Genomic DNA, 72,089 nt, shown 5'->3' with positions numbered 1-72,089 from the left:
GACTCAGCTGCCAGATTTTTAAAATCTGGTTGGGTTCGCACACTCCGCTGCAGGCGGCCCGGTGTTTCGTTGGTTGGAGTCCGGGGCGCGGACATGGCCCGGCTCATCGAGCCGTGCTGGGGCAGCGTCCCGCATGCCACAACTAGAGGGACCCACAACGAGGAGTGTACAACTATGTACCAGGGGGCTTTGGCGAGAAAAAGGAAAAAAATAAAATCTTTAAAAAAAAAAAAGAAAACTGCAAACCAGAATTGTAAACACAAGGTGCGTAAGCAACACCATGCACGAATACTGCTCCTTTGCAGTGATAAAGGATTGCCCGAGAGAGCCAATGAAGAGGATTTTTAAAATATGGAGAGGGCAAAGAGTGAAAAAATAAAAAGCCCTGGCAGTTGAACACTCTTTGTGGTGGCAGCAATGTAGAATTTAGGGAGAGGTAGAGGGTGGGGACAGATAAGGGACGACTTCGGTTTGATTTATATAATTATGATGATGTTAATAAGAGCAACAGCTAATAATGTTGAATGCTTTGTCTGTCATTCAGTATCCCAGATACCGTGCCACCTACTCTATACGAATTATCTAATTTAATTCTTACAACAACCCTATGAAAGCAAATACTGTTGTAATAACCACTTTGCTGTGACTTGTAGATAAGAAATTTGCCCAGGGTCACACTGCTCAAAGCTCATGAAATGGACGGAGAAGCCTCAGCTTTCACTGAGGAGCTCAGAGATAAGCTCTACTCTGGAATTGTCTTCACACTGCTATGACAGCAAGGGAAATTGAGGAAGGAGCCCTTTCTTTCTAGTTAATTTAAACAGCTAAGGACTTGCACTCATTTGAGCTTTAAAAACAAAAATCCATAGTGTCCTTGGGAAAATGGTCAAAATCTATTTGCAATAACAGTCCAAGCAAAAATCCTAATTTGACTAGCTAAACTTGAAAGTGGTTTAAAAAGAAGCCTCTGTGTACTTTGCAGAGGATAAACTCTGCCAATGATTAACGCTCATCACTGTGATCACCACCATAAAACAGATCCTTGGGGCCTGGGGCTAGGGATTTGCACATTCATCATCTCAGTAGAGGAGAGTAGGTTTCAGGCGGTGGAAGGACAAGGGCAGAATGGGGTTCAAGGAGCGCCCTGCACGGGGAGATGTCAAAAACATTAATAAAACCGACTAATGTCAGTCTGCTTTTTATTATCACCAAGCATCAGCAACTCCAAACCCAATTTCATTGATAAACTGCTCCTGCCAGAAAAAGATCTCTTGTTGGTCTAAATTACACTTGCAGTGCTAACTATTGAGTTTTAATAACATGTATGAAGCTTCAAATTGGCACATTTTTATGACTTACCCTTTCATGCGCACTATATTCTTTATGGAAGTAACTTTGGAAAATCTTTTGGAGATCGTTGCCTCCCCCTGTACACATGCACGTGTGCACACAAACTTGGGTTCACAGTTTCGTTCTAGCAGTTTTAAGTTTGCAACAGTTCAGTCTCGTTTGAGTTTTCTTCAGGTGCAGTTCATCTCTCTAAATCCGAATCTCTCTAAAGTAGCACAAATTCCTATATTTAAACAGTGGATCCTAATCAGTGAGGACAGCGCACTGTAAATATGAAGAACTAGAACTCGACTTACTTCAGTCCTAACATTCTATGTGGCCACTTGTAGTTTTTACTTGTATTTAAATTTTAAAACTGTGGAAAAGTGTCAACTTCAAAGTGTCGCACCTTTATTTATTATATTGAGGTATAATTGACATATAACATTATATTCCTTTCAGGTGTACAACGTAATGATTTGATACCTGTGTGTATTGCAAAATGATCACTGTAATAAGTCTAGTTGACATCTATCACGCTACGTAGTCACCGCATTTTTTTTCTTGTGATAACAACTTTTAAAGATCTACTCTCTTAGCAATTTTCAAATATGCAATACACTGTTATTAACTCCAGTCACCACGCTGTACATCACATCCCCAGAACTTATTTATTTTATAACTGGAACTTTTTTCCTTTTGACTGCCTTCACTCATTTCCCTACTCCCAACCCCACGCTTCTGGCAACTGCTAATCTGTTCTCTGTATTTATGAGCTCTTTGTTTGTTTGCTTTTAGGTTCCACATGTGAGACCTTATGGTATTTGTCTTTTTCTGTCTGACTTATTTCACTTAGCATAATGTCCTCAAGTTTCATGCCTGTCTTTGCAAATGGTAAGATTTCATTCTTTTTTTATGGCTGAATAATATTCTATTGCATATATATACCACATCTTCTTTATCTATTCATCTGTTGGTAGACACGTAGATTGTTTCCATGTCTTGGCTATTGCAAATAATGCTGCAATGGACATGGGGGCGGGGGGCAGATATCTTTTCAAATTAGTTTTCATTTTTTTTGGATAAATACCCAGAAGTGGAATTACTGGATCATATGGTAGCTTTACTTTAATTTTTTGAGGAATATCCAAACTCTTTTCATAGAGGTTGTACCAATATACCTTCCTACCAACAGTACACAAGGGTTTCCTTTTCTCCACGGCCTCACCAAGACTTGTTATTTCTTGTCTTTTGGATAATAACCGTTCTAACAAGTGTGAGGTGATATCTCATTGTGGTTTTGATTTGCATTTCTCTGATGATTAGGGATGTTGAGCATCTTTTCAAGTACCTGTTGGACATCTATATGTCTTCTTTGGAAAAATATCTATTCAAATCCTCTGGTCATTTTTTTTTTTTTGAGGAAGATTAGCCCTGAACTAACATCTGCTGCCAATCCTCTTCTTTTTGCTGAGGAAGACTGGCCCTGAGCAAACATCTGTGCCCATCTTCCTCTACTATATATGTGGGATGCCTGCCACAGCGTGGCCTGACAAGCTGAGCCATGTCCGCACCTGGGATCCGAACAGGCGAACCCCAGGCCACTGGAGCGGAACGTGCATATGTTAACTGCTGCGCCATCGGGCCAGCCTGCTCTGGTCATTTTTTAATCGCATAGTTTGGTTTTTGCTATTGAGTTGTATGAGTTCTTTATATATTTTGCATATTAACCCCTTAACAGATATATGATTTGCAAATATTTTCTCCCATTCAGTTGGCTGTCTTTTCATTTTGTTGATGGTTTCCTTTGTTGTGCAGAAGCTTTTTAGTTTGATGTAGTTTGGCTTGTTTATTTTTGCTTTTATTGCCTTTGCTTTTGGCATCAAATCCAAAAAAATCACTGCCAAGATTGATGTCAAGGAGCCTATTGCCTATGTTTTCTTCTGGGAGTTTCATGGTTTCAGGTCTTATTTTCAAGTCTTTAATCCATTCTGAGTTATTTTTTGTGTATGGTGTAAGATAGTGGTCCAGTTTCATTCTCTTGCATGTGGCTGCCCAATTTTCCCAACACCATTTGTTAAAGAGACTCTCCTTTCCCCATTGTATATTCTTGGCTCTTTGTTTGGGTTTATGTGACCACTTGTGGTTTTTACTTGTATTTAAACTTTAAAACAGTGAAAAGTATGAACTTCAAAGTGTCATATATTTATTGATAATTGCCTTTTTAATTTTATATGAAATATTTTACTAAATATAAATAACATTAAAATTAAAATATATTCTTTTTAATTGTTTTTATCATTATTATTATTTTTCTTTTTGAGGAAGATTAGCCCTGAGCTAACATCTTCTGCCAATCCTCTTCTTTTTGCTAAGGAAGACTGGCCCTGTGCTAACATCCGTGCCCATCTTCCTCTACTTTATATGTGGGACACCTGCCCCAGCATGGCTTGACAAGTGGTGTATAGGTCTGGATCCTGGCTCTGAACTGGCAAACTCCAGGCCACTGAAGTGGAAAGTGAGAACTTAACTGCTGCACCACCAGCCGGCCCATAATTGTTTAATTATTTTAAAACTAAAGAATAAATCAAGAAAATAAAAATTATAGTGTTATTATTCATTATGGTTTCCTTTTTTTCCAAAAACATACATTAATGTAACTAAAAGTTTTAATTCATTGCTTTTTCTCCTTTTTATACTATAGTTTACAACCTATTTAAAAAAATTGCCATGTTCATATGATATCCCATAAAAGGAAAAAATTTCATTGTCTGCATTTATTTTCTGGCTATCATTACGGGCTTTGGAACCCATTAAAAAATTCCAAAATTTTACTGAGCACTTATTATGTGTAAGGTGTTTTTTGGAACACTAAGAATGTGAATTGTGGTTCCTCAAAAGCTGGGACCATATATTAACTATCCTTATATTCATCTCCTTAGTAAAATACAGTTAAGGAATACAACATTGCCCTTGTTTTTTGGAGCCTATGTGTCACTGGAGGTGGTACATATTTACCAGTAACTAAGATAAAATGAAGTATGTGAATATTTCAGACAGATGCTAGAGAGTTTCAGGCGCCAGAGAAAGTCGGAGATCTTATAGTCAGGGTAATCACAACATATGACAAGGATGATTATTCAAGTTGCACCTTAAATAACTTACCATGAAGGAAAGGCTTTAATGGGGAAAGATGATGAGTTTGGGTGTGGATATGCTGAGTGACAGGAGACTCTTGAGTCCTGATCATGAATGGGGGGTTCTATCAGGTATTTTAAGTGCTAGTGAATTAGATTTTTAGCTAGAACCTAGAACCATTTTTTGAGACACCTAAAAGAATGGACAATTTATTCAGCATTCCTTCACTTAGAAAGTATAGAATATTGTAGAATTGATATCAAATGCACAACAATATGGCCTAGGGTTTTGTTTTTGTTTGTTAAAGTGGGCTTAGTTTGCTCTACCATTCTCTGTATAAAAATAGGCAGAATTTCCTTCTCCCTTTGGCAAGGCACTATGAAAAGGAGATCAGAGATGTGGAGAAGAGAAGCCACCCACAGAGCTATGGTCACTGCAAACTCTTTATGGCACAGCAAAGTCTCCAAGGAGAAGAAATGGTAACAAACTGAGAAATGTGACTGAGACAGTGGGCAACATCAGTCTTCTCTTATTTCTAGCTGACATCTCTTTTGAGATCTAGCACTGGGCTTGTATTGTTGGACCTGAGTAACAGTGGATTGAAATTTCTGTACGGAAGGCTTTTAGGCTATTCTGCCTAAATATATGTATAGTATTATTCAGGTTCAATTTTCATAAAACAGCCAAGACACTGACACCAAAACCATAGGCTCGGTCTGCGCATTTGGTTTCTCTGATTGCCAAGATTGTGAATACTTTTGAAGTCGAACACCTTTACAAAAGTGTGCCTCTTGCACATCCCTCTGACCTACTCCTTCCCATAGCTTGTTTCAGTCTACTCCTAGAATTGCGAGATTCTTGAAGGCATTTGAACTTGTGACTTCCGAAAACTACTCTGTTAGTTTTCAATAATAGCTTGTCCATTTTTCTAACGATAATAAAGAGAGCGTGTTAAAGGAGTCTGACATCTATGTGGGCCTGAAAGTCTTGGTAGGGCAAAGGGTTAAGTAATTTACTCACAAGGAATATTTCATTTCCTCCAGTTTATTTTGGACAATTAAAAACAAAGTATGGAAACTTAATCAGTATTCAAAACCTGATGTCAAAGTATCCCCAAGTAGCCACTGCTGGTTCAACTGGCATTCAGAAATCAGACAGAAATAGCTTCTTGTTAATTGCAAATAGACCTCCTGTCTTAGATTTGTGGGACTTGAGATCTGGCGTGGTTAACTTTATTTATATATGTCTATGATATGTCACTTCACCTATTCAAACTCCAGTTTTATCTGTAAAAGAGACCTGAAATGAAGAATTCCTATCATATGGCTGTTGTGGGTCTTAAAAGAGCTAACATGAGAAGATGATTCAGTCTCATTAGTCACTCAATTAAAAAACATTCTAAATATGTCATCATAATGCAAGCTAAATTATTTAAAACTGCAATTGACTCATTTTGAAACACAAAGTTGATTTAAAACTTCTATTTGTATAATTTAAATAAGATACTATCTCTTTAAACACTACTAAATTTTTATAAAATTCTCTAGTTTTTCTTTCCTTTTTGGCACTAGGTTCAATTAAATTTTCATTAAACATTTGAAAAAATGAAGGTATGAAAAGTTTTCTACTTAGATTTGAATTTGTGAGGGGAAAAATTTTGTATTAAAAAGTCTACAAATTTCTAATTGCCAATTCTTTCTTTTGAGACAAATTTTCTATTTTAATTTGCCCTTGCTCTTTAAAGTTTATTTTCTTAAGTCATTTTGTGGTTAGTTTGCTTTGAACATATTTCAGACATTTCACAATTTATATATGGAAAAGCAGGAATTTTCTTATGTCTAGTTAATATCTGATTTCCAGAAAATCTGATGATAAAGTGGGCCCCTATTTAACATTCGTGAATTTAAACATGCCAATTGAAATGGGGGAACAGATCAAACAATTCAGATAACTTCATCTTTCTCTGTCTTTCAGAAGTACCAAAACATACTTTTGCCTAGATTTTGAATATTTGAACAAAACACTTTATGGTTCAAATCCTTAGATAATTGCATCAATTTAGTGTAGGAGGGAACCTGAGGGAGAAGAAAAGCAAAGAACGTGTGGATACGCTCCAAAAATAACTTGAAACTTGTAAAAAAACCATTGCTTTACTCTAATATATGGCTCTTTGGAGTATAAATTCTTTCCACTGTTTATGGAAAACATTTTGGCAATACTTATCAAAATGTAAAATGTAGGTACTCTTCAACTCCAAAATTCTACTTCGAGATATTTCTTCTATGGATAAACTCTCATGTGTGAAATGATATTTGTACAAAGATATTCTTATAACACTGTTCATGAAAGCAAAAGATTAGAATCAACCTAAATGCGTGCCAGTACGGATTTGGTAAGAAATCATTGACTGTACGTGTTTTATTAGGAGAAACAGTTTACTCCTAGCTAACAGTGCAGTCTCTGGAGCTGCCCTGCTTGGTTCTCCTCTTGCCTCCACCACTTGCTGCTGTGTGGGCAAATGAGTTAGCCTCTCTTTACTTCCATTTATGCCTCTGGAAAATGAGATGATAATAGTACCTCTTCAGTGGATTTTTGTGAGGATTAAGTTAGTGCAGAGAGGGTTAAACATGTGCAGTATTTGGCACAGTGCCAGCACAGAGGAAACATTTAACAAATACAATAGATCCTCTGCCTTGCTAAAAACATATGTGGCGGGGGACACAAAGAAAATAATGACACGCTAGTCGTCATTGCTTTCATGGAGGACACAGAGAAGGGAGCCATTAATGTTGTCTGAGATGTAAACACGTACCTGTTAATGCAGATGATCCTACGATATAGATAATTTACACGTAGATCATGGGAGGGTTAACTTTACCCATGACACTCTATAGATGGAAAAACAAATAATTCAAATATTTATGTCCATAATTAGTACATGATAGTGTGTTAATATTCAATTTGATTTGTTATCTATTCTCATTTGGACTATTGCCCAAGTCCTTAAGAAGTGAAATCTGTGATAAAGAGTAAATCCAATAAAAGTTGGATCACCAATATTTTTACAGGAAACTATGGGAGTCGATGCTGCCAGATGACCAAGATATCATGCTAATGGGGAAAGAATATTTTACCCCACTCGAGTAAGTAGGAAAGGTCACAATAGAGAAAACTATTTCACAGAGACAGTGACAGATAGTGGTGACAGCTGTGTTATGGGCATTCCCAGGGCAGCATCAGGTCATCAGAAACATAAGAAGTCATCACTTGGGGGTGGCTAACAAAGAGACCTGTAGCGAGAAAACCCAGAGGAACGTGGAATAGGAAGGTAAGTGAGGTGCCCAAGAATCTTTCTATGATCCCCTCGGACCAGATATTTGAGCAACCTAAGTTGGAGGCACAGAACAATTGTTAAGTATATTGTCTGAAAAACCTGTCAAAATCATCTGTTTAGATTTCTGAAACATCAGGAAAAGGCCAGGATTGTACCAACCCGGGTAGGTCCTTGCCTGCGTGTCCTGAGATCCTCACCCCTGGAAGCATAGTATATTTTATTTCTTTAACATTATTGAACTCTTCTATCTGGATAGTTACTTTGCTTAATGGGATATAGGAAAAATTTGCTGATGATATGAGAAAAAGGAAGAACGATTTTTAATCTTACAACTCACTTGATTTTTGTCCTTGTACCTGCATAATTAGACTGTCAGATGTCTTTAAGGATAATAAAGATTTTCAAATGTAGTACCCCGAAAGCAGAGAAAACAAAATATTAATCATGGTAATGGTGCGTGAATGCAAACAGGTCTGGTAGAGACCCTGGAAGTTTTTTGCTGGCAGAAATTCCTGAAGGAACAATAGGAACGTGAAGGTTTAAAATAGCAGACATTGTTTCTCCTTTCTTAAACCAATCAACAATTTAGTGGAAATAAAGATGTAGAAAGGGAAATGTCAACTTTAATGAAATGATGAAACCCTTTAGCTCTGAAACTTAGTACACATGTATGAAGTAGGGTGATTGGGGGCAGGGAAAATTTGATCCGAGCAAAAGAGGAAAGCAAGAAGAGATAAAGAGGATATGTTATGAAATTATCAGCTGGTTTTAGAAAAGAGAAAGAAGGACAAGGTCAAATAAACAAATAAATACCTGCTCTTATAAAATTGAAAGTCTCCGTTCATCTCGAGCTCCTTGCCACAAAAAGTTCAGTGGTCTCTGCTGTTAACGTTGGCATTTATTCCTGTGATGTGCAATTGTTTTCATTTCGTTGTGTAGAGTCAGGTGCACCTACTCCAAAATCACAGGCCCTTTGCTCGCACCAACTAACTTGGTATCTACAGGCTGCTGTTGCAAGTTTCCGTGAAGCCTGTTTGAAGAGATGCCATCTTTGTGGCATCCTTGGGGTTGTCTTAGTGTTTACAGTATAAATCTTTAACATATCATAATGTTGCTTAAAGTGTTATTACACCACTTCGTGCGTAGTGTGAAAACTTTCCAATAGTATATTTCATTTCTGCTCTCCTAGCCTTTGCGCTCTTGTTGCCATACATTTTGCTTTTCTACACTTCATGGAACACCGTACTACATACAACGTTTAATGGAATAACTTGCAACAATTTACAAAAAAATGAGGAACCACTTTATGAATTATATGGAATATTTTCCAATATATACTATTAAAAAAAGAAAGCTGAAGAACAATATCTTGCCTCTGTGTGTGTGTGTGTGTGTGTGTGTGCACAGGTATATTTACATATATGCTTATAGAGAAAAAGATCTTGGAAAGAGACGTAAGAGTTCAGTACCTGGTAATAGTTTCTGTGGGGAAAGGAATCAGGGAATTTGTATTTTTTACTTTTTCTATCTCATTTATGCATTATCTAGTAAAGCGAACAAGTAAATCAGTGAATGGGGGTAGATAGAGAGGATCTACACCGGAAAGGGAAGCATTGCTACAAGTCTGCCGCCAGCCACTTGGCTGTATCAATATCTGAGTGACAAGAATCGCAGATAAGGAACAGAGAGGAGAAGCAGATGCGGAGCCCTAGACGATGAGCTTGGTTTTATGAATATTACATTTGAAAACATAGCTTCAGAGATAGGAATTTAGAGCGTTAAAGAGAAAGGTATGGGTTTAAGATAAATATTTTAAAATCACATACGTACAGACATTAATTGAAACATGACGGTCGGTGAAGAAGTTCCGCTGGACTGAATGTGGAGTGAGGGAGGAAGATAAAGGGAGGACTGAACACAGAAACAAATTGAGGGCTAAGGAGACTAAATGGCTGAGATTTTTGCTCTGCATCTCCTATCTCTAGTCCAGGGATCCTTCTACATTTCAAGTACACATTCATGTAATTATAAATATATTTACTATATATGTTGCTTTCAAACTTTCATAGATACGTTTTATACATATTTGTGTGTATGTATATTTATATGTATACATAAATATATATATTTGTGTGTATATATATTCTTTTCATACCTTTTACTTAACACCAGGATATTATAAAAAAGCCAACTCTTGATTTCCTCTCCATGAACAGATTGTGAAGCTTGTGGCCAAGGACATGACCAGGAGTGTCATTCAGCTTGAAAATACTGACAACTGAAAACTAGCGAGAGGTTCTAAGGTCAGCCTCCACAATAGGAATAATTTGAACCTTTTAAAGATAGCCATACTGCTTGTTATCTGGGTCAACTAGAAAAGGCATATTGGCTAAAGATTTGTCATAATTTAAGAATTCAGCATGGTATCTCCCACCCACTTTCACCTCAAAATAAGTGGATTTTTCCTGTGGTGTAACCTTTCTTTTTCTGCAAAAAGGACAAGAAATGGAAGAGAACGTGAATTAGCTTCTCGTAGAAATTGGAACCAGTGGCTTTTCATTAAAACGAATCTGGCTTGTTCTCTACCAGTTGCCTAAATACAGAGTGGGAAGCCAAAACGCAGAGGTATTTGCTTAAGGCTTGCAAATAATTTTGCTGATCTCAATGTTAAAATTTAAGATTAAAATCTTTACAAACCACAATTTAATTCGATAAGCCCAGAAAGTGACTAAAGTCAATGATTGTACTGAGATTGTGTATATTCCCCAGAGATTAATTTTGTCAGAAATAAGAAAGCTGCCTAGCCTATTTTTAAAGAGCCAAATTGTGTTTTAGACTTTTAAGTTTCGTGTATCTTAGCAACCCACAGAATACGTACGCCTGAGAAAAGAGGAGATTCACACTGCTGCATGCTACATTTTATGGAAATGTTAAGTTTATGATCTCCCATTATATTTCTGGATGAGATATTCCCTCTCCAAAATGTAATAAAGCTGCTTAATTGTATTGTATTTCATGGAAGAAAGGTACTTTGAGGTTTTCTTTGGTTTACAGAATTTACATAATACTTTAGAGGAATAAATCAAAGATTTCAGTACATAGCTGGTACAAAGTTTTCACCACAGAGTTTATATATAATTGTAGATTATAAGGAGGCATTTATAAAGATGAGAATGTCTGTGTTACTTATCTAATTTCATATTTAGAGCTAACAATTTTTAGGGAAATTAAATATTCTGGGACTAGACATCATATATGTGTGTAAATCAATTCGTTATACATTTACTGAGCATCTCCTGTGTGCCATCCACTGTGCAAAGAACTAAAGAGATCCAGATGAAAATGGCAGTTTCTGTCATCAATGTACTAACATTCTAAGGGATAAAACAAACTAAAAAAAGAAATCATACAATGTAATGAGAGAAATAACAAAAGATGTGTACTGGGATATCATATCTATTGCAGTATAAAGACACGACATATGCAGGCCTAAATAGATAACTTGTGTATAGAAAATACATTATTTTGAGCTCCTCTGCTCTAAACAGGCCAGCCCTGGTGGTCTAGTGGTTAAGATCTGGCACTCTCATTGCCACAGTTTGGATTCATTTCTGGTCGGGGAACCACACCACCTGTCTGTCGGTTGTCACACTGTGACAGCTATGTGTGGCTGGGATGCTGCAAGCTATGCCACTGGTATTTCAAATACCAGCAGGGTCACCCATAGTGGACAGGTTTCAGCAGAGCTTCCAGACTAAGGCTGGGAAGAAGGACCTGGTCACTCACTTCTGAAAACATTGGCCATGAAACCCTGTGAACAGCAGGGGAGCATTGTCTGATACAGCATGGGAAGATGCGAGGATGGTGCCAAAAAGAGCGGGCAGGGTTTGGCTCTGCTGACCACGAGGTCACTGAGAGTGGAAATCAACTCTCGGGTGCGAACAAACCCTAAACGGATACAACACATAAATATTTACAACTAAGAGGGGGAAAAAACTCCATGTTTATCTTGAATCCTACTTAATAGATATTTGGTAAAATAGATACTTTTTTCCCAAGTAGTTTGTTTGTCGAGTTATCGTTGATATTGCAGTGTATTTTTTGCATGCTTTACTTTGGCTATGAAATGTGCAAAATTATGTTATAAAAATATGTTTCTCACATGGGAAAACAGAATATATACCTGAAACTGAGCAGCTTTTTTTTTTATGATGAACTTAGAGTCAAAAAATTAATTTATCTGATCTCTTTCTTCTCTGATTTATTTAATGCTTCCTTGGTCTCCTTGAGGAAGACAATGTGACTGAACTATTCTTATTGTCAGAGAATTCTTTTTCCGTTTTAAAAACTCTGTCTATGGTATGAGTTGTTGACTTAAGCTGATTTCTTTCCTGTCTCCACCTCTTTTGTCATCATTTATATATTATGCTTAAAGCATTTTTTTAAAAGTTTTCTCATATCTTCTCAGAAAGCCTCTGTAAATATTAAAATAATAAATCGTCTAGCCAAAAGAATCTTGCGAACCATATCCATGTTTTCCAACATATTGTTTACTGTTCTTTGCCTTGGAATAAGCAAGATAAATGTGAATAGCTGAGAATTGTCAAAAAGACAAGTTAAATCCACGTATAATGCTAAAAATTAGTTCAGTCCATGTGTAATACTAGTAACTATAGCAAGTCATGAACAAGATTAGTCATTGATTTCTTAAGATTTTTCTAGGTTACAAGTAATGTTCTCCCAGTTGCTTCCTGCCGGCAAAAGCAGAGCTTGGTGCTCCACTCATAATTTTGCTCAATTATCTGTTGCTTGCATACATACTCAGGTTTCCGCTTGCCTCATTCTAGATAGTAGGTTTTAGGGCTTGAAGTCTTAAATCTGCCCATCCACTATTGTTCGGTGGAGATGACGGCTCACTTTCACGTCATTCCCTCTAGACAGCTTTTCATTTACGATAAACAAGGCTCCAGGGAAATCTCTCTCATAGCTGTCTCCTCCTTTCTATTTCTACTTCTGCCACATCCACTGTCTTGGTTCAGACCATCTTCTCTATCTTGACTAGTCCATTAGTCTTCCTACCTCTACACATGCTCAACATTTTTCTTCTGGCATCCTAAGCAAACAAGACATTCTCAAATCTCCTGTTGAATCCTTCACTTAAAAAAGAGGTCTGCATTTCTGTCAGGTACTTCCTCAGGATTCCTGACAACTGCCCTGAAGGGAGGGGGGAGGGGGCGGGGTGGGGGAAGAGACAAGAGGTGTTTCTGGCAATGAGCAGCCAGATTTGCATTAGAAAGTCTTTCATTACCACTGCATTTGTGGTTTTGGACAAAACTAGGAGGAAGGATGCCCTAGGGAGGGAGGAAAAGGCAGCCCTGGCTCTGGGGATGAAGGTTTGCTACAGCACTGAACAGAGATGTTCAAAATCTCTGTTGTGACAATGAGAGGAGGAAGAAGACAGGACTGTGATTCTGCCAAAGCAGGCACGGGGCCAGGCCTGGGACCCTGTGTACCCGAAGAGGCTGACCTACAGGGAGTAAGTAATGGAGTTTCACTTCTGTACAGGCATATGAAGATACGGTGGGTCTGGTTCCAGACCACTGCAATAAAGCAAATATTGGAATAAAGCGAGTCACACTAATTTTTTGGTTTCCCAGTGCACATAAAAGTTGTGTTTACACTATATTGTAGGCTATTAAGTGTGCAATAGCATTATGTGTAAAAAAAAAAGTACATACCTTGATTAAAAAATGCTTTATTGCTATGAAGTGCTAACCATCATCTGAGCCTTCAGGGAGTTGCAATCCTTTTGCTGATGGAGAGTCTGGTGAAAAAAAAGAAAAAGCAATATCTTTGAAGTACAATAAAACGAGGCACACCTCTACTTTGATCCCAGCTAATTTAGATGGAGCTTTGATATGGGATAAAAGTTAAAAGAGGCAATGAAAACTACCAAACTAACAACTCAGTTCTAAGCTTGGAATCCCTATGTACGTTGAGGTGGCCCTGCTTCTTGGGTATGGCGACTAGAGGCAGTGATAACCCACATTCCCTTCTCTTCTCCTCTCACTTGTCTCTTCCTTTCTCCATCTCTCCTTTTCTTTCTTTTTCATTTATTTTTATTAAGTAGATATAAAGTAAAATTTATACCACATATAATATATAAATTATAACAATACGAACACCCATGAACTCAGCATCCAGTTGAAAGTGGAGAATACTGTATTATTTTGAAGTTCTCTGTGTGCTCCTCCCCCAAACCCTCCATAGAGGTAATAGCTGTAAGAGTTATGTTTACCATTCTCATGCTTTTCTTTATGGCTTTCCTATATGTTTGTAATCCTAAACACTAAATTGTTTAGTTCTGCATTCTTCTTTTTTTCTTGTTGAGGAAGATTAGCCCTGAGCTAACACCTGCTGCCAGTCTTTCTCTCTCTCTCTTTTTTTTTTTTTTGCTTGAGGAAGATTAGCCCTGAGCTAACATCTGTACCAATCCTCCTCCACTTTATATGTGGGTTGCTGCCACAGTATGTCTGATGAGTAGCATAGGTCTGCACCCAGGATCTGAACCCACAAACCTGGGCTGATGAAGCAGAGGGTGCCAAACTTAACCATTATGCCATGGGGCTGGCCCTAGTTCTACATTCTTAAATTATTTATTCATTTATTTATTTATTTACTTATTTATTTATTTTGCTGAGGGATGATTCACCCTGAGCTAACATCTGTGCCAATCCTCCTCTTTGCATGTGAGCTGCCACCACAACATGGCTACTGAAAGACAAGTGGTGTATGTCTGTACCCAGGTACCAAACCTGGGCTGCCAAAGCAGAGCTTACTAAACTTAACCACTAGGCCACTGGGACTGGCCCTGCATTCCTAAGTTTTATGTAACAACATCATGCTGTATGCATTCTTTTGCAGCTTTCTCTTTTCCCTCCAACTGATATTCTTAAAATGCATCCTTGTTGTTGCTTGTTACTATCATTTTATTTTCATTGTTGGATGGCACTGTGCTGTGATAGATATTTGGGTTGCTTGTAGTTTCTCTTTGCTATTACAAACAGAGCTTCTGGGAGTATTTTGGTGCATATTTCTTGGTCCATATATATAGAAAAGTTTCTCTAGGGTATAAACGTAGGAGTGAAATTGCTTTGCCATACATAGGATAGACACGTCTTCAATTCTAGATGTAGCCAAATGGTTTCCAGAGTGACAATATCGCCTTACACTCCCACCTGCTGTGTAGAAATGTTTTGGTGTTCCACATCTTTGATGGCACTTGACAGTCTTGGTCTTAAAAATTTCCAGTCTGGCAAACATGAAATGATATCCCACTGTGGATTTTCCATGAATAGTAATGCTGTTGAACATACTTTACATATTTATTCATCTTTGGGATTTCCTTTTCTCTGAAGTGTCTTTTTAAGTCTTTATCTCATTTTTTCTGCAGAGTTTTGTCTTTTTAAATTTGCTTTGCAAGAGATCTCTGCTGTTGAAATATATTCATTGTAATTATCTTCTCCCAGTTTGTGACTCAGATTTTTACTCATGTTGCAGCCTCTTTTGATGAACATTCTAGAATTTCATGTAGTCAAATTTACCAATATTTTCCTGTACTTTTTTTTTCTTGGTTAAGAAATCTTTCTATCCCTTTTGCTCTCCTCTGATGTAGTCTCTACAGAAGTCAAAATATAATGACCTATACCTGAAATTTATATAATGTTATAAACCAATGTCACCTTAGTAAAAAAATAAATAAATAAAGGAAATTCTTCGATAGCCTAAGAATATAAAGATATTTTTGATAGTGTTTTCTACGTCTTGTAGTCTTTCTTTAATACGCTTTTTACTGTAGAATAATTTTAGCTTTACTGAGAAGTTTCAACAACAGAACAGAGAATCCCTATATATCCCTCCCTCGTTCCCACCCTTTGTTAATGTCTTATATTACAAGGACACATTTGTCAAAGCTAAGAAACCATTAGTACATTACCATTAATTGAACTCCAGATTTTATTTGGATTTCACCAGTTTTTTCTCTTTCTGTTGTAGTATGCAGCCCTGGGAAAGATTGTGTTTCTTTGTCATTTCTCTCCAGTCTCCATTGGTCTGTGACAATTTCTCAGTCTTTCCTTGTTTTCCTTGACTGTGGCAGTCCTGAGGAATACTCCCAGGTATGCTGTAGAAGGGCCTTGAATCTAAATTTTTGGATGTTTTTCTAGTGATTAGAGGGGGGTTAAGGGCTTTTTGAAAAAATACCGTATAGCTCAAGTGCTCTTCTCACCCAAGAATATCAAGGGGGACATGATATCTACAGAACATCAATGGGGATATTAACCATAATCACTTGGTTAAGCACAACCGTCAGATTTCTCCACTGTAAATACTCTAGTCCTTGGAAACAAGTCACCACATCTGGCCTACCCACAAGGAAGCATAGTGGCTGTGATTAAGCTCTATCTCCTGGAGGGAGGAGAGTCTATATGTGTTAAATGGAATACTTCTGTAAGGAAGATATATCTCTTCTTCCTAATTTATTTATTTATGCAATCATTTATCTTTATTTGTGTATATATTCATGTACATTTACTTTGTATTTTGGGTTAGTCATCGTTTTTCATTCACTTTTAACTCTTTGTCTATCTGGAGTTGATATTTTAATATGGTGTGAGGTAGGGGACTAGTTTTATTCTTTTATATACAGATAATTGTTTCAGCACCTTTATAGAAAAATCCATCCCCCCAACAAACACACACTTATCTACAAGGGCAGTCTATTCATGAAAAGGTTCTGTTTAAAATAATCTTGCTGGGGCCAGCCTGGTGGCGCAGTGGTTAAGTGTGCACGTTCTGCTTTGGTGGCCTGGGGTTTGCTGGTTCGGATCCCAGGTGCGGACATGGCACCGCTTGGCATGTCACGCTGTGGTAGGCACCCCACATATAAAGTAGAGGAAAATGGGCACAGATGTTAGCTCAGGGCCAGTCTTTCTCAGCAAAAAGAGGAGGATTGGCAGCAGTTAGCTCAGGGCTAATCTTCCTCAAAAAATAAAATAAGGTAAAAAAATAAAGAAATAAAATAAAATAATCTTGTTAATTTAATAATTAAAGAATTATACTGATTTAATTGTCAAATATTGAACTTTTCAAGTTTAATATTTTTTCTTATCTTGACCTATTTGCTATGTTGTGTATTCCTTGTGGATGTTAAGAACTGTTTATAGCAAATATCAATTAAAAATCTCTTAAGAATACTTGGAATTTTTTTTTTAAAGCCAAAGTAAAACATTCAAGGTAATAATAGCTACTGTTGATTAGATGTTTCTTGTGGGCTGTATGCGAGAGATTTACCTGTATTCTTTCATTTGGTTCTCATAGCATTCTTGTGACATAGCTGCTCTCCAGATTATGCAGGTGAGAAAACTAGGGTTCACACAGAACAAATGACTCATTTCAGATCACAGCTAATCAGGGGGTAAAGTCAGATTCAAACCTGAGTGTGACTTCAAAGTTAGTTCTTAGTTGACTTCTTCCAGATGCTAATAGAAGGATTCTGCTTGCTTTACAACATAATTCTTTTGACTCAACCAAATTTTCAATGAACCATTAGTGTAAACATTACAAGAAACATTTACTGGTTAAGGTAGATTGTGCTATATATTTCTCAACTGCTATTGATTATGAACAGTAGTAGTTTCAAACTGAAATTGATACACAATTTAAAAGCCAAACGGCAATAGAAACATTAAACTGTGCTTGAGAGAGAAGTGTGACCACTTATAAATGAAACTATTAGAAAGAATGCAATTTACAAGCCTACTTAAGCTGTTAAAATTATTTTTAGGGAAAGCAATAAACCAAGTGAAACCAGCAAGTGCTCCTTGCTATTAAAACCAGGGAGAATTAAGATGAGACTGGAAAAGAAGATGGGAAACTAATTTATAAGAGCAATTTAACATTTTCAAGGTAATAAGAAACACTTACTCCTTTAATAGATGTTTGATTTTGAATTTTACTATGCAGGGCACATTTTATTTTAAAAGGAGCCATAAAAAATTTAAGTAAAGGACCATAATTCCTGGCCAAGGATGTGTGTTGCTGGTAAATCCCATGATGAGCAAAAATCTGATTGGCTAGACCAAATTCTTATAGAACATAGGAAGCTGGAGGAGAAAATTAAAATGCTAGTCACTGAAAATAAAAGTATCGGAAGGCATTGGTTTCCGAAACAAACCTGAGTTGACAGGGTTAGAATATTCTGCCGACAGGTAGCAGCTCTTATAAATCACTCATCTTGACTGTTCAGGAAGCACGGCGATGACCTTGTTCTGGACAGCCATATTCTTTCCCCAAAGTTTTGTACTATGCAGATTACGCATCTTTATAAATTATTAACCCACCTTTCACTGGCTTAGAATTTTGTATACTGTATTTCTGTTTTTGTAATTCTTTCTTTTAGGATTACTAATTAAACAATACAGATGTTATAAGTTAGATCCTTAAAAAAATTAAAATTGTTACACAAATTTAAATTCTTAAAACCAAGGATGCTAAAATCACAGGTGGTAAGGTGTTACTTTTTTGGCCCTTGTCCCCAAAGTCATATGAAATCAGACAACAGGTTTATAGGCAATTACCTGGATAGTGATGTCTATAAATCAAGTAGAATAGAAATTATCCTAAAATGCTTTGCAAATTTCCTAGGGCAGTTCTAGATGTTGGAATTGATGGGTGTGGTAAGTAAAATAATAAACCTCCAAATATGTCCAAATTTTATTCCGGGAATCCATAAATATTAAATGGCAAAAGGGAATTAAGACATGACTTGATAAGGACCTTCAGATGGGGAGGTTATCCTGGATTATCTGCCTGGGCCCAATGTAGTCACAAGGCTAAAGAGGGAAGCGAGAGAGTCAGAGGCAGAGAAGCAGATGTGCCCATCCGAGCAGAGGCCAGATGGCTACCATATTGGTTTGAAGATGGAGAAAAAAGCCAGCAGCCAAGAAATGCCTCTAAAAGCTGGAAATGTCTGGGAAACAGATTCTCCTCTGGAGCCACTAAAAAAATGCAGTCCTGAGCGCATCTTGATTTCAGCCCAGTGAGACTCATGTCAGGCGTCCACTCTACGCAACTGGAGGATAACAAATAGATGTTGTTTCAAGGCACCACATCTGTGGCAATTTGTTACAGCAACAATAGAAAACTGAGATGAAGGGCACAGGAATATATTTCATAGAAATAAGTAATTTTTTTTAAAAAAGAAGCAGAACCCTGTGATACAGGAGACAGTGAGCAATAAAGATTTCCAGGGAAATAATCACAATTCTCTTCAAACCAGAACAGCAGAGCACGCTTCTCTCTGGTTCTAAAAATCTAGTTACAAATGCTTACATATGCTCTGTTTCAGATTCCGCAAAATCTTTAAATATCTTTGGTTCCATTTTACAATGAAACTCATCTTAGCAGAAAGAAAAAAGAATTCGTGCATTCAAACATTTACTGAGCGTCTAAACATTATAATACTGGGGGTAACAACATAAATAAGACAGTGTCCTTTATTCCCTTATTTTGAGGCATACAATCTAGCATGACATTTTCTTTTTGGACCATGACTCGTAGTAGAAAACACATTTTCTGTTGCAGCTCAGTATATCTACCTTTCTAAGGTTGAACCAAAGCTTGATACACTCTAATATTTTCTATTCTCATCTAGTCTATTTCACTAGAAAATGCTATGTAGAAATTGTTGAATTTTGAAAAACATTAGTTTGAAAAACACTAGTTTCGTAAGTTAGACATGTAGAGAAATAGCTGAACGTGTCATATGCTGTAACAGCTGACAATGACAACCATGGTAATTACCAGAACAGTAATAGCTAACATTTGAAGGCTTACTCTGTTCATTGTCCTAAGAGCATATTCAACATTTGAAGTGTCCTAACCAGGTAATCAGACTTCAGAGACAGTGACATAAAACCTTCAACTATCCTTACGGAAATTACACGAGAGAATTTTTAATTAGCATAAGAAACATTGAAAATGATTTTTAAAAATAGTAAAACGAGTTGTGCTTGAGTTATGTGATTGGATAAGGGCAGTGAACAGGCACCAAGGCCCACTTAGGAACGTGGTGTCAGGGGGTGACAAGTCTAGCAGCAGCTAACGTCTTTGGAGGAGCACACAAGCTCTGTTTGGCTGTGCAGCTCCATTTCAGAGAGGATGCTGCTGCTCGACCCAATCTGCTTTCGGAATGTCTTAACAGCCTTGGTACCCCAAGCTTGTAAGCACAGTTTACATGACTATTCGTGCTTTCTTGTTAGTAAATGTTAGACAGGACTTGATGTAAACATCGTTTTCATTATTAACATGCTGTGGAGTGGCAAGGTAGTGTGGGAGATGATCTCAGCCAACACCTACCTCTAATCACTGAGAGCAGTCAAGATTTGCCCTGAGAATCTAATGATTAAATGGTCAATTTGGCTTCTTTCAGTTTCCCAACAGACTCTACATTCTGTTGCAAGGAACTTGTACTTCATTTCTTAGCTGGGATCTCTCGAAGAGAAGCACGCTGTCAGAAGCATGTCAATGGAATTTAGTACTCTGCATTTTCAACTAGCACCCCTCGCATCCATAAACACTGAAGCGTGAGGACGCTGGTTGACAGGCCGGGAACCACTGCTCAAGTGCAGGGGTTCTATGATCAGATCTGCTGCGGCCTTACCGCCTGTCTCCCTCCCAAGCCCCAGACTGGGAAGGCAGTGTGTCCCGATCATTGCTTTGAAGACTATGGCATGTTCCCTTTCCATCACACCTGGAATTCTTCTCCTTGCTTACTGTTTTCCTCTCAGCCTGTTTGACCTAAAATGTCTCCCAGTTCTGGTAGTATCATAAGGACAGAGTAGTAGAGAATGGGCGTGAAAGAGCTCAGAAATATTACTGTCAGTCATTTGTTATTTATTATTTTAACTCTTGCATCTTTTAAGAAAGGCCAGTGTCAACAGTCGGTGCTGAAAACATGCTTAATATATTTTGGTTCCGCTCTTTGATCTCATTCCTCAGCTTCCCTTCTGTGCCAACCACAATTACCTTCCTTCACGTTAGCCCTTCTCTCCATTCCTCCCCTGTCATCAGAGAATGCCTGAGTGACTCCTGTGTCCCCTGCAGTGTCGTGGAACTTGTAGAGTGGATACAAAAGAGCAACTGCTAGTGTGTCAAGTTTGTCCTTCTTAGAGGTCTGAGGTTTACGACAAGAAAAAGAGAGAGAGACAGAGAGAGAGGAAAAGAAGGAAGGGAGGAAGAAAGAAGAAAGAAGAATGAAGGAAGGAAAAAAAAAGCCCCTCGTGTCCTTAAAGAATAAAATGAATCCTCCTTCCCAAAGTGATGATTAAAAATTAAAAACAAACAAAGCTTTATGATTCAAGACTGCTCCCCCCAAGTACTCCTGGGGGAATTCTTCTCTCCTAATTTCTTTATCAGCATCACGTCTGAACCATGTGAAGATCAAAAGTTATTTATTTTTTATTCATTTATTTATTTTAGGAAGATTTGCCCTGAGCTAACATCTGTGCCCATCTTCCTCTTCTTTATATGTGGGATGCCTGCCATAGCAGGGCTTGATGAGCAATGTGTAGGTCTGTGCCCGGGATCCTAAATGGTGAACTCCAGGCTGCCAAAGCAGAGGGTGTGAACTTAACCACTGTGCCACCAGGCTGGCCCCTATTTATTTATTTTTTTGGTAAGGGAGATTGGCCCTGAGCGAACATCTGTAGCCAATCTTCCTCTTCTTTTTTTCCACTTGAGGAAGAGTGGCCCTGAGCTAACTCCTGAGCCAATCCTCCTCTATTTTGTATGTGGGACGCCGCCACAGCATGGTTTGATGAACAGTGTGCAGGTCTGCACCTGGGATCCAAACCTGTGAACCCCAGGTTGCTAAAGTGAAGTATGAGAACATAACCTCTATGCCACTGGGCTGGCCTCAATAGTTATTTTTAATGCAGAATAGATTATCAGCAACATTTAAATCCCATCCCTCCCTCCCACAGATAGCACAGAGCTGCTTTTTCTCCTTCTATGAGTTATTCATGCTTAAGACACACAGAGCTTTCAGTGATAATCTCAGCTAAATTTACATAGAAAAACAATCTTATATACTGCTTTAAAATGTTTCCAATTTCAATTTCTAAACTCTCTGTATTGCCTAGGACAAGAATTCATCTCTCTGAGAGTACTTCCCTCATCCCTGGTCTTTGGAGGTATGCCTCAGAGTGCCCCGAGATCCTCTGCTTTAGAGCCATTATGAAAATTCTCTCTTTCTCTGCTTAGACCCAAATCAGGCACACAGTAGGTGTTATTACCTGCTGGATGGAAGAATAAGTGAATTATTGCCGCTACAGAGATTTATTTTCTCCCACTAGTGTGACTAAGTTGATTTTTTTTTTCTTTTTGACATCAAGGCATTTTCACAGAAATGGAAAAACATTATTTAATGTGAAAAGCCACTATTATGATCTATTATAATCTTCACTCCCAAATGGAAAGGAACAACTTGTCTTTCCATCTACCGTCTAAATTGTGGGTAACGAGTTTCAGTTTCTAAATGTAATTGCTGTGCGGATCCTATTTTGTTCTTGGATCTCCCTGAAGCATTCCTCTAGCCTTCTACTTCGGAGTTTTGTTTGAAGAACATTCTTGTCAGTTGAGATTAAGATAACATTTCTACGAGAACACAAAAGCTGAGAAAGAATTCCAGTCACGCTGCCTGAGGAACCAGCTGTGCTCGTCCTTCTGTTTTCTCTTCCTTCTCCAGACAGAGTGGAGGCTGTGTCTCCAGGGAATGAAGTGAGTCAACAGGTACAGTTACTGGGTGAGTAAGGTGTGGCACATCATCCTCTCAAATACGGTAAACAGGGCAAAGCGCTGGATAGAAGGCCAGCCTTCTATCATTCTAGTAAACATTCTAGCAAAACTGATTTTTTCAATAAATATTTCAGGGTGTAGGAAAGGCTTCTAATGTATTCTTTAGTCTCTTTGTCCATTTTCTTTTGATTTAGTGGACATCCAGAAAGGTAAATCTAATCAGAATGTACTTTCCACCAAAATGTCTAGAATTTTCTTGACTCTAAAATAACCAGAGGTCTTTGTAGAAATAGTCATATGAAATACTCATTTCATTCTGGATTCCTTTGTCCACATGCCTACTTTTTGCGGAAGTGACTTCAAGTTCAATCTGAGATCTGCTCATAAAGAAAATTCTTTCATCTTACAAACATTTGTGTGCATGCTGTGTGGCAGTAAGTGTTAGGAAGAGTGGAAAACAAGGCAGAGAAAGTGGCTGGCTTCATGGCACTTTCATACTAATGATTTTCTGTCTTAAAACATCACAGCCCAGAATTCTGAACAAGTTGCTTCCCAAATCCTGCTGTACTATAGTTTTCCAGTGCCTCCCAAATTCTCTCTCTCAGAAAGGGGTGAGACAACTTCATAAGGAAACGCCTGGGATGTTTATTAAAAGTCTGGATTCTCAGCCCGTTAAGCCCAGAGATTCTGTTTCAGTAGGCAGGACTGACCCAGGAATTTCTATTTTAAAAAAGTTTCAACTACTTTTAAAAAGTGGTCCTTTGGGGGGGTGGGTAACACCTGAAAATCAGAAAAATTCTGGAATAAATCCAAGTGACTAAATGGTTAAAAACCATTTTTATTGTTGATTTGGTAAACACCTGAAGTCATGTTTGGGAGAAAACTATGAAAGAGAACTTAATCCAGTGCAGCAATGACCGTGACAAAGAGTCAGGACTAATTCCCCCGAGTAACTTGACTGCTGAGCTTTGTTCCAACTCACGCATGCAAAGTTAAAATAAATCACACAAATGACTAAGAATTATATAAGCCTTGTGAATATAAAATGAACGCAAGCCTTTTTTTCTAGTTAGATGCTGTAATACAGCATCTATCCTGTCTTTAACAGTTTGCATAGGACTACAAAGAACATTTTCTGTATCAATAGGCACTATAAAAACATTCTATTGCTGTGCAATCTCATAATATATCTGACGCATTGCCAGAGCCAAAGGCTAGGATGCAATCTAAGTAAGTTTGTTTCCTCCTTAGAACAGTCTGGTCTTTCAAAGGGATCTCTAACCAACGCCTTTGTGATCTTAGGTAGAAATTCGCCTTACAAACAGCCCATTACGGCTTCAAAAAATTTGAATGATAAAATTTGATGTTTGGTGTATTTTCTTGAATTTCCATTACTGAAAATTAAGATTTGAAGATTCTTTCCAGAAACCTTTACATTTCTAAAGACAACAAACAAAATAATTACTTCTTCTTATCCCCTTCATGCCAACTGGCTGAAGTTTGACTTATTTTTTTCTTCGTTTTAGATTTGACACAGCCATTGCCAAATGAATAAAATGCCTCTTATGCTTATTCAGAAATACAGAGTTCTTAAAGTAAGAGCAAAAAGAACTAAAAAGTTATTTATGTTGGGGCAATGAAAGTATTCTAAAATTGGATGGTGGTGATGGTTCCACTACTTTGTGAATATCCCGAGGCACTGAGCTAACATCTGCCTCCAATCCTCCTCTTTTTGCTGAGGAAGATTGGCCCTGAGCTAACATCTGTGCCCATCTTCCTCTATTTTATATGTTGGATGCCAACCACAGCCTGGCTTGACAAGTGGTGCGCGTAGATCTGCACCTGGGAACTGGTGAACTCTGGGCTGCTGAAGTGGAACATGCAAACTTAATCCCTATGCCAAGGGGTTGGCCCCCTGCTTTTCTTATTTTTGTAATTTTTTACGTTTGATTTCTACTTGCACTTTCAAATAAAATGATTCTTTACCTGAAATCTTAATTTAGGTCAAGGAAAACAGATTCTGAAATCAATTTCTTTTTTAGTCACCGTTATTCATATTGCTTGGGCATGCTACATATGAATACCTAGGAATTTACCTTTGAGGATAGACAGTGTTCGAATGTATTTGTTCTGTAGTCACTTCACTTCCTAGTCATGTGTTGCTTAAATACAGGAAAGGTGTTGAGATATTCTGGAACTCTCCCCTGCTGTTTGGGATTCCAGAGTTTTAGGAAAAGAGTTCAATTTAAAGATCTGATGATAGTTTGAGTCCATTGCATTGTGCTTTAATAATATGTAGGTAAATGGGCTCTGAGGTTTAATCAAATACCTGGTGCAAGGCATAAAGTTGGACAGCTACCTCATCTGTCTCTCTCTCTCTGTCTATCTCTCTCTGTCTCTCTCTCTCACACACATACATACAAACACATGGAGTGAGGACAGTAGAAATAAGCCAGTACTTTTAGCCAACAGTCTATCTGCAGATCTTGATCAAAGTGGTAAATTTCAAGAATGCATTGAAATAAACAAATTAGATTATTCCATTTTCTATTTGGGTGGGTCACCTCTAATGCTTTTAACATTTAAAATGCCTGATGTTTGACATTGTCTAAATCAGAGTTAAGGCTGTGAGCAGGCTCCAAATGTTAACATGTTACAGGTTGGAGTTTTAAAAATATGTTTTAGAAAGAGCCATATAATAAAAAAAATAAATAATTTCTTTACAAGTTAGCTGAGAACTAGGAATTCTAGGTAGGAGCTCCAGTCCAAAAATATAGAGACATTTAATCATTGTTTATAATTTAAATAAATTCTTTTTTGAATATACCCAGTCCTTTGGATCTGAAAGGAGTTTGGTTTTCCAGCATCCCCTGTTGAAAGCTAAAGTTCAGAGTTGATATCTCATTGGCTGAAATAAGCTGGAAACAGCTGTGAGTCCTTGCAGAAAAATGGAGGATTGGAGGTCAAAAAGTTCCTAGGTGGAAGAGAGAGATGTTAAAACAGGATGTGGATCTGCACCTCACACAGCTGAAAGTTCAGATGAATTAAAGAGTTAAAGTTAAAAAAAAACTTTAGAGTAAGAAAGTTTCCATAATTATTTTTCAGATACCTGGTTTGGAATGGCTCACACAAAAAGAAAAAGATACTGCTACCAAAAAAATCACAAGTAAATGAAAAGATATACTGGGAAAACAATCACCTCAGATGTGAGAGTTGCTATTTTTCACATTGATTTTTAAAAATCCAAGACATGAGATCTCAAAAACAGCAAATTTACAGAAGAATAAATGTCGTATACCTCAGCCCCTGACCGAGTGACTTAATCACGGGGAAAAATGTACAACTGCAAAGTAATAATCTTGTATTTACAATAAGTGATTTAGAAAACAACCATGTGATACGAGGGGCCCCAGTTCGTTCTCTGCTCCTTACCATTTTCCCAGTCAGTAAAATCATTTGGATCAGAGGTGGTTTCAAAAAGAGTGCTGATCGTTAATGAGCTATTTCTCAAAGGTCATTAGGACTGAGTTGGTAAACATAGGTGATTACTGGTGGCATGGCTGCCATCACGTTTGCGGCAGCATAAACATATAGTTTTCCCAAAGACTTTGCATATTAAGTTTTCATTGGGATGTATTCTAAAGGAAACGTGTCTCTATATGTCTGCATTATTCCGTGTAAATTGTGAGATAATTCCCAGGGGTTGACTTATTTTCCGGTGAATTTGTTTTTTGTTTTTCTTTTTCTGTAGTGTTTTTCCCCAACAACCTGGTTGGCTCCAAACAAACAAAGAGAGTGAACAAAATATATGTGTGTGTCTACTTTTTCAACCTCTCCGTTAACCTCATTACAGCTCCTTCTCTGCCTCGACTCCGCAAAGCTTGTTGTCCTAGCAACAGACCAGCATGTCAGTTTTCTCTCTGTTATCTCAATTGCATATTGTCTGCTCACCAGCTATTATCTCTTACTCTAGTTAAGTCTAGGTTAATTAACTGTGTTCTCTTTTCCTAAAGAAATAAATCTCCATCACTCTGTTTTCCTGTTGTCTTAGTCGTGACTTTAATCTTAGAGTAAAAGGGAACTATGGTTTGGAAGTATATATATTTTTCTCATAAATAAGCACAGATTGGGATTTACCTTAGACCACAATATCTCAGACTGAGGTCAGCAAACTGCTTCCCACAAATTCTGCGCCATCTCGACGTCCATCTTCTAAGGGAGCACCCCGTCACATCTGCCTCAGTCTACACTGGGGTGTGATCATGTGTTTGCACAAAGTGGAAGCTACGTCACTGCACAGCGAAGTTTGCAAAACACTTGAAATAGACAGTCTTGAGTCAGTTGGTACCTCTGTCCCACATTCTCACTGCAAATGGCTGCTTTATGCAAATGTTTCTAATACCGACCTGCAATAATTCAGCAATGACAAGTGGGCACTAAACATGCAACGAAGAAATTTGCTGCTTTTAATTTTAGCAATCAATAAAACAGAAAAATATTTAATGTCGATTTCACCAAAGCCATAATGTCAACCTGAACTTTAAATAAACACAACAGCTTTACTCATTTTTATGTGTTAGGTTGGCACTTGAAGATTTCTTGTTGGGTAGATCTTGTGTTGCTTTCTGCAGCTCTCCCTCTGGACTTCCTGCCTCTGGTTTCTCTCCGGATCCAGATCATCCTTCACACAGCTACAAGAAAGATTTTCTTACAGAAATAAATTGGCTTCTGTCACTCTCTCATAAAGAGCCTCTGCTGCGTCTTTCTCTCTTTTTCTAAATTGTGGTCAGAAAGCAACACAAGATCTACCTTCTCAACAAATGTTTAAGTGTATAATACAGTATTGTTAACTATAGGCACTATATTGTACAGCAGATTTCTAGAACTTAGTCATCTTGCATAACTAAAATTTTATGCCTGTTGAGCAATTCCCCATTTCCCCCTCCCCCAGCCCCTGGCACCCACCACTCTATTATTTGCTTCTATGATTTGACTATTTTAGGTATTTCATAGAAGTAGGATCATGCAGTATTTGTCCTTCTGTGACTGGCTTATATCACTTAGCATGATGTCCTCCAGGTTCATCCACATTGTTGCAGACAGCAGAGTTTCCTTCTTTTCTAAGGCTGAATACTATTCCATTGTATGTATATACCACATTTTCTTTATCCATTCATCTGTGATGGACATTTATGTTATTTCCAAATCTTGGCTATTGTGAATAGCGCTGCAATGAACATGGTATCTCTTCAAGATCCTGATTTCAATTCTTTTGGATAAATACCCAGAAGCAGGATTGCTGGATCATATGGTAGTTCTATTTTAATTTTGTGTGTGTGTTTATGAGGAAGATTGGCCCTGAGCAAACATCTGTGCCACCCTTCCTCTACTTTGTATATGGGACATTGCCACAGCATGGCTTGATAAACAGTGTGTAGGTCCGTGCCAAGGATCTGAACCTGTGAACCCCAAGCCACCAAAGCAGAGCATGTGGACTTAACCACTACACCACCGGGTTGGCCTCAAATATTTCAAGTTTTTGAGGAATCTCCATACTGTTTTCTGTAGTGGCTGCATCATTCTACATTCTTACTACCAGTGTAAAAGAGATCCAATTTCTCCACATCCTTGCTGACATTTATCTTTTTTTTTTTTTAAATACAATAGCCATCCTAACAAGTGTGTGGTCATATCACAGTATCGTTTTGATTTGCATTTCTCTAATGATTAGAGATGTCTCTTTTGGAGACATATCTGTTCAATTCCTTTGACTGTTTTTTAATTGAGTTATTTGTCTTTTTCATTTGTTTTGAATTGAGTTGAGTTGAAATGATTTCTTATGTATTTTGGATATTAACCTCTTATCAGACATAGGGTTTACAAATATTTTCTCTCACTCTGTAGGCTGCCTTTTCATTTTGTTGGTTGTTTCCTCTGTTGTGCAGAAGATTTTTAGTTTGATGTAGTCCCACTTATCTACTTTTTCTTCTGCTGCTTGTGCTTTTGGTGTCATGACCAAGAAATCATTACCACTGGTCTTTCCCCAAGTTTTCTTTTAGGAGTTTGATAGTTTAAGTTCTTACATTTAAGTCTTTAATCCATTTTGAGTTGACTTTTATACATGGTGTAAGGTAATGATCCAGTTTCATTCTTTTGCACTCACATATCCAGTTTTTCCAATACCATTCGTTGGAGACTGTCCTTTCCTCATGTATATTCTTGGTTACCTTGTCAAGGATGAGTTGAATGTATGTATTCAAATTTATTCTGGGCTTAAAAAGAGACGTTGCTGGCTCTTAATTGACTGTAGGACAGAATATTACCTGGCTTTGTCTATCTCTCTCCGTCCTCATCTTGTGGCCCTTTTACTTTACAATTACTGAAAATTGCATAGGACTAAGGATAAGTAACCCTATGATACCCCAAATAGGAGGGTGATAGGAGATTACAGCTATTGAAGTGTAGGAGAATTGTCAAAATTACTTGAAATGTTTCATACACTGTAATATCCCAGGCATCTCTCTTTGCTCTTATCTCAATTCCTATTTGCTTATTTAAGGTCCACCTGTGGAGAGACTTGCCTTGATTACAACCTAATAATACTTCTAGCATTTTAGTCATGATCTGCTTAGGCCAAGTACAGGACACACTACCACTGCTCCTGAGAATGCCAGGTACTCTTACGATTCTATGCCTGGAACGTCCTTTCCTCCCCCTTTGCTTGAACCTCTCCTCAAATACCAGCTCAACACTCTTGTGATCTCTCACTAGCTCCCTTAGGCAGGGTTAGTGTCTCTAGTCCATGCCATTGAGAAGCATTTTGCCTCTAGAAGATCTATCACTCCTTGCTTGTAGTGTTTTCATAAAGTTGACAAATATAAAAGCAACAAAATCACCCATCATTCCATTGTTTATGAAAAACCATTGTTTTGGTTTATCGCATTGTAGGTTTTTCCAGTATAGAGCTGTTTAAAAAAAAATAACTCAACAATCCTACTATACATATAGTAGCCTTCTTCTCCCTCTCATCTTAACATTTATCAAAAAGTTCCCCGTAAGCTTATGTCTTTGAAACCATTCGTTTTAATGTCTGCATACTATTCCATCAAGTAAATTCATCACTTATTTAATCCTCCCCAAATCATTCAACATATGTTCTTTCTAAATTTCTTGCTTAATCATATTTTCAATTCCAACATTATCATTTACCTTAGGCATATTAAATATTCAATAAATGGGTGTTTAGAGAAATCTTCTGTCTAGGAATTTATGCCATTCTCCACTTATCTTATTGTTTTGATGAATTTTAATCCCAAGTACAGAGTATTAACTGAAAATTTATCATAGAATCTGAGGGAATGGGAGAGCTGGAAAAACTATCTAAAGGTTTTAGTCTGAAGCTTTTCCTTTGGAAACATGTCAGATTACAGTTCCCTTAGTTATCTTGATCATTCCAGATAGATTGTGGTGTGTATGTAAGCATTTGCATCTCTCTGATTTGCCTCTGTTAACAACAGAAACTATTCATCAATTCTACCAATGGAATAGAAAGGAGGAGACATAAGCATTTTTTCCAAAATGTTGAATGGGTTATGTGTGAATATATATCAAGCTTGTGGCATGCACATATTAAAAAAAAATTAAATTATTTGGAAATGTTTATTCCTTCAGAAAGGGCAGAACTGTCTTGAGGCTCAAGGAAATGTCACAGAATGAATAAATGGAACTAATTATAGAAACTCTTACCTAAATTTTTGGCCTTACTTACCATCATCAGGATTTGCTTCAGCATATCAGGGGAAGGTGAGAGTGGGGAACGGGCCAAGAGGTGGGTGGGAGAAGCACTTTCCATTTGACCCATATATACAAATGGTCCATAAAGCTAGCTGAGAAATACCTGACAAATCAGTGTTTGCTGAAATAAACGATTTATTTGGAAAAAAATTGACATTGGTATTTTACAAATATTGACATTGGTTTCCATCACATAACAGGAAACATAACGTGAAAAGAAGGTTTAGTTTAGAGGAAGAAGCAAGGTATTCGGATTCAGACTTGGGTTCAAATCCCATCTCCATTCCTTACGATGTCTGAGACCTTAAGCAAGTCTGCCAACCTCTCTGATCTTTAGGCTTCTCATTTGTAAAATAGGAATAATAATGCTTTCCTTGCCAAACGGGTATAAAAGTAAAAAGCGAAAAACACTTAGCATCTGGCACACAGAAGTCATTCAAAAAATGGGAGCTATTATTATCATATTATCTTACATATTGGTGTCCAAAATGAAATAGGAAAATGGATTTTGTCTGGAATAAAAGGCAATTGACATGAGAAACATGCTGGGAAGAATAGGTTATCATAGGATGGCTGCCATTTTTTTGGTCATCTGTAACCTAGTTTATCTGATATTGTTTTAAATCAGTGGGTCCCTCTATTTGTGTACATAGGCCCCTTAAGTGTCATCTGAAAACTTCCAATGCCTGAGTACTTATCACAGAGTGAGTCAATCAACTTGGTCCATAAATAATAGGAATCTCTAAAATAGCATGATTAGTTTAAAAATTTCAGGGAGTATCTGCTATGACAGGCGACACTTGACTTATTCTATCCGAATGCTCTTCTCTGAGTCCTGTGAAGTCCTCTTGAAAATAAGTTCTACCAACTAAAAAGCATAACTTTGCTCAGATTCCTCTTTATACTTAGAATATTTTTCTGCCCAAGGATATCAGTAGAAAGAGCTTTGGTTATTCCTGAGAGAACAGCAGTTTCACAAATAAAGCCTCTTCCTCCATGCCATGTTCTTTCATCTGCACAAAATGCTGATGGACATACAGGAGTGCCAAACCCTTCTGGAAGCCAGCAAAGACATACTTATGATGCAAAAGTGGAAATGGGAAATTAGGGGGAGGAGAGAGAGGATGTGAACCAGGTATTTCTTTAACTAAAACATACCAACAGACTAAGTTTGATGTTCGTAAGAGTAGGATTAGAAATTCACTTTCTTCCCAACATGGACCATAGAGAAAGTAAAATCAAGATAATTTGTGAGGGGTCAGTTTAGTATTGTGTGAATGAGCGTGACTGATTCAGAAGAATGCTTCTGAATTAAGTTCTACAGAAGTAAACGCAATCTCATTTAAAAAACTGCCATTTTCTTTCTTAAGTTGGGCTCCTCTAGCAATTTCCTTTCCTAGTACATCCATGCCAGGAAGAAAGTTTGCTAGCTGGAGTAGATAGGAAGGTACCAAGGATTGATACTTAGTCTGAGAAGATAACTAAGGCCTCTTTTCCTAAAAAATGCCTTTCTTTGGATTTTAGTGAATAGTGGCATTGCCCCATCCTGCCCATATTCTTCTCCAGGGTAAATAAGAAGAGTATCCTTTCTGCTGTTACTCACAGAACCCAAGTGTTCTGCTGTTGTCTCAAATCAAATCTTCTCCTTTGTGAGCAGATAAAGCCTTTTCTTGTCTGTTCTTCCTAATCGTCTAGGATGATATTTTTGTCTGTTCCATGACTGCACTAAGTGAGGCCAAAGGTGTTTAAGTATCAGCGGCACACAGGAAATATGATCAATGAAGGCCTCATAAACTCTAGTCCATATTCTCTTGGACTTATTAAATCAATCCTTTGTCATCTTGGGGGGACACAGACAACAGTGGCAAGGATGAAATACAGGTGGGTAGACATTCATGTTGGGAGACACAATGTGTTAAAAAACCCCAGTAGCAACAACCACTGTTGGCCTACATTGGTAGAGATAGCCAAAACCAAGATAGTAAGTTTGAGAACATCAGTATAGGGATGTAGAACCAAGGTGATCATATGAGCCAGGGATGAGAGACAGGTTGCATGGAACAAGTAGGATTCAAACAACACAGAAGACACTCTTTGATAATGCTTCATATTGATCTCAGACCAGCACGTAAGGAGACAAGAATATCTTCTCTGTTTTCCAATGGGGATGAATGTCGAGCAGAGTCTCAGCAGTTAGGATGATTTTGAATATTCTACACGTATGTGAATACAGTCATCTTTAATTGGGCTGAGGCATGAACTTGATCACACAAGGTGAGTCGAGACAGTCCTTTCCCCTGAGTGATTCTAGGTCAACACCTCGCACTCCCAACTCTACCTTTTCTCTTTCTTTCTTATTTTCTGCTTGTGGGAACTTTCAAGGAGGGCCCAATATAGTTGATGTGTTGAAATACGGTCCTCAAGGGAGAGTTAAAACTTAAATACAAAGTGCATATTGTAATAAAGAGAAATGCGGCGATTCTTGAAGAAAATGAGATTTCTGAGAAAGCTAACAGACTGTGTAAATATGTATGTATCTGTGTTTGGGAGATTTTCTGTCTGAAGCGCTGGTATGTAGCCCTTATTAAAGTCAAGTTCACTGCTTTTCCGTCTAGAATACACACCAGCCTTCTTTGAATCTGGTTTATTTATATAAAGCTCTCTCTCTCATACAAAGCAGAAAGGCTCCAGGACCTCTCAGCAGCAAAAGAGAGAAATGCGCTTCAAGGCCCTAAGACGAAGTCAAACACATACTGATTTAATGATAATCACCCTGCAGCGTCTGCAATAAGCATTACACGGTCACGAAAGGGCAATTTCTATCCAAAATGGCCCCTGTAGATGATCTATTGTACGTTAATGTGAAAACGACTTCCTGCGTTGATTCAGAAGATGACTGATTTCTACTCTGAGTGCCAAGACAGGCCTGATGGATGATAGACAACCTCCTAGTCCATTTCTCCTGGACAGATGGTGGGCCGTGGCCTGACTTTGGATGGTCGTACAGGTGCTTCTTCACACCAACCCTGATGGGGTCAATTGAAGGCTTAGAGGCTCAGAAGAACAGCATGCTAAAAGTTTATTCATAATTTTTATTTGATACATCTCTATTAAAACGGAGAAAATTGAGGTATAAAGAGAGAGGGGGAAAATACCTCTGTTTTCCTAAAGGCACTGTGATGTGAAAACAATTTTCTGACATCCTTTAACTCAGGAAACTCCTGTTGGTCTAGCGCTTCCTTAAAAGATGATCAGGAAGATAGGTCCCAGTAATGTTTATATGAGTCAATTGTCAGACAAGACAATTATCTTAATTCTGAGCTTCAGGCTTTCTTCACGATTGAATTGGTTGATTATAAAACATCTGTATTTGAGTCAAGTGTCAGGCAAGCAGCCTCTGACTCTGGCCATTTTCTCGGCTGTATTTTTTCATCTTTGTATAGCATATTTTCTGAGGAACTCACTTAATAATGTTTTCTTTAGAGTATTCATTAAGTATTCAAATGCCTTATCTGCCCATTTCCTTAAAACGGATTCCTGGCATTTCTAAAATTAAATACTGCCAGGGGCAAAAAGAACTTTGCATTTACCATGAAGCAAATTATGTGCTTTGACCACCTAACAGATGATGTATTAGCAACCACTGAAGGTTCACATTTGTGGTCTCAGCTTGGAACTGGGATTCAAGAAGACTTCAGGGTATACTGGTCTGCCTCCACATGTCTTCCCCAACCCTGCTTTTTAGAATCAATATAAAACCCCAACTGTACTCATTGTTGCATTTACCATACTCATTCTTCTAATTGTTCTCATTTTCACATAAGAAATATAGTTCTCCAGAGGAGCTGTGTCATCTTTGCATTTCCTCACTGGCCCTTTGATCAAATAGATGCTCAATAGTGCTCTGTACAGGTGGTCCTAAGGTAGGTGTGAGCGAGCCAAGCTTTTCACATCAGTTTATTCCTTCCTTGGTAGGGGTTACTCACATGCTCTGAAGTCAACCAGCAAATGGTTCCAGAATATAGTAATTGCCTAGTTTATTCAGCAAACTGAGAGCTGTGGTGTAAAATGGTTAATATGAGTGTTGGGAATCACGTTGTGAAAACAAACTCTTTTTCTTCTTTTTGATTTTGGACGTGTGTCCTCTCTGGAAAGTTTTCCTTTGTCAGTTGCGTGCACTGTAGTTCACTTTTTTGAACTCTTGGACTCGAATTAACGCGGTCAATGATTAGAGCAAAACTACTGTTAAATTGGAGGTTAATGCCTCTCCCCATCTTTTCTTCTAGTGACTTTTATGTTACTTGATGGTGAGCATGGGTTAAATGGAATCTTAACAGAATTCCTTTAAGTGTTATATTTCCTGAGATTCCAATAGCTAAAAGAACACATTTCCTGTACTGCTAATGATGTTGAAGGTGTTCAGAACATGTTACCCCAAAGTAAGCCCCTTAGCATGTTGATTATTTTAAGCTGAAGTCACTTGAGAAACAGTAGATGCAGGAAGGGCTCTCTGACCTTCCCCTTTCTACCTAAAAGCAGGTCATAATAGTTCCCATGAAAAAGACGCTGTCCCTGCACCAGGAAGAGAACATTCTTATCACTGAAGACTGGGAGTCAATGCCACAATGGATCTGTACAAACAAATCTACTAAAATAACCCTAATCTTCCATTAGTTTACCCCTATATTTCCTAGTCACTTTCCCTAAATTTGTCTCGCCTAAAAGCTTAAGCTAGTTTCCTTTGTCTTGCCATTTCTCCAGAAATTTAACATTCGTGGTTCAAAAAAGTATATATGCTCTGTCTTAATTCTCTTGTAAGTCTTCATTTTTCCTATGAAGGCTCCTATATGCACACAAAAATATTAAATAAAATTTGTATGCTTCTTTTCTGTTAATCTGTCTAATGTCCACTTAATTTTCAGGCTCAGCCACAGAACCTAAGAGGACAGAGGAAGATTCTTTTTCTTTCCCTTTTCTGGCCGTGGTTCAAGTCCCTTATCATGTCCATTTGAATTAGAGATAGGAAAGATATGTTTAAGGAGATAAACAACTTGAATGTGATATTTCGCTTACTATCTATCTCTAATTAATGAAATACATGGAATGAGCTCTCTTGACTTCTCAAAAAGGAATCCCAACAGACCAGAAAGACATCTATGAGCCAAGCTAAGTTTTGAAAGTATGCGTTCTTTGCACTGCTATGCTTCCATATCCGAAGCATCCCTTCCTTCATAGATTGCAGGTAAAATGCCTCACTCTTACGCCTGGGAGTCAAATAATTTCTTAAATTATTTTCCCTGGCTAGTGTGAAGTTAACAGACAGTAAATCATTATTATTAACAGCAAAATAAGATAAACTTTCTTAGAAATCGGTGGTAGGTATTGCTCTGAAGTTACTTTGAAGGCTATTTTGTAAGTTCAAGAAAGGATGGCAGCTCTGTGTCATAAACGGTTAGTTTGTAATCACCAGCTAGCTGAATCTGGACATTATTTTCCTTAATGATGGGTGTGGATGAGAATGTAGCCAATCTCTCGTAATGACCTCAAACATTCCAGGAATGCAGCACAACTCTTCCCAAAGATGGGATAGTCAGCAGGGAGCGTTAATGTGGGATGAAGATTCATCATTTACTTCCCTAGAGAATATGAAATGAAAGGTTCAGTGATTCTATTTTCAAGAGTTCTGTTTTGGCTCAGTTCTGGGAACTCCCTTGTATATAATGATGATGGCTTCTTTCCAAAATGTGTTGATGTTAAGATAAATTTTCTGTATCTTAGAACAAGGACCTATTTACATTTCCCATATTGTAAAAACTGCCTGTTTAACTTAACTGCTCTTATGTTTTCTATATTTGGGAAAAATTTTGAAACACTAGGTAAAAATTAGAAATGACACAACTTTTGGAATAAAACAGGATGTTAAAAAATCCACAAAAAATCTGGGCTTGAGTTTTGTCTCCACCACTAAGTAGTTACTTGATCTTCAATAAATCATAATCTCTCTACTTTTCAGTTTCTAAACTTGAAATGAGAATAATAAAACATACTTAGTGGTCACTGTAAAGATTCAATAATGAAAGTATGCAAAAGGAACTGACCGTCCTTGGTGTCAAAGAAAAAACCAAAGCTGAATAGTAGTTAAAATATAGTTAAGATTTTGGTAATGGTAAAAACAGAACTATTGCAATAGGGGAAAAGAGACCCCACTATAGAACTGGAATCAATTCAGAATACTGCATGGGCAAGTGAGAATTCATAGCCAAGGAGCAGGGTAGGGGTAAGTGGGTGGAAAATTACTAAAAAGAAGTGTCAGGGGTAAGGGAGATGGAAGCTAACTTGAGCTGACAGCGTCTTTGCTGAAGACAGGCCAGAGTGATCAAGACATCGCCTGGGGTTGATGGAGGATGAGAAATCCGACGAGCTATCGATGGGGAACAGATATGGAGGATGGAGGACTTTTGCTAAACTGATCTAGCAGGGTTCTTGCTAAAATAAGATTTTACAAGGAAGTGCACTGAGGCACCTAGGAGAAGGTTCGAGAGCCTGACTAAAGTTTGGTTAGGTGAAGAATCTTTGTCATTGGTCACAATATTCTCAGTAAGTCTTGGTTCCTATTCTTCCTATTATCTTAATATTTGGAAACTCGTATTTTATTCATCTGTAGGATAAATATTTCTTATTTCCTTGACGTATTGAGTTATTTTAGATTTCCAAAAAAATAATAAGGTAAAAAGGCATTGAAAATAATTTTAATATTTCTTTTAAAAATTATTAGTTTTTATTTCTAGGGTTAATGCTACAAGCTTATATTGGACATCTACTAATAAATGCTACAATTATTAAGAAATATTAGTAAAATCTTTGAAATTTAGATTCTTTTTGTCTCAAAGAGGATGAGAGCTCAAAATGTGATGTTACTTCTGTGCATTAATCCCTTGCATACTCCCACAGAAACTCCCTATTATGCCTTGACAACAGCTTGTCAGCCATTTGGCAGAAATTTTACCCTTTGAGAGCAACCAAACTCAAAATTGTGGAGGCGTTTTTTTAAAACGGGAGCTTTGGTTTTATTCTTTTTTTTTTTTTCCTGTATGCACAGAATAAAAGGAAATTCAAATCCTTAAAGGTAAAGAATTAAATGAGGGTAAATTTTGAAAACTTAATGCTCGGAAGTGCATTGATTTGCAATTACTTTATAACAAAGAGATACCACATACTGAATTCAAGCTGATGCATCCTTTTTCATGGGCCTGGCAACACCTTTCCTCTTTGAGAATGGCTTTGGAGTTCCGTGGATTTTCATGCAATTCTTGGTTTGAAATCTTTGATCACAATAGCTCACTCATTCTAGTTTCCTTGCAATTAGTCTCACTTCCACACTTAAGAATCAAAAAAGCGAACATGAATATACCAGGATGGCTTGGAATAAATAAGAAATCCTGGGAACTAAACAAACTTTATCCATTTTTCCATCTAGACCAGGCCCAAGGTTGGTTCACATATAACATCCGCAGTTTGAACTTCTGAACTGAATGTACTTCCATATTTTGACTTCGATTGGTTAATTCACACCTGTGTTACTATCTCAGTGTGTTCACTTATTCTGATGTTATAATGTGCTATTGGGTTCTCTGAATAAGAACTCCTAATTCTAAAATTCAAGTTAAGAACCTGGTAAGTCAAATGATAGAAGGAAAACATTTCAGAAATGCTATTTTGAAGGAATAAAAGCGTATTTCATGAGCCTTAGTTTTTCATTTTCACAAAGAATTTCAGGTACTTCAAATATCTATAATTTCAATAGATTTTGTCAATGCAGTATTTGTTGCAAGTTTTGAGTGGGACTAAGATTTGACAATAAAATCTAAAAATCGTTACGTACTAAAATAATCTTTTGGAAATCTGACACACACACAGAAGACACACACACACACACACACACACACACACACTGCTTCTCTCTCACAACATTTTATTCAGAAACAGAAATTTTATCTGCCAGGAGCTGACCCAACCAAGTTAGCTCTCTTTTGTATTTGTAAAGAAGAAAACTGAACTTCTGAGAAATTATTTAATTTTACTGAGGTCACACAACTAGACAGGGGAAGCCAGAAGTCTAATCTAGGTTTTCCTAATATCACTTTTTTTGTTGCACTATGTTCCATGCCTTGACGTAGACAATTAAGCTGAGATTTTTGCCCTAAAAAGATGCTATCTAAAGGGAAAGACTAATATGTAAACAGCCATTTATAACACACTTTAAAAGCAGGGTTTTACTAGTTTCAAAGAAACTTTTAAAAATTTTGTTTTATTATTTTTTATTGAAATATAATTGACATATAACACTGTAAAGTTTAAAGTGTACAATGTGTTAAGTTGACACGTTTATGTATTGCAATATGATTAGCACTGTAGCATTAGGTAACACTTCTATCACACCACATACTTATCATTTCTTTTTTGTGGTGAGAACATCTAAGATCTCGTCTCTTAGCAACTTTGAAGTACATAATACGGTATTGTTGACTATAATCACTATGTTGTGACAGATCTCCAGGACCTACTCATCTTCTAACTGCAAGTTTGTGTCATGGAACTTTCTAATAGGACCAACTTACTTTGTCTTGAGGACCCAGGGAAGATTTCATTGAACAGGCCTGAGGAGGAATAGAAACATTCAAGACAGAATAGGAAAGAGGGCAGGAGAGCAAGAGGAAATAGCACATGTAAATCATTTGAAACAGATGAGAACATCTCAAAGTCAGGAAATCATGAAGAGGTACATGTGATAAGAACCTAGAAAGGAAGAGGATGCATATCTTAAAGTCTTAGACATCATGTTAAGGAATTTGGACTCATTATAGGCGATTGCAAGCCATGGGAGGATTTTAATCATGAGAGGAAACTCTATTTATTCAACAAATATTTCAGTGTTTATTATTACCAGACACTACTCCTATTTATAAATTAGAATAATTTCAGACAACAAAATAGAAGATAAACCAGAAATGGAAAAGACTAGGGGCTACTTCAAAACCTTTAGGCAAAAATGATGAGACGTGAGGTAGAGATTGTCTATTTCATCTTTGGGTTAACTCTTGTCAGAGGGTAAAATAATAGAAAATATGACTTTAGTAGCTTCTCTTCTCATCTTTATTTTCCCTCCCTGCCAACCCTCTTAACACTTTCAGCACCCTAGCACACATCTAAGGGGCCCAGAAGTTTCTTGTGAATTCAATTACAGTCACGTGCCACATAATGACGTTTCAGTCAACAATGAATTGCATGTAAGAAGGTGGTCCTCATGTCTGACTAGGCAAGGGAAACAACAGAAAAAATAAACAACTGGGACTACATCAAACTAAAGAGGTTCTACACAGCAAAGGAAACCATCAACAAAATGAAAAGACAACCTAACAATTGGGAGAAGATGTTTGCAAATCATATATCTGATAAGGGGTTAATATCTAAAATATACAAAGAACTCACACATTTCAAGAACAAAAAAACCTACCAACCCAATTAAAAAATGAGCGAAAGATCTCAACAGACATTTCTCCAAAGAAGATATATAAATGGCCAACAGGCATATGAAAAGATGTAACACATAATTAACTACCAGGGAAAAGCAAATCAAAACTACAATGTCAGGACATCTATAATTAACAGGACAGGAAACAAGTGTTGGAGATGATGTGGAGAAGGGAATTCTCATACACTGCTGGTGGGAGTGCAAATCGGTGCAGCCACTATGGAAAACAGTATGGAGACTCCTCAAAAAATTAAGAATAGAACTACCTAAGATCCAGCTAGTCCACTGCTGGGTGTTTATCCAAAGAAGATGAAAACATGAATTTATAAAGATGCATGCACCCCTATGTTCATTACAGCATTATTTACAATAGCCAAGACTTGGAAGCAACCTAGGTGCCCATGAAGTGACGAATGGATAAAGAAGATGTGGTATTTATACACAATGGACTACTACTCAGCCATAAGAAATGAGGAAATCCAGCCATTTGTGACAGCATGGATGGACCTTGAGGGTATTATGCTAAGTGAAATAAGTCAGAGGGAGAAGGTCAAATACCGTATGATCTCATTCATAAGTAGAGGATAAAAACAACGACAAACAAAAGCATAGAAACAGATTGGATTGGTGGTTACTAGAGGGAATGGGAGGAGGCAGGAGGGCAAAAGGGGTGACTAGGCATGTGTGTGGTGACGGATTGTAATCGATCTTTGGGGGATGAACATGATGTAAACTACACAGAAATCGAAATATAATGATATACCCCTGAAATTTATATAATGTTATTAACCAATGTTACTGCAATAAAAAAAAGTAAATAAAGAAGGTGGTCCCATAAGATGATAATGGAGTTCAAAAACTCCTATCACTTAGTGATGTTGCAGCCATTGTGACATCATTGTGTATTGCATTACTCACATGTTTGTTGTGATGCTGCTGTAACCAAACCTACTGCACTGCCAATCGTATAAGAGTATAGCACATAGAGTTATGTACAATACACAATATTTCATAATGATAATAAATGACTATGTTACTGGTTTACATATTTACTATACTATACTTTAATCTAGTGTTGTTTTGTTCATCATGTCCCCTAAGCATACAAAATCCACTGCTAATGTTGCGAGTAAGAAGCCACATTGAGTGACTAGCCTGGAAACAAAATTCAGTGACTAAGTACTACAAAGACTGAAAATCAGTCAAGGTTGTTGCTCACCAGTCAGGCATGTCCCTTTCCTCCATAGCTATGTGAAGAACAAGAACAAAGTGAGAGAAGCTGTTGAAGCGTCTGCATGATGAAGGCAAAGAGACTAACACAACTTTGAGAAGGGCCCACATCAGACACGGAAAAACTTCTGCTGCCCTGGATTAAAGACCAGACAGAGAAGCAAGTCTCTGTCAGCACCATGACCATCATAGCCAAAGCAAAAAGTTTGTTTTTGATGTAGAAAGAAAAGACTGGACCCGACTACAATGCTGAATTTACTGCCAGCTCTGAGCGGCTTAAACAATTCAAGAATCCTTATTCATCACATGATGTGAAAGTGAGCGGTGAGTCTGTGAGCGCTGATGTGAAGGCAGCTGAGGAATTTTTGGAAACTCTAGATAAGCTGATTGAGGAGGAAAATTACTTGTCAGAGCAGATATTCAATATGGATGAAAACGCCCTGTTCTGGAAACAAATGCCTGAAAGGACTTTCATCCATAAGGAGGCCAAGTTTGCCAGGTTTCAAAGCTTTTAAGGACAGGATAACAGTCTTGCTTATTGTAGGCTACAAATTGAAACCCTTTGTGATCTGGCACAGTGAGAACCCCAGGGCCTTCTAGCATATCAATAAGGACACACTGCCAGTGTACTACAGGAGCAATGAGAAGTCATGGATGACCCAGCTGCTCTTCTAAGAGGCCCTCTTCAATTACTATGAGAGTAAAATGGAGAAGTACCATTTGGAGAATAACATCCCTTTCAAGATTTTGCTTATTGCTGATAATGTTCCTGGACATCCTCCTTTTCTTGGTGATCTTTATCCTGATATTAAAGCAGTGTTTCTCCCTCCAAACACCACCTCTTTGTCTCAAACAATGGATCGGGGAGTTATAAGGCCTACAATCTGACAAAGACCTTTGCCCAGGTTATTACTGCAACTAAGGAAGATGCTGTGAAGACACTGGTGCAATTCTGGGAGAATTACCACTATGTAACTCTATGGCTGCATCAGGAACCTTGTTTGGGCTTGGAGTAATGTCACCAAGGAGTGTATGATTGGCATCTGAAAGAAGATGCTGAAGACATCCAGTCGTAATTTCAAAGGATTGCCAAGTATTAGGAGGTTGCAAAAATCAACGAGGCTGAGGTGGAGACGGCAAACAACTTTAACCTGGGTGTGGATGAGGATGACACTGAGGAGCTCCTAGAGGTGGTTCCTGAGGGATTGATGAATGAGGAGTTATTGGACCTGAAACAGGAATGCATGGCTGAAGAAGAAGCAAGAGAGCCTTTTCTCTACACTACCAGAGAAGAAAAAGAAGAACCTCCAAGAAAATTTGCAGGGTAGGGTTTCACAGACACTTTTGCAGACCTCAATCGGCTCCTTAAAAATTTGAAAACATGGGCCCCAACACTGAAAGGTTTTTATTAATAGAGAGGAATGTTTATGGTGGAGTATCTGCTTACCCGCAATTCTACGATGTGAAAAAAAAACAAATTAAGCAAAGCATCATGGACATATTTCTGAAAAGGGTGACACCTTCTCAAGAAGAGCCTCAGACAGATCATTCAGGAGGTGTTCCAGAAGAGGGCCTTATTATCACAGGAGATGACAGCTCCATGCGTGTTATTGCCCCTGAAGACCTTCCAGTGGGACAAGATGTGGAGATGGAAGACAGTGATATTGATGATCCTGACGCTGTGTGGGCCTAGGCTAATGAGTGTGTTTGTGTCTTAATTTTTCTTTTTTTGAGGAAGATTAGCCCTGAGCTAACATCTTTGTACGTCTTCCTTTACTGTATTTGTGGGATGCCTGCCACAGCACAGCCTGACAAGCAGTGTGTATGTCTGCACCCGGGATCCGAACTGGGGAACCCCAGGCCCCTGAAGTGGAACGTGAGAACTTAACTGCTGCGTCACCAGCCCGGCCCCTGTTTCTTAAGTTTTAATAAAAAAGTTTTTTAAACCTTGTAATAAAAATTTTTTTAAGTAAAAGAAACCTTATAAAATAAGGATCTAAAGGGGCTGGCCCCGTGACCGAGTGGTTAAGTTTGCGCGCTCCGCTGCAGGCGGCCCAGTGTTTCGTTGGTTCGAATCCATGGCACTGCTCATCAAACCATGCTGAGGCAGCGTCCCACATGCCACAGCTAGGTGGACCCACAACGAAGAATATACAACTATGTAACGGGGGGCTTTGGGGAGAAAAAGGAAAAAAAATAAAATCTTTAAAAATAAGGATCTAAAGAAAGAAAGTATTTTTTACACCCCTCCAATGTATTTGTGTTTTAAGGGTTATTACAAAAGAGGCAAAAAGTTAAAGAAATTTAAGTTTATAAAATAAAAAAGTTATGGTACGCTAAGGTTAATTTATTATTGAAGAAAGAAAATTTTTTTATAAATTTAGTGTAGCCTAAGTGTACAGAGTTCATAAGGTCTACAGTGGTGTCCAGTAATGTCCTAGCCTTCACAGCCACTAGCCACTCACTCACTGACTCACCCAGAGCAACTTCCGGTCCTGTGAGCTCCATCCATGGTCAGTGCCCTACACAGGTGCACCATTTTTTATCTTTTATATGTTTAGATGTGCAAATACTTAATGATTATGTTACGATTCCTTCCAGTATTCAGTCCAGTAACGTGCTGTGCAAGTTGGAGCCCAGGAGCGATAGGCTGTACCATAGAGCTTAGGTGTAGTGGGCGATACCATCCAGGTTTGTGTAAGTGCACTTTGTGATTTTTGCACAAAAATGAAATACCCTAATGATGTACGTACCCCTGCCATTAACCTATGCGTGAGTGTAATTTGCTACAGCAGGGATAGGAAAGGAATGCAGCTTTCTGATATTCCTCCAAAGTGCCACCTTGTCACCCCCTAAAAACGTAAACATGCCTTTTTCCATGTTCCCAGTATAGGGGATTGTGGATGGGCCATGCCTCCAGAATTTTTTCTGCAATCCTATGTCTACATGTTATTTTACATCTTCCTGTTTGACGTCATAACATATCCTGGACCTCTTTATAAGAATTGTTTTAAGTCCATTTCACTCTCTTTGGGACTGGCACGGCCTTTGGGAGAATATTATCGTTTCTTTGACCCATTTTTGATCCTTTATAAAGACCAACCACTTGCAGTAGCAGAGTTGGCTCCTGTTGCCCTGAAAGGAGTCTGACATCCCCTGGGAAGGGCCACTGTCCCCAAGCCCACTCTGTGTCCCATGGAGCTCTTGAGCCCTGATACCCTCAACACCTTTAAACAGGACTCAGATGACAATTCTCTCACTTCCCTTTGACTAATGAGAGTACAGACCAGCCCCTCACGGCAGAATCCCAGGGATGGACTAGAGGGTCTGAGCCCGGCCTGGTGAGGCGGTGTGATGAAATAAAAGATGGCAAGAGAGCCAGAAGAGGACCCGGGCCCTCCCCAGAGGCCCACTTCTGAAGACCATGTGGCAGACGGGACCCTCCTCAGGGCCACCTTGGGAGGCTTGTGGTGAAAATGGCAAGGTCACATGAGAAAAGGAGCCCTAATCACTGTGTCACCCCAAGAGAGTCACTCATACCCAGGAACACTTGGACTGAACCAAAATGCATAAAATGTTAAGACTGCCACTTCCCATTAATGACTCTTGAGTTGTTTGGAGTGGAATCCTAGTCTCTTAGTTCATACCCTTGGGGACACGCTTCAGTCGTGGGCCCCAGTGACCAAGCACGAGTAGAAAGGGAGCCTCAGACTAGGAAGATCCTGGGAGGTTTGCGGGCAGTTCCAGGTGTGCCTGTGCAGAAAGGAGCTTTAACACAGGAGACCGGTTCTGGCTCAGGGACGGCCCCCACCACTCTGCCCGGACTTGCTCTTGTGCAAGAAAGGGACATGGCCTGGCCCTGCTTTGCCCCCGCAGGGGTGTGGTAGGGCCAGGTGGGCCTCGACTGGCAGAGCCAGGCTGCCATCAGCCCTGTCCACCTCCCCCAGTGCCTGGAGAAGTGAGACCCCTTCTACTTTCAGAGCTCACTCAGGAGTCTGTTTCCTAGACCCTGGCTGGCCTCCCCTCCCCCAACCAACTGACACACCCTGCTTCCGGCCACCTGTTTACTTTGGAGATGGAACGCTCCTCAGGGTTCCGAGCGGTCAGTTGTGGCCCACAGGACACTGGCACTCAGAGGCACAGCTGCGGAGCTCTCCCCAGCCATGGAGGGCCTGCTGCCTGCCATCGCGTCCACTTTCCAGCTGATCCTGGGGCACCTGTGGGGTGCTCTGCTGGTGATTTCGGAAAGCTTGAGCCAGGGGCCAGGTCTCCCTGCATTCCCCTGGGAGATCCTGGTACGTACTGTGGTGGTGGCTTTGATAGTCAAGACAGGACACACTTTCACAAGAGGGAAGTCTCCAGGCGAGAGGTCTTCTGCCCACGCTGAAGTCAGTGGAGAATGTGGGGAGAATACCGGACCTGAGAACCGAGCCGAGGAAGCCCTTCAGTGCCCTTGGGTGGAGGCCAGTCCTCTCCCATTACGAACCTTGTGCTTGGCAGCGATGAATACAATCCTGAGCACATCAGCACTTCAGGACACTGTCGATCTTCTGGAAAAGGCTTTGAAGAGCCTGCCTCTTAAAGTCTCCAAAGCAACTGATGCAAAGCCCATCTTAAAATCATCAGAGAAGGATGGAGAACAGCTTCAGAAGAACGCAACAAATGATTTGAATGAAAACACTCATTTTCCAGCAAGTCCACTCGTGCTCCGCCAAGACAAGTCGAGATGTGAGAAGATGGCACAGGAAAAGGAGGAGGACAAAGAAAGCCTGGAGCAGTTGAACACACAAATACAGCCGATCCTGAAGGATAAAGTCAGCCAAGTCCTATCAGTGGTCGCAGACCCACTGCATACCATCTCTTTGCCTGACCTCCTCACCCACCAAGTGGATGACGGGAACACGGAAGTCCAGCAAAAGAGGGATGCAGGAATGGATGAGCCCTCTGTCCCTCAGTCAGAAGTTGGTCTGAGGGAGGTCACTGATGATGCTCACCTCAGTGTGCCCCTTCAAAGTCCCAAAGAGGAACATCAGGAAAGAGCCAGATGGTTGCAGCAACAAAAGCAAATTGAGGAAGAGCTTCCAGGAGAAATCCTCTCCCTCCAAACCGAGGAAGCAACTTTGCAGCACGAAAACACCAAGCTTGAAGGTGAGATTCAGCAGCTGGAGCTCAAACTTCAAATTCTGCATGAGCTACATGACGAAGAAGTTGGGCCACTTTACAGAAAATTCTTTGAGGAAGAAAGGGTCTGCTCCGAGTTGGACAAGAAGCTCCTCAACGTGTGTTGGGACATGAACTCCACGTACCAGCTTCGCAACCTCTACAAGAAGATGGCTGAAGACCTGGCCCAATAATTGGAGACCTGCACTTCCTATTATCACGGGAGAACCTCTTCCAGATGCAAAGAGCCGAAGAAAGCAAGAGGGCAGCCGTGTTGGCGGAGGGAAAGCTCGAGGAGCTAAGAAGAGAAAACGAGCACAACAGGCAAAGGCTGACCATGTTGAAGGCCTCGTTCCAGCCTTTGCCAAGAGGCAGTTTTCCTCCAGCTGCTCCTCCCACGGTCCCCAGAGGCCCAGAAGTGTGGGGGATCCCCTGGGCCGGTAGGACCCCCCCAGGAAGGAGGATGGCCCTGCCATGAGGCCTCAGGGGCCTGGGGTCACCTGCAGATTTGACTCAGCCATCCACAGCAGCTGGGCCTTCATCACCCCAGCCACAGCAGGACATCTGCACGGGTGTTCTCTTTTCAAAGGAATTTTGATTTTTTTCTGTTTTTAGTTTAGCTCCTATTATTTACTTAATTATTCTTATTCAAGTAGATATAGCATTCTAATGTGTAAGATATTTTTTCAAATAAAGTTTCATTTAATACATTTCTTATCAATTGCATTCTCTGCCCTTGGACCCTCTAGAATAAGACAGTATAAGGATTGAGTTTAGATTTAAATGAAAGGTCACTATTCATTAAGCCATCATTAGAGTAGGACAGAGAGATGTAGAAAACAATAAAGACTGTTTCTGTGTGCTCTGAGCCCTTATTAGGAAGCTGCGAAGTGACAATATTTGCCTGAATGAATTAGATTGTTAGTAAAAACCAATGGAAAAGCAGGAAAAAAAAAAAGACTTCAACATACTCCCGTTCACATTTCATAATGTTTTGATTTATTCCTAAATTCATAGATTAATTTAGAGGGTAATTTTAGATAATTTGCACTCTGTTTTTTGTTCTGTAATTTTTTAAATCTTTGTATTGTTTAAGATAGTGTTTCTTGCCAAAACATTTCTCAATGTTTTGCAGTCCATTTTATGCAGTTTTCCCTTGGTGGCAATCACATATGCACCCACACACACACACACACAGACACGCACAAACTACAGTACAGATGTAGAATACTTTGTTATTTCAGTACCTAAGGAAAATGTAAAATTAAGAGATTCAATTTTGAAAAATTATTTAAAATAAATAAAAGAAAAAGATCATGCAATCCACCGCGATGTACACAAAAGACTCCTAAGTCCTGCACACAGAAAAGGAGAGGTGCCTGATGTAGCCGACAAAATTCCCACTACAAACACTTCGCCCCAATGGTGCAGATGAAGAGACTGAGATGCAGCCGTTTCCGGAGCTGAGACAGGGAGGAGGGAAGGGCCAGGGATGCAGGGATCCCAGGGGCCAGTGAGAGGGAAGCTGTTCCCAGCCCTGGGCTGGAGGGAGGAGGGGAAATGGTGTCCTCTGGGCCCATGAGGGGCTGTCAGGGGAACAGGGAAGACTGCCCCCACCCTCTGTCCTCCTGTCCTCCCACCTCCTGCTGGAGCCTGGGAGCCCCCCAGAGGCCCGGGCAGCGCAGGCAGAGGAGTCAGCCTGGGCACAGAGCCGGCCAGAGAGGGGCCCCGAAGGAATCTGGAGAGCGACCAGCACACTTGACTCTGCTGAATCCGAAGTGTGAGGGTTTCATTGCCTTCCTTCCCATCCATTCTTTTGTTACATGTGGAGCTTCTGTGATGTCTTCTGCGCTGTTCCAGGTGTTTAAGATGCAGTGATGGACAAAACGGTCTAATGAGGCCTGGGGACCCGCAGCTTACATTCTACTGAGGGGCAAGGTCACATAATAAAGAAAAAGAGATGAAGGAGGGAAATACGTGCTCTACAGACGATTCCTATAGGGGGATGGTAAGGGCGGTGACAGGCTAACACTCAGTGGGTGACATTTATGCTGAGATGAAAGGTAAGAGGAGTTAGTCTGGGAGATCATGAGCAGAATGTTCCAGGCAGACAGAACAGGAAGTACAGAGGCCTGAGAGGTGGCTTCTGGGGCAGCGGAAATGGGACTAAGATGAGGGGGAGGGAAGGTGGGCAGGGAGCAGGGCCTACTGCACAGATGTCTCTGTAGTGCAGGGTCATGACACCAGGGAAGGTTGTAGACCTGAAGGGGAGACAGGGTGGCTGGGGACATAGTGTGATGTGCTTTCTACACAGATGTCTGTGGCTGTGGAGACAGTGGAATGTGGGTGGGGGGAGAGGCGCAGCGTTTTGGTGAGGGGTCTCACAGCAGTCTGCAGGGAGCCCTGGGGCTGGCACTGGGGTGTTTGTCATTCAGATGAGGAGTGTGTGTGACTGTTGTGGGGTCTTAGAAGAGGAACGAAGGAAGACTGAGAACGCTTCTGATAACCTGTGTATTGCCTGCGCTACTTTAAGGACACCTTTGTACAATCTCTGCAGGGTAATCCGAAAAGAAGGCAGCTGGGCACATATGAAGTACACCCAGTGAGAAGCCTATTTTTCGAAGGAATAGAGTAGGGAGTAGTCATGCCCATTTGGACATCCATGAGGTTTCGACCATCCCTGAAGGCCCTGGGGAACAGAGGGTCTCACCCCTCAGGCGCTCCCACAACAGGGGCTCCAAGGGCAGCTCCGGAAGGGGCTCAAGGGCATGGTGAGGATTCCCAAGGGTGATGCATCCGCTCCCTGAGTGGAGCTGATGCGATGCTGCTCGTGGAGATGCCAAGATGAACACTCAGTGGACCCCAGCAGAGCGCAGAGCCAGTGGAAGAGGAGGACTCACTGACTAGAAGTGCTCGTGGAGGTGGCGTGTGCACCCACTGCAGGCGCTGTGCCCGGCTCTCTAACTGTCCCTGCAGCAGGCTGGGCGGTGGGTGGGAGGTCAGGGAGGGGTCTCTGGAGGAGGTGGCCCTGAGCTGAATGCTGAGGGAAAAGGAGTTATCCACGGTGCTTTACACACTTTCCGGGGCACAGGAATCACTTGGAGATCTGGTTACAGGGCAGATCCCAGTTCATCAGGTCCTGAGTGGGTCTGAGACTGCCCTGCTCCCCAGTGATATCCGTGCTTGGACTGGACATAGAATAGCAAGGATCTTGAGATGATTGTGGGGAAAAGTGTGGGAAAGATAAAGGGGGAAGCACCATTTCTGGCCACATTTCAGCCCAGGCGCAGACGCGAAGCTCCAAACAGCCTGGGAGAGCAGAGGTAGAACTTATGCAAGTGACCTGCCCCCAATTACCCTCTGAAACACTCCTGTCTCCCATGGATGGGTCCTGTCCCAAGTTCATGTCCTGTTTCAGAGGAGCATGAGGAACCAAACACTTGGGCTCACTCTTTGGGAAGCCAGCCATGGAGGACCTGCTTTACCTCCAGAATGCCCTAGTCAGTCGATAGCTCCACCTTCCCGGCTCGCACAGCCAGGCACCTGGGAACCCCTCCTGACCTGTTCCTCGTCCTCACCCTCTCCATGCAATGCATCAGGCCGTCCATAGATTATTCCTTCAAACTCCCTCTGTTCTCTCCATCTCTGCCAACACCCTCCTGTACAGACCACCACTCTGTCTCCTGCCTGGGTCACTGTCACTCTGCTGACTGTCCTGCCTACGGGGCCCAGGTCACCATGCATCCTCCCACTGACCTCCTCTCGGCAGACACAGCAGACTCTTTAACCCATGACCTGGGCAGGGCCAGAACAAAGCCAGGCTTGGACGTGCGTGTGATGAAGGTGCGGCTGACCCCTGCCCTCAGCCCCCTGTCTCCTGCCTCTGGGTCATGGACGGCAAGGGTGAGCACACATCCCAGTGCAGCCTGGACAGCTCAGGCGGTGCTTGGTGTGTGCCTGGCATATTATGGATAGCTCCCCTTTTCACTCATAAAATGGCTCCAGTTCTGACAAGAAATTTGATGGCCACCAAACTAATACCTTGCATGAGTTCAAACTTTTCCAAACAGTAGTGCAAAATTTAAAAAAAAAATACAAGCTCATGAGAAAATAGACAGCATGATTTCAATCTAAATCCAAATGCAACCCTGGACAGTCATGAAGTTCTATGCCCAAAACAGGGCTCCTAGAAAGACTGCACAAGGAGGAAGATAGGGAGGTAGTGACCTTCTCCTTTGGGGCCCCTCCTTGCTGGGCTCTGATTCAGTGGCTCTTGGGTGGGACCCCAAAATTTGTATTTTTTCCAAGTCTCTCTCAGGGTTCTGATGCATGGCAAAGATGAACTACATTGTCATAAGCCATCAACTCTAGGCCTATGTTGAAAGGGCCTATGCCTTCCTCTGATCCAGCACTTGGGTCCCTCGCTTCCGACAGCTCATGGCCTCCTGTTCTAAGATGTCATCAGTATGTCCTTTCATATCCACTCTCTGTCCTTCTCCACCTGCTGGCTGCTGCCGACCTGTAGGGTGTTGGCCACAAGCAGATTCATATCCTTCCAGCTCCCTTTGGAGTCACCAATGGGGAAGCCCAAGAACAGACTGGAGGGAGGCAGGAGTGTGAGCCCAAGCATTGAACCTCCTGGCTACTTCCTGAAAAGATGGCCTTGCGCTGGCTCCGTCTGTGGCTAGCGGCCCAGCTCCTCTCAAGGGCTGACTCAGCATGGTTCTCTTCCTTGGGCTCTCTTCTCTCGTTCCTTGAGGCCTGTAGGTGGTGACAACTGGGCTGTAAGGACCCCTTGTTACTGCCTATTGGTTTTTATTGCTGCTGTAAGAAATTTCCACAGACCTGGTGGCTTGAAACAACACAAATTTATTATTTTGCAATTCTGGAGGACAAACGTCCCAAATCAGTCTCACTGAGCTAAATTTAAGATGTCTGTATGGCTAGTGCCTTCTGGAGTCTCCTTTTGACTTCCCAGCATCTGGATGCCACCTACAATCCTTGACTTGTGGCCCCTTCCTGCATCTTCATGTCCAGCCACCCAGCACCTTCTCTCATCTGTGATATCTGTTTCTATCCATCACCACATCTCCCTCTATGACCCTACCACCAGCCTCTTTCACTTATTAGGCCCCTCATGATGCCATTGGTGCCACATGGATCACCCAGGGAACTCTCCACATCCCAAGACCCTTGCCTTAATCATCCCTGCAAAGTCCCCTTTGCCATGGGAAGGTAACACACTCGTAGGTTCTGGGGATTGGAAGGTGGACATCATTATTCTGTCTATGGCACCATGCACCATGCCTTGATGTTCTCCTATACAAACACTTTTGTAAATAGTCCTTTTGTACATAAACCTTCCTCCAGTAACCTATTTCTAGTCTCACCTGATTCCCTGAATCTGTGCACCATCCACGGCACTTTTTTCAGAAGTGGATTGAGAAGATAAACTCACTTACCATTTAAAAACCACCTTTCCAAGGTAATGAAAACCTATTTGTTGTAGTGGTCTATTGACAACTGAGAGGTAACTAATGGAAACATCAAAAAAGTGCAAATGGCTATCTGGGTGGTTTCTATGAAGTGAAACTTTCGGATAGGACAATAAAATGAAGATAACATGTATGTAAAGTTCGTCTAATTTTGCCTATTTCTGTTATGGTTTTGGTATAACTCAGTTTTCCTTATTGTGCCATGAGCCTAGCTAATTTTTTTATTCAAGAATCATATTCCAGGGGTAAAAGCAACCGGGTGCATGGGGACAGATGGCAATTAGGCTTTGGGTGGTGAACACAATGTAGTCTTCACAGAAATCAAAATGTGCTGATGTACACCTGAAACTTATATAATGTCATAAATCAATGTGACATCAATAAAATATAAATATATAAATAAATAAGTGCAATACATGATCAATAAATTTTCAATCTTGTGATTAATTTCCATATTTTGGGGGCAATAAATGTCTTTTCCACCTGCCTTACTGAGAGAGGTCATAATCGTTACTCAACATTTGCAGCAGCATTAGCTGTAGGCTTATTATTATGATTAGCTGTAGGCTTCTACAACATGGAAAAAATATGTTATGTAAATATCACCAATTTCCCTTTGACTTTCAATAGCAATAAATACATTCTTCCTGATTTTAATGCTAAGTATTTTGGTTGTGGCATTCATTAAGAGAAGTGTACCTTACTGATTGGAGATGTGTAATAAGGAAGATTGGGAAACATTAATCAGCAAGCAAGAGAAGGGAAGCATGGAGTTTTATGGTTATTATTATTTAGCATTAAAATTTTCTAATAACAGACATGTAATTCTTTTATCTGTGGCTCTATTATCACAGTATTCAGTGATTAGAGAACCAGAATTTAACATAACGAATACTCTGGAAATGCTTCTACAAAACCTGAAAAGAAACACTGAGTAGAATAGATGTGACTCCTGTATCTATCGTCTCACTAAAATCTTCATGTCCCCAAACAGTTGCTGGAACAGAACCTACATTTTAAAGAAAAGATATGCCTTCTTTTCCCTGTGAATATTTGCAAAATAAGCTACAAATGATATTATATTAAATGGCTTTTTCAAGCAAAAAAACGTTAAGGATTTGGTATAATTCAATTTTCCTTATTGTGGGAGTGAACCTTACCAATTTTTTCTCTCAGTCCTATTCCAGTCAACCGAGTACCTCTCAGGGTGCAGGAGCTTGTGCTTGGCTGTGCAACCGCCGTGCCTTGTTGCTGTTTTAACACATGTTGCATGTGGGAGGCAGAATAATGCCCTCCACATTGCCCTAAGGATAGCCAGGTCCTAAACCTGGGGACCTGTGTATATGTTCTGTTAAATTGCAAAAGAGGTGGCAGAGGGATAGTGAAGGTTATGGACCCAAAGACAGGAAGATTGTCTGGATCATCTGGGTAGGCGCCATCTAGCCACAGGAGCCCTTCAAAGTAGAGAATTTTCTCAAGCTGGAAGCGGAGGAGAGATGCAGCAGACGGAGCATCAGAGAGATTCCAGAACAAGAAGGATTCGTCCTGACTTTCCCGTCTCTGAGATGCAGGGAGGGAGGGCAAGGACCAGAGAGAGGTTTCTCGAAGCTCAGGGCAGCCCCCAGCTGACAGCCACAAGGAAACTGTCTCTATAGTTTTGTGTTTTCCAGAAGGTCCCATAGTTGGAATCATACATATGACGTCTTTTTGGATTGGCTTGTCTCACTCAGGAACATGCAGTAAGGTTTCCTCCACGTCTTTTTTTTTTAATTTCTGAGAACATTTTATATGGAAGTTTATAAAAACTCAATATGTCATATCATTTTTAATATATTTATTTTATTTATCTCATTAGAATGATATAATATAAAGAAAACAAATGTTTTCACGAAGCCCTGTATAGTTGCCTCCAAACCCGCTTTAATTTACCCCTCTGTGCTGTAAACATGTCCCCGTTTCCCCAGAGGACGTGATGTGGACAAGGGTTGAGAAGCGCTGCTGTCCACTGTCAGGCAGGCTTCTTACCCTGTGGCCCCTGGAGGGATGTCAATGGGTGTGTCACAGACACAGGCACATCTTTCTGAAGAGATGATCCACAGTTTTCATCTGGTTCTTCCACGTCTTCTCAGGACTTGGCAGCGCATTTCTTTTCAGCACTGAAATATATTCCCTTGCCTGAATCTGCCACAGTATCAGAATGCAGCTGAGCACAGGAGACTAGACGTGTCGGTGTTGGCTGCAGCTTTGTAGTAAAAGCACTGAAGGTGAATGATGCGTTTTAGTTTTTGGGACAAAGATTAACTTTTGCAGACAAAGCCCTTAAGGATGATACTGTCCTCAAAGATTATAATTATGATGAGAAAAAGTTCACAACGGTTATAGGGACAAATCTCAAAGCAAGGACAACACCAGCCCCAGCTACAACTCAGTGATTGAATCCTGCCATGCAGCTACAGTTGGTTCCTTCACAGCAGCAGCTGTGGCTCGAGCCCCCACCTCTGTCCCTGGTCAGCTCCCAGTTCTGTGCCTGTACCCATCGCTCCAGCACCAAGGACGGCGTATTCTGAACCTGCACCTACTGGTGCAACTGAACCAGAGAAACCTGCCCAAAAGCCAGTGGGGACACCAGTGACCACTGGCTCAACCAACTGAGATTCTTCTCAGTAACAACCTTGTGGAAGATCCAATGATCACTTGTGACAGGTTCTCCTATGAGAATATGGTAATGAGCTCATGTCCATGAGCTGGTTTCAACAACCCTGACAGAGCAATAAAGTATCTTTTTAAAAAAATTTGCTAACTATTAAAAAATTTGTATTACTAATCTACTCTAGTTTTAGAGCAGTTTTAGATTTACAGAAAAATTGTGCAGAGTACAGAGAGTTCTCTTATCCCCCCACCTTTCTCCCTATTATTACCATCTTGCATTGGGGTGTTCCTTTGTTACAATGTATGAAACGGTATTGATGCATTCATTATTATTAACTAAAGTCCTTTTCATTAAGGTTCACTCTTTCTGTTGTACACTTCTGTGTGTTTTGACAAATGCGTAATGTTATAATTCACCATTAGAGTATCATACAGACTAGTTTCAATGCCCTAAAAATCCTGAGTTCCTCCTAGTCATCCTTTCCCCCTCCTTCCCTGTGGCAACCACTGATCTTTTTACTGTCTCTGCAGATTTGTCTTTTCCAGAATGTCACGTAGTTGCAATCATAAAGCATTAAGGCTTTTCAAACTGGCTTCTGTCACTTAGTAACATGCTTTCAGAATTCTCCATGTCTTTTTGTGGCTTAATAGCTTATATCTTTTGACTGATGAATAATACTCCACTGTCTGAATGTACCACCATTTATTTATCCATTCACCTCCTCAAGGACATTTTGGTTATTTTCAATTTTTGGCAATTATGAGTAAAGCTGCTATAAACATTCATATGCAGGTTTTAATGGGGATATAAGTTTATAATTCCTTTAGGTAAATACCAGGGAGTGTGATTGCTCTATCACGTGGTAAGAGTAAGTTTAGCTTTGTAAGAAACCATCTTCCAAAGTGGCTGTACCATTTTGCCTTCCCACCAGCAATGAATGAGAGTTCCTGTTGCTCCACATTTTCACCAGCAGGGGTGGTGACCATGTTGCCGATTTTGGCCACTCTAATAGATGTGTACTGATATCTCATCGTTGTTTTAATTTGCGTTTACATGATGACATATGATGTGGAACATCTTTTTTTTATGCTCATTTGCCATCTGTATGTCTTCTTTGGTGATGTGTCTGTTGATATCTTTCACCCATTTTTTAATTGGGTTGTTTATTTTCTTATTCTTGAGTTTTAAGAGGTCTTTGTATATTTTGAATAACAGTCCTTTATCAGATATGTCTTTTACAAATATTTTCTTCCAGTCTGTAGTTATCTTTTCATTCTTTGACAGTGTCTTTCACAGAGCAGAAATTTTTAATTTTATGAGGCACAACTTATCAGTTCTTTCTTTCATGGATCATGCTTTCAATGTTGTGTCTAAAGTGTCATCACCAAACCCAAGATCATCTAGATTTTCTCCTTTATCATATTCTAAAAACTTTAGGTTTGTATTTTACATTTAGGTTGTGATCTGTTTTGAGTTAATTTCTGTGAAGAGTGTAAAGTCTGTGTCTACATTCTTTTTTTTGCATGCAGATGTCCAGTAGTCTTGTGCCACTTGTTACAAAGATCGTCTTTTCTTCACTGTACTTCCTGTGCTCCTTTGTCAAAGACTAGTTCACTATATTGATGAATCTATTTCTGATCTTTCTTCTATTCTGTTGATCTATTTGTCTATTCTTTCACCAGTACCACACTGTCTTGATTGCTGAAGGTTTACAGTAAGAATTTAAGTTGAGTAGCATCATTCCTCCAACTTTGTTCTTCTCTTTAATTTTGAGTTAGTTATTCTGGGTCTTTTGTGTCTCCATATAAATTTTAGAGTCAATTTGTCAATATCCACAACATAGCTTACTAGAATTTTGACTGAGATTACGTTGAATCTATAGATCAAGTTGGGGAAAACTAACATCTTGACAACATGGAGTCTTTCTATCAATGAACATGGAATGCCTCTCCATTTATTTAGTTCTTTTTTGATTTCTTTCATCAGTTTTGTAGTTACCCTCATATAAATCATGTACATATTTTGTTAGATTTATACCTAAGTATTTAATTATTTTTGGTGCTAATGTAGATTATGTTGTGTCTTTATTACAAACTCCATTTGTTCATTGCTGGTATATAGGAAAATGATTCACTTTTGTATACTAACCTTGTATCCTGCAATCTTGCTATAATTGCTTGTTAGTTCTAGGAGCATTTCTGTTGATTCTTCTGGATTTTCTACATAGACAATCGTATCGTCTGCAAACAAAGACAGTTTCATTTCTTCCTTCTCAGTCAGTATACATTTAATTTTCTTTTCTTGTCTTACTGCATTAGCTAGGACATCTAGTACAATGTTTAAAAGGAGTGATAAGAGGGGTCATTCTTCCCTTGTTCATCATCTTAGTGGGAAAGTTTCTAGTTTGTCATTATTAAATGTAATGCAGTTGTATGTTTTTCTAGATATTCTTTATCAAGTTGAAGAAGTTTCTCTCTATTCCTAGTTTACTGAGAATTTTTACCACGCAGTGAACCTGGATTTTGTCAAATGATTTTTCTGCATTTGACATGCATTAATATAATCGTGTGACTTTTCTTTTTAGCCTGTTGATGTCATAGGTTACATTAATTGCTTTTTGAATGTTAAAGCAGCCTTGTACACCAGGGATAAATCTCACTTGGCCATGGTTTGTAATTCTTTTTATGCATTATTGGAATTTGTTTGCTAGTATCTTGTTGAGGATTTTTGCATCTATGTTCATGAGAGATATTTGCCTGTAGTTTTCTTTTCTTGTAATGTTATCGTCTGGTTTTGGTAATAAGGTAATGTTGGCCTAAAAGAATGAGTTAGGAAGTATTATCCCTGCTTCTATCTTCTGGAGGAATTGCAGAGAATTTGTATGATTTCTTCCTCAAATGTTTGGTAGAATTCACCAGTGAATACAACAAAGCATGTTGCCTTCTGTTTTGTTAGGTTATTAATTGTTGTTTCAATTTCTTTAATAGACATAGTCTTATTCAGAGAGCCTATTTCTTCTTATGTGAGCTTTAGCAGATTGTGCCTTTCAAGAAATTAGTCCACTTCATCTAGGTTGTCACATTTGTGGACACAGAAATTGTTCATGGTATTTCTTTATTATCCTTTTAATGTCCTTCTTTATCTTTGATAACTTTCCTTGCTCTGAAGTCTGCTCTGCCTAAAATTAATATAGCTACTTCCTCTTTCTTTTGATTAGTGTTAGCATGCTTAATCGTTCTCCATCTATTTACTTTTATCCTTTGTGGGATTTTGCATTTAATGTGTGTCTCTTGTGGACGACATATAGTTGGGTCTTGTTTTTTGATCCATTTTATTATCTCTGTCTTTTAAATGTTGCATTTAGACCACTGACATTTAAAATGATTATTGATTTAGTTGGATTAATATCTACCACACTTATTACCGTTTTCTACTTGTTGCCCATATTCATTGTTCCTGTTTTTGTCTTCCATTCTTTTTCTGCCTTTTGTGGTTTTAACTGAACTCTTTATATGAATCCATTTTCTATCCATTTTTAGCATATCAGTTATATTTCTTTTTTTACTTTTTTTGGTGGTTGCCCTGGAGTTTGCAATATACATTTGCAACTAATCAAAGTCCGCTTTCAAATAATGCTATACCACTTCATGGGTAGTGCAAGTACTTTATAATAACAAAATAATCCTAATTCCTCCCTTCCATTCCTTGTAGGACTGCAGTCATTCATTTCACTTATTCATAAGCATAAATAAGCATATATAATTGAACACTTTGTTGCTATTATTATTTTGAACAAATTGTTAGCTGTTAGATCAATTAAGAATAAGAAAAATATGTTTTTATTTTCCTTTCACTTATTCCTTGTCTGATGCTCCTCCTTTCTTTGTGTAGATCGGAGTTTCTGACCTATATCATTTTCCTTCTAAGAAACTTCTTTTAACCTTTCTTACATAGCAGGTCCACTGGCAACAAATTCTTTCAATTTTTGTTTATCTGAGAAAATCTTTAATTCTCCTTTATGTGTAAAGCATAAGTTTGTAGGATTTCTGGGTTGATAGGTTTTTTTCTCTCAACACTTAGAATGTTTCACTCCACTCTCTTCTTGCTTGGATGGTTTCTGAGAAGAAGTCAAATGTAATTCTTATCCTTGCTCCTTTAAGGGCTAGGTGTTTTTTTTTTTTTTTTTTTAACTCTGGCTTCTATCAGAATCTTTTCTTTATCTTTAATTTTTTGTAGTTTGAATATGATATGCCCAGTTGTAGTATTTTTTGGCACTTACCCTATTTGGTGTTCTCTGAGCTTTCTGGAGTTGTGGTTTGATGTCTGACATTCATTTGGGGAAATTCTCAGTCTTTATTTCTTCAAATACTTCTTCCATTCCTTTCCCTCTTTCTTCTCCTTCTGATATTCCCATACACAAACATTCCACCTTTTTTAGTTCTCTCTCAGTTTTTAGATATTCTGTTCTGTTTTTCTCAGTTTTATTCTCTTTGCTTTTCAATCTTAGAGGTTTCTATGGAGATGTCTTCAAGCTCAGAGATTCTTTCCTCAGCTATGTCCAATCTATGCATAAGCTCATCAAAGGAATTTTTCATTTCTGCTACAGTGTTTTTGATCTCCAGCATTTCTTTTTTGTTCTTTCCTATAATTTCCTTTTCTACTTACATTGCCTATCTATTCTTGAATGTTGTCTGCTTTTTCCATTAGAGGCCTGAGCATATTAAGCATGATTGTTTTATTTTTGTAATTTTTTCCAATCATATTTGTTATATTTTATTTTATTTTTGATTGATTTATTTTTTAATTAATTTTTTTAATTGCAGTAACACTGGATTATAACAATATATAGCTTTCAGATGTACACCATAATATATTTCAAATTCTGTGTAGATTACATCATGTTCACCACCCAAAAACTAATTATAGTCCATTCCCTCACATGTGAGCCTAATCACCCCTTCTGCCCTCCCCCCACCTTCCCCTATGGTAACCACCAATCCAATCTCCATTGCTATGTGTTTGGTTGTCATTGTTTTTATCTTCTACTTATGAGTGAGATCATACAGTATTTGACTTTCTCCCTGTGACTTATTTCACTCAGCACAATACCCTGAAGGATCATCCATGTTGTCACAAATGGCCGGATTTCATCATTTCTTAAGGCTGAGCAGTGTTCCATTGTGTATATATACCACATCTTCTTTATCCATTCGTCCTTTGATGGGAAGCTAGGTTTATTCCAAGTCTTGGCTATTGTGTATAATGCCGCAGTGAACATAGGAGTGCAAGTATCTTTATACCTTTGTGTTTTCAAGTTCTTTGCATAAATACTCAGCAGTGGGATAGCTGGATCATATGGTACATCTATTCTTAATTTTCTGAGAATACTCAATACTGCTTTCCATAGTGGCTGCACCAGTTTGCACTCCCACCAGCAGTGTACAAGGGTTCCCTTCTCTCCATACCCTCTCCAACACTTGCTGTTTTCTGTCTTGTTAATTACAGCCATTCTGAGTGGAGTGAGGTGATATCTCGTTGTAGTTTTGATTTGCATTTCCCTCATAGCTAATGATGTTGAGCATCTTTTCATATGCCCGTTGGCCATCCATATACCTTCTTTGGAGAAATCTTTGTTCATATCTTTTGCCCTTTTATTAATTGGGTTGTTGGTTTTTTTGTTGTTGAGATGTATGAGTTCTGTGTATATTTTGGATGTTAACCCTTTATCTGATAGATGGTTTGCAAATATCTTCTCCCAATTATTAGGTTGTCTTTTTGTTTTGTTGATGGTTTCCTTTGCTGTGCAGAAGCTTCTTAGTTTGATGTAGTCCCATTTGTTCATTTTTTATTTTGTTTCTCTTGCCTGGTCAGACATGGTACTTAAAAATATGCTGCTAAGACTGACGTCAAAGAGCGTCCTGCCTATGTTTTCTTCTAGAAGTTTCATGGTTTTGGGTCTTACATTCAAGTCTTTAATCCATTTTGAGTTGATTTTTGTGCATGGTGTAAGATAATGGTCTACTTTCATTCTTTTGCATGTGGCTGTCCAGTTTTCCCAACACCATTTATTGAAGAGACTCTCCCTTCTCCATTGTAGAAGACACAAAGAAATGGAAAGATATTCGTGCTCTTGGATTGGAAGAATTAATCATGTTTGTTTTAAATTCCCTGTGATGATTCCAATATCTCTGCTGTATCTGAGTCTGGTTCTGATGCTTTTTTTGTCTCTTCAGACAGTGGTTTTTGCCTTTTGATATGCTTTGTAATTTTCCTCAATAGCTGGACACGATGTATGAGGTTAAAAACAAACGCTGTGAATCAGATTTTAGTAATGTGGTGGTAAAGTGTGGGAGGAGTGGAAATAGTCTATAGTCATGTGATTCGGTCTCAGTCTTTTAGTGAGCCTATGCATGGGACTATGAACTTCACAAGTGCTTCTCAATAACCCCCTTCTATCCCTTAGGTGAGACAGGATGGCTAGAGTGGACAAGAGTTGGGTATTTCCCATCATCCATGTCAGTTAGGCTCTGATAAAACCATAGCAGACAGGCTCTGGTTAAATGGTTTCTCCTGAAGGCAGACTTTGTTAAAAATAAAAGAATGATGTGGTTTATTTCATGTTGATTCATTTTTCACTCCCTCTGCTGGAAGCACAAGGGGAATTTTCTCCTTTATTTACTGTGAGAACCTGGTAGAGCTCCAGGAGGTAAAACTCACAAAATTGGGGTGGGCCCACTGCTGTCTGGGTCCCTCTGGAGTTTTTAGCTCTCAGAACTGTCTATACTAAACCTCTGGCAATTCATCAATTACAGTTCAGTTTTTTCGACCCCAGCACTGGTTCCCACAGAAGTTTCTGCTCAGGTAAGATGCTGTTCTTGATACTGACCCTGATATCAGTTTCCCCACATTAAACCCAGCATATATGGGGTTAAAACCAAAACACTCATTCCCTGTTTACTCTCTGGCTTCCTGGCTCCAGAATCCACCATCCTCCATGGAGACAGACACCGTCAAGGACAAGCACCTGGACTATCTCCTCCCACAAAGAGATACGGGCTGGTGGGAAAGCTGCTGACCAGCAAGGTCACAGGCTCCCTCCTCTCTGCAAGTAGTCTCAAGGCCAAAGACAGGCTGGTGGGAAAGCTCCAACCAGCAAGGCCATGTGCTCCCCCTCCACTACCTAAAACCCCAGATAAAAACCCTTCCTTTCAGCTTTTTGGGGAGTTTGGGATTTCAGCGTTAGCTGCCCTCTCTCCTTGCTCGGTGCTGTGCAAAAATAAAATTCCTACTTTCTTCCACCACACTCGGTGTCAGAGATTGGTTTGCTGCGCAACGGGTGAGCAAACTCACTTCAGGTTCAATAACATTCTCTGTATTTGTCTGTCTGTCTCTCCGCTTTTGGAGGGAATGGTTTACTTTGTGACCTCACTTGTCTCATGGATCTAAGAAGAATCGTTGATTTTTCAGCTTGTTCAGATTTTACTTTTTGTTAGGATAGACTAGCAACTTCTAACCTTCTTAAATGCCAGACCAGAAACTGGAAGTCTCCGACAATAGATCTTTTATTCAGTGAATTTTATTAAACAATATCTTGGGAGTCAGTAACTAGATATATCTGAACACTTCAGCATCATTTGACATTGCCAAGCCCCTTCAAATTCCTAATTATTTGACAAGGGTGAGATCATGTCACAAACCAAGCCTCCTTCACTGTTTTTACTGACTCTTCCCGTCATATTCTTCCAAAAGATCTCACTACTCCCTGGTGACCTTTTCCATGACAATCAATAGCAGTGAAAATATAGTGAGGGCTTCTCCTCCTGCTGCTTTCTCCATCAAGCAGTACCACCGAAAATTCTGGGGAATTTAATTTTCTCCAATTTGTTACTCACCTGGTATTTCATAGTTTAAGGGCAAGTCTTATTTTACTATGAACTTAAAAGGAAAAATGTAATGGTGACACTGTATTGTAGGATTCCAGAAGATTTTGTAAAGTTGTTATTTAAGAAAGGAGTTCCTAGCCCTGGCAGAGATATGCAGGGCTTGCAAAGATATTTTGAAGAATCCCCTTCCTTTGCACACCCATGTACCCATAATCTGTTTAGTATGGTGCTTGACACTTAGGGATCCTCAAATGTTAGTGTATATCAAACAATGTAATAGGCCCTGGAGAAGGAGCGTGAACCAGTCCAACAGGACTTTATTGTTCATTCTGCTACACTCATAGCACTACTCCAGAGGGCTACAGGGAGGGTACCCTGAAGCTCATGAACTGGAAAGTCCTGTAACACCAGCTCTTTGAAAAGATGTTTCTTTCTCTATTTGTATAACTCTACAGTTCTGCTTAATCCATGAACAGATCACTGATTTTGTAAGGATTATTAACTTCCAGTGGGAGGTGTGATCTGAAAACAGACACAGTTCCTCTCAAGCTTTGGGCAAAAAGTCTTAATGCCCCGTGAAACATTCTCAGACATTTTTACCTGGCTATAGCAATTCAGGGATTTTTTTTTCCCCAAGGTCTTAACCTGGAGTGCAATGCTAAGTTATCCATATTTAAGCTTGGCAACCAAGGGGCCACATGCAACAGATTAAGCTTCAGGGCTAAATCTTTACTCAAAGTTGGGTTTGAATAGATATTTCTGTTAATAGCGGAATAAATTTGCAGGTATGTATCTTCCTCTATGGTAATGAAGGTGGAAACATTTATCTAGCAGTGTTACAAATCAAAATAATTTTTGGCTGACTTATATACCTGAACACGTAAGAAAAAGAATAAAATGTGTTCTCCCTGAAGCAGAACTTCAGGGAGAAGTTCTGGAGGAGAGGGCTAACTCGCTGTTACCACTAGCACCACCACCACCAAAATCCTTTCTTATTGCTATTGCTACCTGTCCTACTCATTTGGTACTTACTCTATGATCTTTTCTTATCCCTTAATGTCTCAAACATTTGTTTCTTCAACTTTATTGGAAACATATGATGAATAAGATTCCCTTGGTATTCTATTTACAAGCACTGAGAAAACTAAGTGTCTGGAAAGGTCAAAACCAAGTAAACAAATGTGCTTCCATCACTTACATAGTCAATAAATATAACACACAAACTGAAGAACAGATTTCAAAATTTTCCCACCCTTCATGAGGGTGTATAAATAAAAGAGGCTTAACAAAACTTCATCAGGCAGTTCACAGCACTAAAACAACTGGACTGTTTGCCACACCCCACAGCTTGGAATGTGGACAATCAGGATTTAGGGGGATGTGAGGCTCCAACTAAACTAAGATGATGCAAATCATTGCAGTAGATGGGGCAGAAGGTCTGCCCTCCTGCTCAAAAGGCCTGGGAAACAGGAAATACAAGTTCCATTAAGATGGCCTTTCTGTAGCAGAAAAGTAATTGTCCCACGCCAGACATCAGTGAGTGAATATTATTGATGACTCTATGATCAAAGGAGACTTGGCTTTTGCTATGGTGACAGTCATTTGACTGCTGCCTTGAAAATCAACACAAGTTAATAGGTTCATGATAACTGAACAATTACAATGAAAAAAACTTGCTTTTGATCTTTGCTAGGGGTGAACAAAAAAACAGGCCAAGACACGTCCAGGGTGGAAGTAAGTCAGAGTTCTCAGAGGTGTATGCAAGTTAGCTACGCTAGAGTGCATTTTAGTCAATGGAAGGACTGTGTTGGGCATAAAGACATCCAAAGTTTTAGTACCCATTTGCATTTTGAGGCTGTCCAGTATCCTGTTTGGGGACAATTTCCCACAGTGTGTAATCTTGTTGGGAGGCAGTATCTTATTTCTTGCTATGTAGGGCAAAGAGAATAGGGCATACCCTGGCAGCCAGGTAGTAATAATGATTTAATCCCTTCAATTAGATTTTTCCACATGCTCGGAAGCTTGACTCTGTGATGCATACGAAGATAGAAGCAATTCATTCTGAGCAGCAGTGCCCACATCGGGGCCAGATGAGACGCTAAGAGCTGCCCCTTTAGATGAGCCTTCCATCAATATAGTCAGCTCCTGATATCTTTAACCAATATATAAATATATTGGTTAATATGTATGTTTATATATTTAAATATTTATATCCTTAAAAAATATATATATCCTTAAATACATATATCCTAAAGCTAGCCACCATTTATTTCTTTTACTTATTTTAAAACAATGTCATAATTGGCACAGAACATAGATCAACATAAGCAAAATATCCCTGGGGAAATATGGAGAAAATGGGATTGATTATCTCATCTAGATGTCTCCAGTTAAAAGTCTCACAATATTCTGGTATGGGAATTTAGTAATCTATGTCACAGGGTTGTGAAACTGCTAATTCAATTTTCCTGTTTTCACCTGGGGACAAGCCCTGGGAGATCGCATTGTGCCACCAAAGTATGGGCGAAGGAATTCAAAGGGTGCATGGTGGCATGGCTCCTTCTGATAAAATTAGATAGTTTAAAGAAAAGGAATTACAAATTGAAATATCTACATTCAAGAACTGGAAATAGCATACTTATTTGGCTTTTGCCCACTTTCCACTACGCGTTCTCTGTCCTCAGAGCCTTACATCCCCCTAAATCCTTTTCTTATCTGATGGCTCTTTGCCACTTGCTTCAAGGTGATTCTGCTACCATGTCACCTTAGTGATTTCCTTGAAGAGGAAGCCCATTACGCACATGGCTCTCCCCATCCCTTCTTTATCAGACCTGTTCCTGGGGTTAGGTGCCAGTATGGCAAAGGAGGGAAACTACAAATAAAACCTTGCAAATTGGGTTGATGTCATATATCTGGAAAGGAATAAAAGACTTGCTTATTTATATTGGAGAAAATCTGGAGTATATGTGGAAGGAAAGTTTTAGGGTACTCATACAGGCTGAAACATTTTTAGATCACTGGTACCAGTTGCTAAGATAAAATTCTCTCTTGCTATGCTGTGAACATCAGTACTTACATAACTCGGTTAAAACCTTCTCATGTGTGTTTTGAAGAAACTAATCTAGTTAACACCATCTCCAAGTGACTATATGAAGCAACACATTTGAAAAATTATAAGTTTAATGGATTATGCAATTTTGGACATTTTGTCAACTGTTCTCTTTTCAGTCCCGCCATATCTTCCCCTTAGCTACCTACACGTGGTTCATTTTCCATCACCACGATCAGTCTCACTAGGTTATGAGAAAAGATTAAGGAATAATCTTACACGGACCTTTTAGAATTCTTCCATCCTATCGTCTGAAACCCAAGTCTGTTCTTCCACTTGGCCACAGCAGGAAGAGAGAGTTGAGAATGAAAATATCAAAACTTGTCTTCATACACTCATTAAACACTTCTCTTCAAGACTTCTCCATTCCTTACTCACTTTTCTTTTCCAATAAATTATTGTTCCCTCTCACCACTAGAAGTTGTCCTTGCGATGACCCTAACACTCATGTCTTTGGTAAATTGCCCTTAATAATTCTCTGGGAAGTGTTTTAAAGAATGGGAAATATTTCTTTCCATAGATTTAAGCATATTGCAATTTAATATTTTTCAAAATAGATAAAAATAATGGCAATAGTTTTCATGGAAGGAAAAAAAGAAAAAATATTGGTCTGAAGTCCATAAAGGGTCATAAGACACATAACTATAAATTTTTCTCTTATTCAGAGAGCAAAAGAATAAATGTTAATGTTCTTTAAGAATTAGCATGAAAGCAACTGAAGGGTAACACTTAGGGAAGAATCCCAGGAGAGTAAAAAAACACATCCTCATGGAGAATCTAAAACAATTATACATGATAAATGGGTTGTGGTAAGTAGCTACTATGCACTCGTTTAAAAAAAATACAAAGACACAATATTAAAATATCACTCATGCTAGGTACATGCTATAAATTTACACAAAGTATTACAAATGACTATTTGAAATTTATTGCATGCACCTTCATTCTATAACTTAGAAGTGTATTAGTCAGAGTTCTCCAGAGAAACAGCATCAACAGGATATGCACATATGTTTATAGAGTGAAAAGAATTGGCTCACGGGATTATGGGAGCTAGCAAATACAAAATCTATAAGACAGACCAGGAAGCTGGAAATTCAGCTAAGAGTTGATGCTGCAATCTTGAGCCCAAAGGCTGGAAATTCAGGTAGAATTTCTATATTGCAGTTTGGAGACAGAATTCCTTCTACTTTGGGAATCTTTACTCTTAAGGCCTTCAACTGATTGGATGAGGCCCACCCACATTATGGAGGATAAATTGCTTTCCTCAAAGTCTACTTACTCAAATGTTAATAACATCCAAAAAAATGTTAGCAACATCTAGACTTTATAGATACATCTAGACTATTGTTTGACCAAACAACTGGGCACCATGGTCTAGCCAAGTTGACACATAAAATTAACCATCATAGACAGTTTGAAGGGAAAGAATATTTTGTATCTAATCTGATTATAATCGCTTGCAGTTTTTTCTTTTATAGTCATTGTTCTCAATTGATTTGACTAAATATTTGAAATGATTTTGAATATCTTAGATATAGATTCTTGTTTAGTAACTTGTACTATGAGATTTAACCACGCAAATTTCACTGCTGAATATATTTGAATACATTAGGTCCATTCTTTCCTGTAAGTCAGCATCTGGTGGCCCATGCTTTGCTTAGTCACTTAACACAGCAGCCCACATACAGAAATAGTAAAGAACAGAGTAGACAAGTACCAATTAAAATTATACAAATAAGAATTGTGTCCCCAAAAGTGAAAGAATGAGAACATTTTGTTCTGACATATTGAGAATCAGAGAAAATGAATTAAACAGGAAGACATAGCAGGATATTTTAAGTAGAGTAGCAGATTATGAGCCTACATACTAACTGTCATGTGTTACAAGTCACTTCTGTTGCTTAGCAGAGCCTACTCTTAGTTATATCTGAAGACAATGTATCAAGAACTTCTGAAAACATCCCTATCTCATAAAAATCAAACTCCATCGAAACTAATGGCACAAGGCTAACTGTATTGTTTTTTCAGAAACTGGATCTGCTTCTCTCTGATATAACTTGATAATTCATGTGCCACTCAGAATTATTTTTGTTCTATTTCTTGCAACCTATTTCTACATTCAGCACATTAAAAAAGTCATCTAGGGCTGGCCCAGTGGCATAGTGGTTAAGTTCCTGCACTGTGCTTCAGCAGCCTGTGATTCGTGGGTTTGGATCCTGGGCGTGGACCTACACACTGCTCATTAAGCCATGCTGTGGTGGCATCCCACATACAAAATAGAGGAAGATTGGCACAGATGTTGGTTCACTGACAATCTTCCTTCAGTAAAAAGAGGAAGACTGGCAACAGATGTTAGCTCAGGGCCAATCTTCCTCACCCCACACCCCCCCAAAAGTCATCTAAACAGATTGTCAAGTGGATAACAAAAGAAAGCCAAATATATTAATGACCCGTGTCTGGGCTCCAATAAACAGGTTTTATTTTTATTTGTTTGTTTTTGTTTTTCTAATGAACACAGATGGAATATATTGCTCTGAATTTTTAGTGTGATAAGTAAAATTCCCTTTTACAGCACCATAAGCCATTTTATATTACTTTAGTAGTTTCACGAATGTCTCGTTTTATTGAGATTCTGTCTGTGTCCAGTAGAAGGAGTGCTCAGCTGAAAAGAAAATGTAATAGACTTAAAAACAAAAGTTTTAAAATGCGAGCAGCCCTGGGACACCATAAGTCTACCCCAGAGATTGGAAGCTCTGGAGCTGGGCTGCAGTCTGTGCCTGTGTGGTGTTACTTAACTTGACTCAGGATGTAGCCATTAGGATGCAAACTAAACAGTGGGCCTGGACTCCGCTTTTGATGACTTTGTCCCTGGGAGGTTGTCAAAAGTGCTTGTCAGGTTTTTGGTAGCTAATGTCTCTAGAGGAAAAATTGCCCCCAAAGCTGGGGTCACCTATCTGGACTTTCATCTCCTTTTGGATCTTGATCTGATAGTGCTTCATTATTTTGTGAGCTTTCCAGCGCCATCTGGCTAAGGGCTTTTATTCTGTGTCCAGCTTTTCTCCTTATCTCTAGCAGCAATGCAGGTTCAAAATATACAGCCCCACCTTACCAGAAGTAGAGCTGTCTCCATTTCTCAACTCTTTAAATCCATCTTTGTCTCTCTTAAATTCGGACCACCATATTGAAGGCCGAAACTAAGTGCCATATAATCTAGTGTACATACTGTAATGAGGATAATGTTGGTTTTAATATTTCTTATCTCATTTTGCTGAGTTCTGACATGCTTATTTATTTATTGCCTTTGAGCCTCTAGCTGGGGCTTTCTTTCACTTTAAAACGCCTCCTTACCTCTAGGTTGTCTATTCTCCTGCCCATATTAAGGGTCCAGCTCAGAGCCAATTCCATCCATGACTCCTTCTGCCACCCTTCATCTCCAGTTAATCACTTCCCTTTCTTAAATATCATTAAACTCAGTCTCTGTGTGATACATAGTGTTTCGACTCATTAAGAGTTAGCAAGTATGGTGGACAAGATGATCTTGTTTACCACCCTGGAATTGTAAACTCTCCTGAGACAAGGTGGAAGCTCTTAGTATCTTCCTTTGAGTTTATTTGAGTGCTTTAGACACTATCAGAAATCTAGCACTTGTTAGAGAGGTCACTTAGACTATGTCACAGCAAGTTAGAGATTTTCCATCACTCTGTGGATCCCATAGAATCTTCTGAACATAATTCAATGTGTTTTACTGAAAGAATTTTGACCGGTATGTGGTGAGGTTTTTCCTTAATTTCTAACAGTTATGACTTTTATTTATTTATTTTTTTTGAGGAAGGTTAGCCCTGAGCTAACTACTGCAAATCCTCTTTTTTTTTGCTGAGGAAGCCTGGCCCTGAGCTAACATCCGTGCCCATCTTCCTCAGCTTTATATGTGGGATGCCTACCACAGCATGGGGTGCCAAGCAGTGTCATGTTCACACCCGGGATCTGAACTGGCGAACCCTGGGCCGCTGAAAATCGGAGCATGTGAACTTAACTGCTGCGCCACTCGGCTGGCCCCTGACTTTTAATGTATATGAAAAATAAAACTTGAAACCCATGATTTCTCAAATATGGTTATGGTAATGCAGGCTCATGAATAACAGGCATGTTAGTGAACAGAGAGAGGGAGTTTACCAAATTCATGAAGATAGTAGAAAAATGTGGTAGGCTGATTGCAAAAATAGTTCCCATTTGTTCACAACTGGACTTTGCAGCTCCTTCGATCAAGAGGTGGTGTCCATTTCCCATCTTTTGAATCTAGACTGGCCTTGTAACTTGTTTTGGCCAACAGAATGGGGCAGGAGTGACAAGATGCTGGTTCCAAGCTTTGCTTTGGAAGGCTTGTACATTATTGCTCCCTTGCAAAGCAGTTAGAACAAGGAGAGGCTAGTCCACTAGATAATGAGAGACCAAATGGAGCAGAGTTGGGTCTTCCTAGCTGCGGACATCCTAGGCCAGCCAGCTCCCAGGCAAACCCTGGCCAGGTGCAAATGCATGAGTGAGCCCAGTCAAGATGAGCTGTCACTGGCTGAAGTTAACAAAACTGCTCAGCTGACCCACAGACTCAGAAGCAAAATCAAATATTTATTACCATATGCCACTGAGGTTTTGTTGAGTAATATTGTTGTAGCAAGAGATGATGAATACAGAGAACGACCAAAATTTGGGAAACGCTGATTTAGATACCTTACTAGTTATTGTCTTTGATCATTTGATATGTATTCCATAATAGGGCATGCTTCAGAATCAATTCCAGAGCAGGCAGTGGGAGAAAAATACAAAAGTATTCTTTTATCCATTGTAATTCAAATGAGTAAACTTCAGAGTCTGTTTCTTCTACTTTTTATCCTTGTGAAATTCTCTTCCAAATACATTTTCTTACCATTACTCTAGGGTTCTAAAGCAGAGGGTAGATAGGGAAGGAGAATGAGTGAGTGCAAAAGAGATCATCCAAGGGAGGGAGACATTCCAGTCAAAATTACTTTAATAAATATTCATTAATCTCTTTAAATGCTTAAAAGTTTGAGCTCCCTCTATGATAGGTCAGTACCCCAAATACCTTCTGCTCTTGACTTGAACTATTATTTCTCACCTTAACTAGAACAACTCACTTGAAGGAGGTCCTGAATCTATCTTTCAAAATGCTGTGGAATAGGAGGAAGGTTGAGTTTGGAGCCAGAAAGATCTGGTGTGTCTCTTGGCTTCACTCTTGCCACTGTGACCTTGGGTGGGTTACTTTATCTGTGAATCTCAGTTTCCTCTTCTATCAAATGAGGATAATATCATTTTTTAAAGAGACTCAAGATAGTAAACATAAAGTATCTGGTGCAAATACTCATATAAAAACTGGTAGTTATTCCCTCCAAGGCAGCTTGTTCCTTTTACACACTATGTACCTGGTACTCCTATGTTTGACTGGTGGACATACTTCTCCAGCTATCTTATCACAGTCCATTTGGGCTGCTATGGCAAGCTATCATAGGCTGGGTGGCTTATACACAGTAGGTATTTATTTCTGGCAGTTCTGGAGGCTGGAAGTCTAAGATGAGCGTGCCAGCATGGTCAGGTTCTGGAGAGGTCCCTCTTCCTGGTTGCCGACTGCTGTTCTCTCACTGTGTCCTCATGTGGTGGAAAGAAGGCTAAAAAGCTCTCTGGGGTCCCTTTTATAAGAGCACTAATCCCATTCAGGAGGGCTCCACCCTCATGACCTAATTATCTCCCAAAGGCCCATCTCCTAACACCATTACGGGGGGTAAGGATTTCAACACAGGAATTCGGGGGAGGATCCAAACATTCAGTCCATGACACATCCCAAAACACGATGACATTAAACTGATCTGAACTCTTTTCTTCCAAAGTCACTTCTATGAGGTTGGGGACAGGGACTTGGCTTTGCCTGCGGTCACATTCCCAATTTACACTTGTTGCATCAGGTTCAGTTGCTCTGCAGTATTCATTTTATTGAAGTTGTTAAATTGACCACATTTTTTCAGTATTTCCCTAGGTGTTGAAGCTCGGTTCAACACAGTAACCTTCCCAAGATGGTTATCCTTTTCTTCTTATTTTTTAAAACTATTGCTCAAAGTTTTATCTTTTTTTTTTTTTGACTACAGATACGTCTTTCTAAAACCACCTTGGGCTCCTACAGTCTGAAGTTTTATTAGATGCATGTTGCGTTTGAGGTTGCAAACTTGAATATCAATATGAATTAGAACTCCAAGATGGGAAGGGATCTTGAAGAGATGATTAGTACATTCTTGTCTGGTCAGCATTATTTAGAACCACATAATGCAAAGATTTTGGATCATCTAGGCTTAACCTCCCTGTATTAGTCAGGGTTCTCCTGAGAAACAGAACCAGCATAAACAGATTTATTATAAGGAACTGGCTCACGTGTTTATGGAGGCTGATAAGTCCAAAATCTGCAGAGCTGCTGTCCCAGATTGCAGACTATCAGGCAGGAAGAGCCAACGTGCCAGTTTGAAGGCTTGTAGGCAGGAGAATTCTCTCTTACTTAGGAAGGGTCAGCGTTTTGTT

The sequence above is a fragment of the Equus asinus genome, chromosome 18, assembly GCF_041296235.1.
Source record: "Equus asinus isolate D_3611 breed Donkey chromosome 18, EquAss-T2T_v2, whole genome shotgun sequence".
NCBI classification, from domain to species: Eukaryota; Metazoa; Chordata; class Mammalia; order Perissodactyla; family Equidae; genus Equus; species Equus asinus.
The sequence above is the reverse complement of the archived record's forward strand: the minus strand, read 5'-3'. Positions refer to the sequence as shown.